Source organism: Helianthus annuus, chromosome 17, assembly GCF_002127325.2.
Source record: "Helianthus annuus cultivar XRQ/B chromosome 17, HanXRQr2.0-SUNRISE, whole genome shotgun sequence".
In the NCBI taxonomy this organism is placed as follows: domain Eukaryota; kingdom Viridiplantae; phylum Streptophyta; class Magnoliopsida; order Asterales; family Asteraceae; genus Helianthus; species Helianthus annuus.
Window position 1 is genome coordinate 28,964,710 of NC_035449.2, and position 72,089 is coordinate 29,036,798.

A 72,089-nucleotide genomic window follows, 5' to 3' on the forward strand; every position below is an offset into this window, starting at 1 on the left:
AGAATTTGCCCTTCACTTGATGTTTCAGCTGATTATGGAGTGTATTGAGAGTGGTTGAGGGTTTGGAAAAGTGAAATGGAGGTGTAGGAGGCTTGGTTATATAATGGTGAAGTGGGGTTTGAGTTTTAATGCAGTTAGAAGGTGATTGAGGAAGAAAAGATGTGGAAAAAGGTGACCAACCCGCAACCAAGAAACAACAATATGCGGATTGATACCCCTCGCCACCCGCGGCGAAAAAGGGATTAGTCCCCTGCTCCCCGCAATGGGCTCTTTCTCCTGACCAAGTTTGGTTTTTCACATTTTGGCCTCCAAACTTCTATATGTTCGTCATTTTATGATCAAAGTTGTGTTTTAAGGTGTTTTCAAGTAGGGAAGGTGTGATAAGTATCGTGCACGTAAGTTTGATAATTCAAGCGTATAATAAGTCTCGGTTTGTATGTAAATGCGTATTCGATAATTGTTTGAGTACGAGTATAAAAAGAACTTTTCATTACGATCAAAGTCTCGGATTACAAGATTGTGAATGAAATACGAATATGATACGATTACAAGTTTTCAAAAATAGAAATGAGAATACAACTTTTTAAATAAGGAAATTACATAAATGGGAAGTGTTAGAGCAAGCATCCCACTCGAGCAGTATGTACGGTCTGGTTGAAGATCCATAACTTAGCGCTCTCGGGAGGCAGCGCGAGGTATGTGTTCTGTGTTTTATTTGTTTTTCTTTTGTTTTGTGTGTTTTCAGAGTGAAGACAAATGTTTGTCTAAATGAGGTAAACAAAGTAGTGAGAGTGAGTAGAGAGGTGTAAGAGGGTTCGTACACCATTAATACTCTTTATGTCAATGGTTGACTTAGACCTCTTGGTGCATATGCTATGTACTTATAGTTTGGGGCGTTGTGGTGCAGGATTCGGTCGTTAGTCTTATGTCGGCTTATGTTCTAAGTTTCTAACTATATTAGATGTTAACCAATGAAATATTCTTTCATGTAATTCCCTCAAACTGCTTCCTCGAATATGTCTCAAGTGTTGGAGATGTGTCACAAAGTCTTGACTTTTTAAGTTGTGGGTTCATCACTAGGCCACCCTTTATGCTTGAGACGCGGCCTTGGGTTTGTGTCATTGCCTTTGCCTTTTAATGTCGTGAGTTCTGTTGTAATTAGGGGATGCACTAACCAATTTCAAAACAATTGCAAGAAAACCGAGTTCAAGAAAAGACATGGATTTCTACACAAATCGTGAGTTCACTTTCAGAGTAACCTATTTGGTGGTACTACCAATGATTAATCGAATAAGATGTATAGAACGCACAAGAACGAGTCTGTTGATTGTTTGAAAATTCTTGAAACCGTACCATACTTGTTCGCATATGTCTAACAAAAAGAACAAAACTGTTCATGGGTCGACCAAGAGAGGAAAAAAACCCTCTCATCTCTTTTGTGAAAAAAACTCTTTTTATTATTTAACATCCATCGGTTTTTGTAGTTTTAAACTTTAAATCAAATAGATCCATTACATCACATATGACCATGCGATAATGTTAGGTCCAAATGGTGACATCATTTTATTTAACAAATCTCGTTAATCAAATTCAAAATACTAGGCCAAATTATATATGTATATTCAATATATATATTTATAGCATGTAATTAATAAATTAATTATAAAATCAAAACCGATAAATACGCATACGCCAAATCTTATTAACATTAAAGCGAGCATGCACTTCCGCATTTCCTAACTCGTTTAATATTTAATAACATTTATTTGGTCAATGATGAGGTAACGTGCAAAGCACTGGACCGAACATCACTCACCAAGGACCGAACGTCATTCGCCGAAGATAACACATTGTCCAACTAGGACCGAACGTCCCGGTACGGGACGAACAGCTCAAGAAGCACGATCGACATAAAGGATCATCTCCAACTAACTTGGGCCCACAACTCTAACTGCCTGACAATGACAGGTTCGGCCATAACTACCCCACCACCTCAGCACATCCAAAAGGTATAAATACCACACTTAGATCTCCAAAAAAGGGGGTAATCACTACTTTCTCTCTCTAACTCTCCTTCTCTCTCACTGACCTTTTCTATATTCTCCCATACTTAGGGGGGTCGGGGCGCCCCCGTAGTGAACCCCCACCACGCGTGGAACAACAAATAGCACCGCCGCCGCTTGTTTCTATCACGCATCAATTTGAAAACGCGTCAAAATTATCACGCGTGAAGAATTAAAGAATGTGAGGGTTCATTGTTGGGCGTTGTGAGGAACCCCCCCCCCCCAGTGATAAGCGGTGAAGGTAGTGGAACAAGATTGGAGAGCCAAAGCTTCCTTGATTCACACTTTCACCAAAACACAAGTCTCACCATATTGAAGATGGTGAGGTTGGATGGTCTCAACACTTGTAGGTTGTCTAAAACCTTGTCAAAACAGAAAGTTTAGAGGGTGTTTGCACCTCTAACTTAAAGCAATCAACCATACACAAGCTCCATAACCATAGGTTTGATTAGAAGCAAGGTAGGTGCAAAATTGTGTAAGTTTAAACATGTTTATAGAGGTTCAAGTAAAAGCTTCTACAAAATAGAAAGCCTGGGCCTCAAAATGGTGATGTTCCACCTTAGTTTACCATGGTAAACTTGTGGAAACACTCCAAGAGGTGTTCCAAGCTTTCAAGAAGATGAATAAGTGATGAACAAGCGAACGCCGAATTCCGGCGGAGGAAGTAGTCGGAACACTGTTTCCGGTGGTTCACGGAGGGTTTACAAGTTGAAAATCCTATTGCCAAACAGGATGACAATATCGGTGAAGATTAGGGCTTTAGCAGTTAGGTCACACTTTGTCCCTGTTCTTCACTCCAGCAGCAATCATCTAGAATTGCGAATTAATAATCTGAAAGAGGTAAGCAACATATTTTTATGTTCATATATTAAAACTTGATGAAATATTCTATTCAAGCAAGCAAGCAAACCATTGAGATGTTTGATCCTATTAGAGAATTTAGAGTTTACTAGCTACATTGTTTTGGCTTTGATTAGATTTAGATTTAGACTCTGTTGTTGGATCTTTATTTAAGCTTTTTATTTTATAGATTTCACTGGATCTGATAATATATTACCTAAATATTAAATTTAGAATGGAATGAACAGTAACACATATATTAAAATTAGAAATGAAAACTAACAGATGAGCAAATGGTATCGGGTACTTGTACCGGTACCAAATTTATCAAACCGGTGTATTTTCGGTACCGGTTCGGCATCGGTATTCACCGGTTTTTATCCTCAAATACCAGTGTCGTACCAATACCAACCAGTACCGAACCGTACCGTACCAGGTATATTCGGTACTGGTACCCACTTTTGGGGATTTCGATAACGGTATTTTCAGTACCGGTAGGTACCGAGCTCATCAAATCCTGTAGCAACTCAGCAATGCAAGTAATTGCACCGTTTAGATTACTTTTCATACACACAGTAAGTAAACTGTATTTTGTTTAAATGAGGTTTTATATACATAACAACTTATTTTGCTTTCTTTTTTGTCTTTTTCTGTAATGAATGAATTGTAGCAATCAAAATTAACTTAGATATTTAGAATATTGTTGAGCAAATCGTATCAAATCCTGTAATCAAACCGGTATTGTATCAGTACCAAATTTACTATACCAAATCATTTTCGGTACCAATTTGGTACCCACCTTTTGGCGTTTTCAGAATTCTTACTTTCGGTTCGACACCGGTCTAACACCATACCTGTATTTATTGATTTTTACCTTCAAATACCATACCGTATTGTACTGAGCGTTTTTCGGTGCCGGTACCTCATTTCGATGATTTTCCGGATCGGTACTTTCGGTGGCGTTACCAGTACCGAGCTCATCCATATTTTAACGTGTTAGCACCGTAATAACTGAAATGAAAACAACCGAATTTTTAACGTGTGGGTCCTATTATTATATATTAGGTTATTTAAAATCGTTTTTTAGGACGGAGTGACTATCCTTACCACGTCATTTTTATTTATGTTTTGATATTCGGTATTTGCTTGCCGTTGTTGACACGCCTTTTGTAGTCATTGGGTCCCCGCCGCAACGCGCAGACGGAAAATCAACTAGTTGAAGTTCAATTTCTATGTGATGGGGCGTTGATGGCGGCAAATCCGGTGGTGGTGGTTAGGTCACGGGTGAAACTGATGCGGTGGTGATGGCGGCAGATCTGGTGGTGGTGGTTAGGTTAAGGGTGGTGGTAATAGAATGGTAAGAAAGAGAGAGAGCTGATGGAGAGGGATAGTGAAAATGTGAGTAGATTGAGAAGTCAAATGTTTTATTATTTATTTTTTTTATTTTTGTATTAAAAAGGTGAAAGGACTAATTTGCCCTCATATGTGATTCAAGTGACTTGATTTAACTACAAAAATTAACTTAGTTAGAGTCAAAGGACTTAGATTGTAATGGGTTTTACAAATAAAGGACTGTGAGTGTAATTATTGAGGTTAAAGGTTATCCATTGCAATCTGATACAAACATAAAGGACGAAAATTGTAATTTATCCTATATATTCAATATATATTTATAGCATGTAATTAATAAATTAATTATAAAATCAAAACCGATAAATACGCATACACCAAATCTTATTAACATTAAAGCGAGCATGTCCTCCCGCATTTCCTAACTCGTTTAATATTTAACTAGTGCTAATACCCGCGAATTTCGCGGTGTTGAGAAATGATATGTCTTTTATTGTTTGACATACAAAATTACGTTTATACTGATGATAAAGAAATTGTGCACATGAAATTATTATGGAAATCTGGAGTTCACAATGAAAATAAAACGAAACAACGTACTATAGATTTGAAATAACCGAGAAGATAATTAAATGAAAGAAATACGTTTTTATAGTTTGAAATATAAATTAAAAGCCTATTACTCTAACACTTCTGCTTGCTAGAACTTCGTAACCAATAACCTTGAATTCGTTTTTGACCAATTGAAAAAATAGTCATCACCTAACGAAATGTGTTTGACATGAATGATAACATGCCATCCAACAAAATTGTACCTATTGTATACAAATTATATGCAAAAAGTTATATTAGTAATATATTGAAAAATGTTGTAGAAAAAGTAAATTAAAAGTATAACAGAGTGGTATTAGGAAAGATGAAAAGTACAATGGCGAATCTTTTATAAGGAGCCTAATTCTAGTGGAATACATCAAATGAATCGATCTTAGTGCAGATAAAAAATATTGCAGCTCTAGATTAGCAAGCTCCCAGGTTATTTCCTAAGCTATTAAACTCAAGTAGCTGTAACGAAACGAAATATGTAAGCCACCCTAAATATCCTGGTTGCTGGCGTTTAGTGGTATTGTAAGATCATCATCACGCATTCTCTATAACAAAGCCACCAAGATCGCAAAAATCATTTATAAACATTCTAAATGCGTTATAACATATGAGCCGTGTTAATAGTACATTTAAAAAAATTGTAATAAATATGTAATTATGGATATTTAAAAGGCAAGAAAGATGAATGGCTTACATAAGCTGATCTTCATAGTAGTTTGTATGCCATTAAGAAGTCTTGGACCATTGTTTATATCCATGAAGACTACACTGAGCAGTGTACAAAATAGCTGTAGCCAAGAAAGATGCGCGAACTTAGTCATCTTGTATTCCACGAGGCAAAGATCCATCAAGTATAACGACATTTGGTCTTGTTTCAAGTCTAAATGAGTTGCCTTAAGATATATTTTCATATGGGGTTGGAACTGATATTTTGAACTCTAACGTCATCTTTAAAGATCTCAATCCCCAGTTGATGCTTTGGTTTCAGTACCACCTAATTCGATAAGAAATGTTTCAATTTTTTATAAAAAAATATAGACTTGGTTTAAAAAAGCGTGAGGCGCTCCGAAGCGTTTTGGTTCCAAAAGCTTTAAGCGAAGCTTCAAGCGCGAAGTGAGAGCTTCACGTATACGAAGCGCTCAAAATAAAAATAAAAAAAATATTTGTACACATCAATATGACATATTCTACTTGTTAATCAATAATAAACACAAAAACATGATTAAAAACACACTTAACACATAAAAAAACATAACTAAAACATAAATTAAAGTCAATTATTGGAGAAAGTATGAAGAATCGATGGAGAAGAGGGAGGGAGCGGCTGAAGATGTTTACTAACGTTCTTTTTTAGGGTAGCGGGCCTCAGTTAAACCCTATTAGAGACTATTGGGCCTAAATTAAAAACCTAAATCTGAACTGATTGGGCTGAAGTGTCGCTTCAGACCAATGGCGCTTCGGGCTTAAAGCTCGCTTCAAAACGCTTCATGTGATTTGTCGCCTCAGAGCAAAAAAAAGCGACAACCCTAGCGCTTCATCGCCTCACGCTTTAAGCTCGCTTTTTTAAACCATGAATATAGTAAACGAATTCTTCATGGGTATGGGTATGTACGATACTGGTACCTCAGGTGAACTCTTCTTATCCAAATTTCCTAACTTAGTGAGGTCTAAGAGCAATATAAGGGCATTCACTTCAGTTATGTGTATATGTACATCAAATGCAATAATTTTGCGATACACACAACGAATGAAAAAAAAAAACACAAAAATATACATATTGAAACAATTAGTAAACTAAAAAAACCCCAAAACACTAAATTCGGCTTGTTATACAACAAAGGCACACAAACGGTGAAACATAAAAGTAAAAAAAATATGAAACATACCTGTGTAAATCTGAAAGCAAGATAAAAGTAAAAAAAGTATGAAACATACCTGTGTAAATCTGAAAGCAAGAAAGACAACACATACCTGTGCACCGCATTGTGAGATTGGCAGTATCCATGTTGCCCCTTTATCTATAAATATGTCAAAAACCAAGTATTATCTTCTTCATATAATATTAATAATTAAATATATTGACCTTTTATTATGAACAACACATTTTTGTACCTTTGCTGATCCTTTAAAGTATTTAAAGCAAGTGGACTATCATAAGTTTGATCAAATTCTTCATGAGCACCTAGTAGGGGATATCTATGATAACATATGCATCATATGAAACATAAACTGGCCCAAAATTAATAAAAGATATAACTTGAATTTAAAAAAGGGTACCTGAATAACTATTAAGGTCATGTATTCCTTTGCCTCAAGCTGGTGACTATGAGTTAGCTTATTACTGAAATCAAGTACTTACAAATTGCAACTTCTATAATCGGAACAATAATATACAGAAATGCAAATGCAGGATGTTAGTTTACACGCATATAATTTAGGTGATTAGCTTTCAACTTAAAGCACATGTGTAGGTATATTATATTAAGATAGTTGAGATCTGCCTCAAGTTACCCATTAGGGAAGCCATCCAAGTAATGTATTATTGTATAGGTCTCGGGCGTGAACAGAGGCCATGGTTGCATTGAAGACAACCAACTCATAGATCCTACACCAGAATTCTTATTAATAATGTCTCAAAAGTATTATATTGAATACAAAGATAATATTTGGTACTTTATATTAAAAGGTGAGAATTTAAAGTTAATAATGTCTCAAAGTATTGTATCTAATACAAAGATAATATTTAGTACTTTATATTAAAAGGTGAGAAAAATAAAAAAAAACTCGTTCATCAACCTAACCCATTACAACCCATACATAAATTAGCCTGTTTCAAACAAAACCTATATTTACTTGTTACCATAAAAGCTTGAAAAATAAAAAAATGGCATACCTCAAGTTGTTCATGAAGATGCTTTAACACATATAATCTCCAAAATTATCAAAGAGATTCACATCCATGGACCCTAAGATGTTTTTGAAATTATGATTTGAATCGATAGCCAAAATGGCTTAAGTAAAAACTCATTCCATATTATGAATTAGGTATATACAAATTAAAATTAGAAGGCATACATGGAGCATCTTGTCAAGTTTCTTTATTGCAGGAATGTTCATGTGTAGATCTATTCTTGGTTTTATCATCGTAATCTGCATATTCAAATCATATATTAGTAAACCAAACTACAAAACACATATAAATATAATAAAACATGGTACCCAAAGAAGTCAATATTTTTATTTTCCATTTAATTCGTTACCCTGTTTCAAAGCCTTAATTAAATTAAATAGAAATATCCCAAGATGGAGGCTGAGTCCATAGTCTACACGGGAAAACAAAGCTTACCTGTGAAGGCTGAGTCCATAGAGTTATATACTTATATGCCCATAAAACATGGCATGTATGGCGTGAGGGCAAGATAAATGCAACCATTCAATAAATTGAACCGAATCACATGAAAAATTTGTTATAATAACGCGATGAAAAAAGTCACGACTTAAATGGCTACCATAACTCCACAAAGAACAAAAAAAAAAAAAAAAGAATTGTCATGCTTTGCCAAATTAAATGGCTTCCAAATATTCCAAAATACTTAAAAAGAAAGAAAAATATACGGTTCCAAATAACCAAGCAAAATGGCCATTAAACTAAATAAGCAAAAGAAAGTTCAAGGAGATGGCATTCATAGCCTCTCCCTTTAGACCAACATGTATAAAAGTCGGCAAATCCATGAAAGAAATATGAGGTGACCATTTCAACTCGAGGTGCACAATGTGTACCAAACCAACCAACCTTTATATACCTCATCGGTTTAACAAACAAAGTGATCATATTGTTGATTACATACCCGTTTAAGCGATTGTTGATGGCTGCGAGATCATTTGAGGGCTCTGGTATGTATTAGTACTGATACGTGGTCGAAAACTTGTTATCGTTTGTGCTTAAGTTGATGTTTTTACATAGCTTTTAATCTTGAATAGCCTATTTTTAATGGGATTTGTGTTTTACAGGTCTAAAAGAGTTTAAGGAGCTAATCGGGAGCTAAACGGAGCACCGGGACGTGAATCGGATCAACCAGGGATGTGAAATGAACAAAACCGGGTTAATCACGAAGATTGGATGTGTTTTGGGAATGTTAATGGATTTAAAATGAATATATTGGAAGATGGCATGATAGAGGGCTGAATTACGAGTACGTGGGCGAAAACGGTGAGCAAAACAGAGCTATAACGAAGAAGTTATGAAGAAAACAGTTTCGGACGAAACAGGAAAAACTAGAGGGCGTCGGGGACGGGCTCTAGGCCGTCGCCGACGGGCTCTAGAAAGTTCCGTCGTGAAAAAATGCCCGTAAACAGCCAAACAAGCCGTCGGGTGATTTCAGCAAATGGGGAGCCGTCGCTGACGGGTCCCAGGCCGTCGCCGACGGGTTGTGGTTTCCTGAAACGCGAAAAATTGGGTATCTTTGATATAGGAACGATTCTAATTGGTCTTGGGGCATTCAACTCGGGAGTTACACTCCTTGGAAGGTTTGAATCTTGTTCTTGGAGCCACAATCACAAAACGATCACCTACCATTCCATCTCTATCATCAAGAATCATCACAACATCCGAATCACCATCTTCATTCTTCATCATCCCCAATTCACCTCCATAACCCTAGTTCTTCATCCATTCACCACTTCACCATCATCAATCATTCCATAAACCTTAATTCTCCACCATTCCTTCATCCTACAAGCTTCAAGATGACTCCATCCGCATTCCAAACATTCGGCGATCAAGTTGCATCAACCATGAGCGGCTAATCATCTCAGTTTCACCCCGGTGTAGGTAGTTGTTAATTTTAGGGTTTCAATTTGTTCTTGTTTCATCTTAGTGACAATTTGTATTTGGTTTTTGAAACTTTTGACAATAGTATTACATTTGTTACGAATTCGTAAATTGTCGAACGATGTTAAAAGTTATGACTTTGCGAAACGGTGATATGTAATTGTACGTTGTCGTTGTTAGGATTTACTTGTGTTGATTACAAAGTGTCTTTTTGTCCGTTCTTCGGGACGTCGATAGCTAGTAGCACCTAAGTCACGGTACACTAAATCCGTTAATCGAATGCAATTAAGTTGAAACTAAAACTTGTAGAAATCCTAGGTTAATAATTACCGAAACCAGGTGTGATTCCTTTTTATTATTATTGTTCTAGTAACCATTTCTTATTGCAATCGTTAATTAGTAGTGTTAATCATTCTCATCAATTCATTTAGTTAAAAATCATATTTCTCAATTAAACGAAAACATAAAAATTATTCTAGTAAGCTTCATAATCGTGACAATTGTTTTAGTTCATTCGAATCCACACACAAACCACATACTCTTCGTGGATCGACCCCTTACTACCACTAACACATTGTTAAGGGTAATTTGGGCTTATAAATATTATCTTTGACCGGAGCGCGACACTCCGATCAAATTTTGGCGCCGTTGCCGGGGAGTGCGTGCGCTTTGTGTTTGGATATTGTTTGAATTTGCGTGATTAACTGTTTAAATTGTTTAGCTTCTTTTTGCACTTTGTCTTTTTCCTTGTTACGCGGGGTGTGTTACTTGTGCAGGTTACAGGTAGTGCATGCATACGCGGAATTCCAGAAGGACTTCACCTTTAGTCTACGAACCGGAAATCGAAAGAGTCACAAGAAGAAACCTAGCAAGCCGGTTAGAAGCAACTCTTGCTTCTAACCAACCAAACACCACCACTCACACCGACTATTGAAACCGATTCGAAGGCAAACCACAATTCCAACCAAAACCCCAATCCAAACCAATTTCAATCTCGAGGAACCTTTTATCCCACCCAAAACGTTCAACCTATACCTCAAGAGCAACCGGGTGGTAACGTCAATGCTAGACCACCCACTCCACCTTTCCGAAACCAAAATCCCAATAACTCTCAACGAACACCCCAACAACAAACCCTTCACCGATAAGCCTCGTTACCCATCAACCTTGATGATCGGAATGTCAATTCCGACCGTAGAGGTAATCGAGATCGCGGCAATCCCGCGAATGAAGACCCATTTTTCAATATCGACGACTTGAGAAATGCAATCCCCGATGATGAGCCTTATAGTGTGCCCGGTTATCAATCGCCGGAACATGTAAGCATTCACACAGAAAATTCGGATGATGGGGGTTACTATGATGATCGAGTGGATGACGATGAAGGGATACATTAATAGAGGCAATGTCTACAATGCAAGAGAGTTCGAAGATGAAGAGTTTGGCTACCAAAATGCCAATTACGTTGGGGAGGATGATTATGGTTACGGGAATAGAAGGAATGATAGTTACGAAAATAACCGCCAACCACGAAACAACCACCAACGGAACCGGAATGATGGGTTTTACAACAACAACAATGCTAACCCTAACCGGATTCCTCGTTTCGTGGGAGGTGGTCATCAAGGGGGTAACCGAGGTGGAAATCGGAGAGACGATAGAAGAGATGTTGGAAGGGGTGAGAGAAGGGATGAGAGACGAGATGAAAAAAGAAATGATCGAAGAGATAATAGAAGGGATAACCGGAGAATGGATGATCAAGAAGTTAACGGTCCCTATCGTCGTCAACAACCTCCACGGGGAGTGAATGATCGTTTTAGGCCGGTGGTCACCGAAAATGATTCACCAATCGTTTGTGAGAGGAGGATGTTTGATTGTAAACCACATTACATCAACATACTTCCTCATTTTAATGGAAGGTCTAACGACGAACCGTACACACATTTGGCGGAGTTTTCTTCCATTTGCAACACTATTGGGGGGCATAACTTCGCACTAGAGGAGGTTAAACTTCGCTTGTTCCAATTTTCATTGAAAGACAAAGCGAAGCAATGGTTCCTTACACTTCCGGCCAATAGCATTCGCACATGGGGAGAAATGCAACAAGCTTTTCTGGATGAGTATTATTCAATGGCAAAGACCGACGATGCTCGTGATGAAATTAGGTCTTTTCGCCAATTTTTGGGCGAACCGTTGCATGAAGCCTTCACAAGATTTAGGGAGTTGATGCGAAAGTGCCCACATCATCAAATAGAAAAGTGGGAATTGGTCAAATGCTTTGTACGGGGTTTGGACGACAACACATGGAACCGACTTGAATCAACGAGCAATGGGACCCTTCTAAGCAACCATGAAGATGATGATTGGGAGTTTTTGGAGCGGATGAGCAAACGGTCAAAGGAAAAGGAATCGGCCGACCGAGCCAAAAAGCACCCTACCTCAAGGTCATGGCCCGATCGTGATGCAAGTTCTAAGGATCGGATTGATACGTTGGAGCGGGAATTGGCCCGCATGAAGAAGAAGGAAGTGGGTGCGGTACAATATAGCGTATGTGAAGAATGTGGTGACATCGGTCACCGGACCGAGAATTGTCAAGCCACCGTGGAGGTGAATCAAGTGTATGGGGACCGAAGGCAATATGATATGAACTCTAACACTTACCACCCCGGGTTGAGGAACCATCCTAACTTTAGGTATGGTAATGCCTCTAACCAAATGAATCCGAATTTCCAATCTGGAAATCAAGGCGGGTATTCGCACCAAACTCGCCAAAGAGGTTACAACCAAGATGGTCACGGGTTGACGAATAATCAAGGAGGTGGTGGTGATTTGAATGCAAAGATGGATGCAATGCTTTTAATGATGCAAGAGTCCAAGAAAGAGAATGAAATTCGGGACAAATCGCATGAAGCATTAGCAAAACAAGTGGGCCAACTTGCGGAGGAAATGGCACAAATGAGGGGGAGCATGGGAAAGCTCCCAAGTGACACCACGGTGAACCCTAAGCATCAAAGTTCAAGCACGGGCAATGTGAGGAATGTGCACATTAGCGCGGTAAGTCTTCTTTCAAATGATGAGGTTTGTAGTGGTGTTGAAAGCATTCCACCACAATGCGTTGATGGTGTAGTGGGAAATACAAGAGATGAGTTGGAAAGTAAAAATGAACAAGAAACGATTTCACAAATTAAAATTGAAAAAATGAATAAAAATTCTTTTTGTGAAAATTGTTTAAATCAAATTAAACCGATTAATGCATCAAAAGTTGAGGAACGGTACCCACCGAAGGATGAGAGGTGGGAAAATTTTAAACAAGCAAAAATTAATTTACCGTTACTCGATGACATTAAAAAGGTTCCGGCTCATGTGGAATGCTTAAAGGAGTTAAGCATCAAAAAACGGCACAACAAATTACCCGAACCGGTTGATTTGATATCACATGTTAGTGCCGTTCTATCGAGTGCCATTCCTCAAAAAGCTCAAGATCCGGGAGATCCTCTTATTCCAATTCAACTTGGAACCTTCAAAATTGAGAGGGCGCTCCTCGATCTTGGAGCTTGTGTGAGCATTTTACCCAGGAGTTTGTATGACCAATACGATTTTGGTCCATTAAAAAATTTTGATACTCCCGTGGTATTGGCTGATCGGACTCCCACGCATCCAAGGGGGATGGTGGAGGATGTGATTGTTAAGGTGGATGATTGCTACTACCCAGTTGAGTTTTTGGTAGTAGACTATGTTGGGTGTGTTGAGGATACCCAACCGGTAGTTATCTTGGGTAGACCGTTCTTGGCAACTGCTAATGCCATAATAAATTGTGCGACGGGAACGGTAAGCATGAAGTTTGGGGACCGGGAATTAAATTTAAATGTTTTTCCAAATTTCACTAACCCGCTCGGTGAGGATAAGTGTCCTAAAAAGGACATGAATCCAAACAAAAAGGTGTGTGCTATGGTTGGTAGGTTTGAAGAAACAAGGAAGAAAACAGTCAAGAAAAAGAAGGCGAAAAAGTCACCTCTAGAAAAGAAGAAGGAAAATGAGGTGAGGAAATTTGGACCGTTTGGCAACAAATGGTATGAATCACCGGTGGGTGATTTCGAGGAATTTGTAGGCAGCAAGCATGCCATTCGACCACCATGAGGTGGTAAGTCAATTGTTGTTGTATATTTTATTTCGCATTTCGTTTTAGTTGTTATCCGTAGTTTAGTTAGTATTGTTGTTGTTGTTGTTGTTGTTGTATAATTTTGTTTTTTCGTTTTAGTAGTTAAATGAACGTTGTGGGTGTGTTCCCTATATAACCCTCACGAGACCTACTCGTCCTCCCAAGCTATTGGGAGGTTTAAAAGGGCTTGTTGCATACGCTAAACGCAACCGTGATTCCTACGAAAGTGAGTTAGGGCTGTTATTGTTGTACATTTTTTTTCCACAAAAATCAAGGTAATTTAATGCATGATTTGGTAACACTTTCATAAAAATGGTAGAACTAAGTAGCTAACAAATTTCAATGGTTGTGAGAAGCATGCTTCTACACAAGGGTTGAAATTTGTAGGTACATTATGTTCGCGGGACAACCGTTTTATGAAGAGAAGAAGAAGATATGGGCATCAAGCGACAAAAATCAGGTGCATGCGTTTCCTTTTTACCTTGATTCTTAGTTTAGTAATAAGTGGATTGTATTTTGTATTTTATTTTTCCGGGGTGAAATTTTGGGAAGGTTAGCCATGTCACATCCCGTGTGCATTTTTAAAACTCTAGTTCTTACACATTGAGGACAATGTTTACCTCAAGTGTGGGGATGGGGGAGTAGTAAAAGTTTTCGATTTTGACCCGTTCATTTAAACACTACACATTGAGGACAATGTTTACCTCAAGTGTGGGGATGGGGGAAAATTTCAAAAAATTTTCAAAAATGTCTTGTTTCAAAAGCGATCTTAAAAGCACAAGTAACTAAGTTAACAGGGGATGGCACAACCCATTTCGTCTTTTGTCATGGTCAAGCTCAAATTAATAGCATGACGGGTATTTAGCGGGTGGTTATTTGGGAATAACTCGCCTAAAGAACTAGCATTTTATGCATATCACATACCATACCCTTATACGTGAGGTTTTGAGCTACTTTTATATCATAGATTTACATATACATGTTTCTTTGTTTGAGTGGACCATTAGCCACGTATTGTAGAACTTGCGACTTTTGATACGTTTGAGACCATAGACCGAATACAAGCACGAGAATGATTAAGGCATTAGGTAAACCTTTTCCGTTTACACCATTTATATATCCTTACCCAAAAAAAAAAAATTATTCCTTAGTAGCCAATTTTGAGCCTAACCCTTTCGTTTGACCATCCTTTAGCCCATAACCTTAAACCTTTTTGTTTTTAACCCGTGTGATGGAAATTCGATTATAGGAGTCAAGTTTGTATAGTTGTTTGTTTATTTGCATATAAAAAAAGGAGAAAAATCGGAAAATGTTATGAAAAAGACGAGAAAATTGTTGAGAAAAGAACAAAAATATGTGTTCTTAGTTGAGAAATAAAAGGCGAAAGCTTGTTGCCTTCTAGTTTGATATTGGTAGTTAGTTGTGCGTAGATTAGTTGTTTTGTAATAAAAATCGAATTTGCATCACCTTAGCCACTTTAAACTATCCTATTTCCTACCCTTAGCCTAGCCCTGTTACAACCCGTTCAAAGACCTTATGACTTGTGCTTGATATTTGTGCTCGGTGGTGGAGAATGATTGAGTTGCAAGCCTATGCGGGTACGTGTTCTAATCGGTTTTGAGCGATTAATTGATTGAAGTGCTAATACATTATACACATTAGCCAAGTTATAAGCCGAGTGGAGAGAACATTATGAGGGATGTGCATGACTTGTTAGTTTTATGGGCGGGTTAATCTTGGATAACTATTTTTTTTTGTGATTAGTCACTTCACCATTAAATATGTTGAAAATTGTAAACAGTTTGAACTTTAGTATGACAATTGAACTTAACCTTCGTCTCGGGAATGGGGAGTGTATTCGTTGTTTGACCCACGTGAAAGTGAAAAAAACAGATTTGCTTGAGGGCAAGCAAAAGACAAGTGTGGGGATGTGATACGTGGTCAAAAACTTGTTATCGTTTGTGCTTAAGTTGATGTTTTTACATAGCTTTTAATCTTGAATAGCCTACTTTTAATGGGATTTGTGTTTTACAGGTCTAAAAGAGTTTAAGGAGCTAATCGGGAGCTAAACGGAGCACCGGGACGTGAATCGGATCAACCGGGGATGTGAAATGAACAAAACCGGGTTAATCACGAAGATTGGATGTGTTTTGGGAATGTTATTGGATTTAAAATGAATATATTGGAAGATGGCATGATAGAGGGCTGAATTACGAGTACGTGGGCGAAAACGGTGAGTAAAACGGAGCTATAACGAAGAAGTTATGAAGAAAACAGTTTCGGACGAAACAGGAAAAACTAGAGGGCGTCGGGACGGGCTCTAGGCCGTCGCCGACGGGCTCTAGAAAGTTCCGTCGTGAAAAAAATGCCCGTAAACAGCCAAACAAGCCGTCGGGTGATTTCAGCAAATGGGGAGGCCGTCGCCGACGGGTCCCAGGCCGTCGCCGACGGGTTGTGGTTTCGTGAAACGCGAAAAATTGGGTATCTTTGATATATGAACGATTCTAATTGGTCTTGGGGCATTCAACTCGGGAGTTACACTCCTTGGAAGGTTTGAATCTTGTTCTTGGAGCCACAATCACAAAACGATCACCTACCATTCCATCTCTATCATCAAGAATCATCACAACATCCGAATCACCATCTTCATTCTTCATCATCCCCAATTCACCTCCATAACCCTAGTTCTTCATCCATTCACCACTTCACCATCATCAATCGTTCCATAAACCTTAATTCTCCACCATTCCTTCATCATACAAGCTTAAAGATGACTCCATCCGCATTCCAAACATTCGGTGATCAAGTTGCATCAACCATGAGCGGCTAATCATCTCGGTTTCACCCCGGTGTAGGTAGTTGTTAATTTTAGGGTTTCAATTTGTTCTTGTTTCATCTTAGTGACAATTTGTATTTGGTTTTTGAAACTTTTGACAATAGTATTACATTTGTTACGAATTCGTAAATTGTCGAACGATGTTAAAAGTTATGACTTTGCAAAATGGTGATATGTAATTGTACATTGTCGTTGTTAGGATTTACTTGTGTTGATTACAAAGTGTCTTTTTGTCCGTTCTTCGGGACGTCGATAGCTAGTAGCACCTAAGTCACGGTACACTAAATCCGTTAATCGAATGCAATTAAGTTGAAACTAAAACTTGTAGAAATCCTAGGTTAATAATTACCGAAACCGGGTGTGATTCCTTTTTATTATTATTGTTCTAGTAACCATTTTTTATTGCAATCGTTAATTAGTAGTGTTAATCATTCTCATCAATTCATTTAGTTAAAAATCATATTTCTCAATTAAACGAAAACATAAAAATTATTCTAGTAAGCTTCATAATCGTGACAATTGTTTTAATTCATTCGAATCCACACACAAACCACATACTCTTCGTGGATCGACCCTTTACTACCACTAACACATTGTTAAGGGTAATTTGGGCTTATAAATATTATCTTTGACCGGAGCGTGACACTCCGATCAAGTACTCTCTCCAATACACGCGTAATAGGTTATAGATCCATGAGAAATTAGAGCACCTATCTGAGCATAAAACTATGTTATTATGTTTATAAAAACTATACCTTTTGTAAATAGAGTTAAAATAATATCATTAACCTTTGTTGACCGCATTGGAGAGACGTATACATTATGCACCGCAAATACCTTCTTGGGGGACATATCAAGTAGACTCGGGATACAGATACCTTATGTGAGCCAGGGCATGGACCTAAAAATTCCAAGTCAACGCGTTAAAAATATATTATGATCAAGAGTAATAAAAGCACATAACTGGTACAAACATATTACCTCCATCATGATTGTTTCTGAAATCTTATTGGTAGTTTTAGCAACCCCTGCCAATGAAGCAAGTTCTACCAACAATGGCTACACAGCAAGAATGAATATTTCACTATAATTTATATCAACGTGATTCTACCTTGGTTTTTGTTGCCAACCCATCCAAAAGAAGTAAATTGTCAAGTAATACAAAAGTTCCAAGATCTGGAAAAAAAAGGTTGACAGATGGCGATACCCCATTGGACCAAGAAAATGCCCTGTCATCAACAAACATAGCATGGAAAACTTGAGGTTTACAATGTGGTTGCTTTCTATGGTTGTATATGATTTCATTGAAGTTAAGCTTAGCTGGGAAATCTGTAGTTCATGACCATAACATCAATTAGTGCTAGTTAACATCTGAATGTTGCCACGGAGTTGTCACATGTGTGTAATATTGATGACCTTTGCACATTAGAACCAACCAAGCCATCGAATCTAAGTAAATCAAACATATTTATCAACATGTGAAGCCCCATACTGTTTTATGCTCCTGCAGGTTAAAAACATAAAACAATATTACAATAACTGATACAATGATAAATTAACAAAAATGACAGGTTTGTATTGTACCTGTAGTAGAACATGTCATTGTAGGTTAAACACTTCCCTAGTAAAACAAAATGCTTGCATCTCACGCCTTATAGAACCAAAACTGTACTATAGTAGAAAATACCCAAGGTACTGGAGTTCTTCGTTTAGGGTGAGAGCTCAGTTATATCAAATTTGGGAAAATTTTAACAAAGCTAAACGTCTAAACTATATTTGAGTCCTAAATTTATTAATAGCTTAATTTTCACTCCTTTAAGAGAACTCAGAAAAGTAATTATTTCACATTGACAAATTTCGTATTTAAATTTATCCTTCTTGTCAAATTCTCCTTTGTATAATTCTAAACATGCCCTGGCAGATTATTAAAAAAAAAACTAAATAAATAGACTTTGGAACCAAATACAATATATATCAAATCCATGGATATGGATTTTTGTAATTACCACAATTCATAATGAATTTTCAAAATGGCTAATACTACATAACAAATTTGATATACTAGATCTCAAATCCAAAACGTAGCTCTTAAATAATCAATGGAAACAAATCAAAGGAAACAGTTGCATAATCATGAGCTTTGATATATAATAGTAAAAAGTTTTAGAATCTCATCCAAAATCGCAATAATAAACTGACAAACAAAACTAGAAGAATGAGAGATGGAGCTTACAATTTTGGGAATCATGAAAATGATTTTTTATTCTGTTCTGACCCTTCAACCGGAGACGTCGATTTTAAACGGCAACATCATCATCCAAAATTGTGATTTCGGTGAGCTATAGATGAATCTGAACGATTTGATGGAGATCAATTCGATCTTTGACTGTATTGATAGGGAGATTGAAATGATGGTGTGGGTAAGGATCTGCTATAGAAAGATTGATGTCGGATTGAATGAAGGAAGAAGAAAAAGAATCAGAGAAGAGAGAGGAAGAGAAACCCTAGGTCGGCAGAGAAGAACACGAGAGCGATTTATGTGAAACTGATGAAACACAGGTTAACACTGAGGTCAATATGTGGGATTGTCTCTTCTATGAGTTCAGTCTCCTTCTCTGCTCATCGAATGACTATGTTCCTGCAAAACAGCAACACCGTTAGCTCGTTAAGAGGGGAATATGGGGGTTTCCCTCTTAACCAGGCTCTGGCGTGAGAATAAGTACTGTTCTGAGGTGGAAAACAGTGTGTGTATAGTGTGAGAGTATAGAGAGTAGAATAGAATCAACCTGAATGATGAAGGGTCCTATTTATAGCCGGAGGGTGAAGGAGGGAGGAGCAACATTGCCAGCTGCTATGGGGCGCCAGCTGTCCGACCAAGAGGAATATCCTCTTGGTCTCCTCTATTGTGGTCAGGGTAGTGGTACACGTGGCGCGCCCATATTTGCTCATGCTGGAAACGTCGTACCGCTGATATCGGTCTGCTTCTTGATTTGTTACAGGCCTACATGGCGCTTGATGAATGGTGACACGTGTTGTCCTTTTTGTCGGAGGGAGCATCTTTGGTGCCACCTTGCCATATTCCAGAAGCTTCTAGAAGCTTCTGGATTCGCTTGCTGATGTATACGCCATGTAGGATGGAAAAGTGGTGTGGTCCTTGCCATGTAGGCAAGGAATTGGGACCATACCTCTTCAAGTCCCCCCAGTCCAGTGTGCCTTCTAGTTGAGTTGATCGTCTAGGAGGGATTCTAGACTTTTAAGTAAGTGGTTTCTGTTTGATGCATATTGCTTATCTTGCGCTGCTGATCCGAGCGGATTTGCAGCGCATGGTTTGTTGGTGGCTTGAAAGAGTTGAGCCAACTGGATGCATGGCGCATGGTATGTTGGTAACTCTTTAAAGTTGAGCTAACTGGACGCGTGGCGCATGGCGTGCTGGTAACTTTTCAAAGTTGAGCCAACTGGACGCATGGCGCATGGCGTGCTGGTAACTTTTCAAAGTTGAGCCAACTGGACGCGTGGCGCATGGCGTGCTGGTAACTTTTCAAAGTTGAGCCAACTGGACGCATGGCGCATGGTGTGTTGGTAACTTTTCAAAGTTGAGCCAACTGGACGCATGGCGCATGGCGTGCTGGTAACTTTTCAAAGTTGAGCCAACTGGATGCATGGCGCATGGCGTGCTAGTAACTTTTCAAAGTTAAGCCAACTGGACGCATGGCGCATGGCGTGTTGATGCCTTCTGAAAAAATGGTTTCCTTTCTTGGAAAGAGGACAACTAATGTGACTGTCTGGTGTCCCTGTCTTGTCGGAGGTGAACAGTTCGCCTTTTCAGTGGTGTCAGTTACTTTTCTCCACGTTGTCATGTGTGTACCGCCTACTTTCCCGAAAAAAGAGGTGACGGTTTCTCTTCCTTGTGACGTGTCACTTCCCCGTTGGTTGTCTTTCTGTCTTTCTGATGGCCCACTACCCATCGCATTAAATGCGATGGGTATAAATATATGGCGGTTCTCTTTACTTCCTTCACTTTTCAAAATTTGAACTCCGGTTTTCTCTCATATTTCTTCATCTTTCTCCTTCTTTAAAGTTCATTCAAATTATCTTTTTCATCTTCTTTGCAATATGTCCGGAGCCAATCCTTCGTCGAAGAAGAGGAGGAACAAAGTTAAGAATCCTTCAGGCCCTGACCAGGCGATGATAGGCTGGAAAGAGGAAGAGTTTCAGAACCTTGTGAGAGAGATGGGTTTTTCTCTACAGTGGGGTGCCCAGTTTCCGACCCCCAACTCAACCGCCTTGGATGCACCTCCAGGTTACATTACGTTGTATGCAGCTTTCTTCCGGGAGGGAAATTTCAGACTTCCGATGACGAAATTTACCGCTGAGGTGTTGACGAAATACAGCCTTCATATTTCTCAAATCAATGCTTTGGGACTTCCTCTGTTACCCATTTCGAGTTTATCTGCAGGGCTAATCGTATTGAACCGCTGTTTGAGATGTTCAATGTGTTTTACACGGTGACCTATATCGGTGGCTTTTACTCTTTCAATTCTCAGACCGGTAGTGTTATCCCTTGCAGCTCCAATCCCCCGAAGAGCCTACATGATTGGAAACAGAAGTTCTTTTATATCCGTCGGGGTGTTATCCCTGTAGACATGCATTATCGAGCAGGAAGTGAGGGGATCCCCAAGGTGAGTATGATAGCAGGTTTTGCTCAGCAAGCGTGGTACAAGAAGGTGACAGAGAAAACTACTTCTATTTCTCAACTTGATGAGTTGGCTTTGGTGGGCGCTGGTATGAGCCTGTTGTGGGTCCCTAAGAACCCTTTTGGTGTCCACGTGTATGGTTATCAGGGCAAACGTAAGTAGAGTTGATTGTTTGTATGTCTTTTCTTCTCATTTTGTAGTGTTTTATTCATGTTTTTGCGTCTTACAGTTGGGTACAGCTTGTTGAACGTCCTTGACCCAAAGGCTGGTGGTGCTATGGTTGAAGCAATTCAGAAAGATGGGAAGTCTACGTGGTTGGATCAGATCCGCAACCGCTTCTTGCATCCAACCAGTGAGAGTTTTGCCGCCTATGGCAGTACTATTTTAGGTGAAGACGATGAAGATGAAGTTGATGGTACTTCTGACCCCACTCGAGAGGAAGTTATCGTCCTTTCGAGTAAGGGTTCTGACAGATCTCTTGAAGGCCTAACCCCTCATTCCGCGCGTGCAGGTCCGGCGCAGGGGGCTGTTAATGAGCCCGTTAATGAGCCCGTTGATGTTGAGGCTGAAGTGCCGGTTGAGACTGCTGAAAAGCTGGAGACTCCAAAGAAGAAAAGGTTGGACAAGTTAGAGGGGAAGGAGAAAAGGGCCGAGGAAAAAGCCACTGAAACTCCTCGTAAGCGTCCCTCTACCCTTCCTTTCCTAGATTATATTGTCATTTCTGATACGTTGTCCGGTTTAGGGACAAAAGAGAAACGTGGTGGATCTGATCCTGACGATAGCACCACCTTGACAGATATGATGAGGAAAAAGGCTTTGGAAGACAAGAAACGAAAGCTAGACGAGCAGGCTGCTGCGATTCTTGCATCGAAAAAGGCCAGACTCCAGAAAGAAACTCCTCCTGCTCCTTCTGAGTCTGAGATTGATTTTGGGGTTTTTATTGCCACGCATGGGAACTTGTTGGAGAAAATTTTTAAGGCTTCTGGTTCTGGAGGTACAAGATTTTCTCGTTTGTTTGCTCAGATTGTCCTTTCTTTGTTTTTTTCTGATTGTTTTGTCTGCATTGCAACAGGTGTGAAGCCGGTTAAGGCTTCTCGTAGGTTTGATATTTCTCAGATTACTCCTCCCGCTTCCCCACCTTCGAGGACCTTTGGTTTGTCCACTCCACCTGAAGCTCCGGTTGAGAAGGAGAAACAAATTCCTATGGAAGTAGAGCAGGTAGGAGAAGGTGGTGGTGGTGGTGGTGGTGGTGGTGGTGATGCTGGTGGTGCCGGTGACGTTGGTGGTGATGGTCGAGGTAAGGGTGTTGAAACGGAAGCGGAGTCTAGTGATGCTACGCATCGTCAGACCATTTATACCAGACGTCATCCGGCTCCTGGTGGTGGTGGCACCTCTGGGGTTCCTCATGGTCATGAGTTTGAACACGTCCAAGCTGGGTCCTGGGATACTCATAACCCAGCGTGTGATGATTTGCCACACGCTCCTCGATGGCATTTAACCCAGGGTTCTCAGATGAATGATCATGCCAACTGGCAAGAGTTCTTCAACTTGTCTCTCCCCCCTACTGAGAGGTTGTTCCAGAAAAGGTGTAACCGATTTGATCTCTTAGATGATCACATTCATGCTGGGGTTAACTTCTTTGCCACCTCCCAGGAGATTGTTCGCGAATGGAAGCTAATGGGGGAGGAGACTCTTGAGTTTGAAAATGAGAAGAAGGCGTTTGCTGAGGAGAGGGAGAAGTTTACTGCTGAGAAGAAGGGTTTGTTGTGGAGGGTTTCGGATGCTGAGCAAAAACTTGCGCAGGAAAAGCAGGTCAATACTCAAAAGAAAAAGGATTGGGAGACTGCTTGTGAACGTACTAATGCAGAAATGCAGTCTCAGCGCGATGCTATTGTCAAGTTATCTGGGGAAAAGAAGAAAATTAGTGAGGAAGCTGAGCAAGCGCGCATTGCGTCTGAGAAAAGGGAAGAAGAGTATCTTCAGCGTATAGCTAGGTTGGAGGAATTTGGTGAGAAGAAGGTTGCGGAGTGTAAAGCTTCTGAGCTTCTTACTGAGAAGATTTCCGCTGATTGCAAATGGCTCCTCTCTCGCGCAGTGCCTTTGGTACCTTCCCTTATACATGTTCATTTTTGTTTTGCATTTATTGCTTTTCTTATGTTTCTGTATGTTTCTTGTAGATTTCTGAGCGTATTGTGAAATCCTATGAGCTTGCCAATTATGTGTTTGAGTTGGGTCAAGCCGCCTATAATAGCGGTCAGAAGGAAGGTTACAGCGAGGGCAGAGCTGCTGCGGCGATTAATGAAAAAGATTACCATTTTGAATTGTACAAGGAAGACTGTTCTGGTAAGTATGCTGCTAAACGCCGCGAGCATGAGTTTGTTGAATTCGGCATTGTAAAAGCCGTTGAAAAGTTGTCCCGGAAGGTTGACGGTGTTGCCTTTCTGAAAAAAGCGCTTTGTGAGGAAGGACACGGGGCTGGGGGTGCTGGCCCTAGTCAACAAGATTGAAGAATTCCGGCCGGCGTGCCGTGTATGGCCTTGGATGGCTTTGTAACCAATTAACAATCTCGTGTTCAATTTCAACTTTATGTTTTGTGAACAAGTTACCTGTAGTTGCCTGTGAACATTTAGCTATGTATGGCTGCTTTTATGTTAGTATTCATCCTTGCTTTTTTGTTTGTTTGTGAATTTTGCTATCGTTACAATATGTGCATGTGCAATTACTTTGATTTAGGTATCACAAATGAATGATGGCGCTGACAGGTTGTGCTGTGTTAGTTACAACGTTTGTTCTGTCGTTTGCGCGCATGGTTTGGTTCGTGTGTACGAAGTGATCGAGTTACAGATTCTTGTGTTGACCCAGCTGTGTTCAGCTTTGGGAGTCCTACAATGTTTTTTTTACCGTGTTATCGATGCTTTCGTGTTTATGTGGGCACGAAGTTTTTATTTGGCGTTTTGTAGGCTTTGGTTGTGTTTTTGACCCGGCTGTGCACTTGGTTGTGACAAGCCTTAGAGGCCTACAATGTTTCCAAAAGTCGAGCCATTGATGTTTTCGTGTATGCCCAAAGTAGTATATGTAGTTGTGACAAAAATTCACGTGAAATAGAGTAGCCAAACACTTCTTGTATTACTGTTAAATGTGTTGGCATGTGGCCATTACAAGTACATAAAAACTTTGACCGTTTACATATAGCACTTTCTTAATTGCTGGGCGTTCTAGGTTCTTGGAACTTCTTTGTTTTCCAATGTGCGTAGCTTGTACGTTCCTTTTCCCAAAACTTCGTCTACAACGTAAGGTCCTTCCCACTTGGGAGCTAATTTGCCTGGTTTTTGGGCATTGGACGCCTCGTTGTCCCTTAGGACGTAATCACCGGGGTTAAACGTGCAGATGCGGACCTTGCTGTTATAATATTTTTCCAACTTGGTCTTGTACTTCGCCTCGTTGATTGCTGCCATCTCCCTTCTCTATTCTAGAAGGTCTAGATCTAGCCTTCTTTCTTCTTCATTGTTAATCATGTTCATGGAGAGCATTCTCAGGGATGGGACGCCAATCTCTGCTGGTATCACAGCCTCGGACCAATAGACTAGGCTGAACGGTGTTTCTTCGTTGCTCGTCTTTGGCATTGTTCTATGTGCCCACAATATGCTTGGTAGTTCATCAACCCAACCTCTTCGTTTTGTTCCTAGCCATGCTTTGATACCATCCACTATGCTCTTGTTGACAGCTTCTACTTGACCATTTCCCTGTGGGTGCGCAACCGAGGAAAAGGCATGCTCAATGTGTAGCTCTTTGAACCAGCATTGGAGATTGTCGGCGGCAAAATTTGTCCCATTGTTGGTGACAATTCTTAGTGGCAGCCCGAAACGGCATATGATCTGCTCCCAGATGAACCTTCTGACTACGGTAGATGTGGTTTACGCGAGTGCCTTTGCTTCCACCCATTTTGTGAAATAATCGACTGTGACTATTATGAATTTCACTGCGCCCGGGGCTTCTGGAAAAGGGCCAACCATATCTATCCCCCACTGTTGAAACGGCCATGCCGTTGTTACTGGGACCAGTTCGTTTTTGGGGCACATCGTTTTCGGGGCGTGTCTCTGGCAGCCGCTGCATTTTCTCAAGATTTTCACTGCGTCTAGATGCATTCCGGGCCAGTAGTATCCGACGTTCATGACTTTGGCTACTACCATGCTCGGGCCGGCATGGATGCCACAGATGCCCTCGTGTACTTCTCGGATCAGGTAGTTTGCATCTTCTGGGTCGACACATCTTAACAGCGGTCCTAAGTAAGATTTCCGATACAATATTCCGTCGGCCATTTGGTAGTGCTCGGATTTGTATTGCACTTTTCTTGCCTCGGCTTTGTTCTCCGGTAGTATCCCAGATTAAAGATACATAATTATCGGGGTCATCCATGACGTTGTTCCCAATTGAATAGCACTCACTTCCCTTAGTGGTACCGATGGGTTGCTCAAAACTTCAATGCGCACGTCCTTGGCCAGGTGCTGGAAAGTTGTGGATGCGAGTTTACTTAATGCGTCTGCTGGTTTATTCTCGCTCTGATTGATGTGGTGCACTTTGTAGGAATAGAAGTTTTGCAGCAATGTTTTTGCTTGATTCAAGTAGAGCGCCATCACGTCTCCTTTGTCGTCGTACTGGCCATTGATTTGCCCAGCTACTAACATGGAGTCTACTAACATGGAGTCTACATGCGCCTCAATGTGTTTGACTCCCATCTTGATTGCCAATCTCAAACCGACAAGAAAAGCTTCGTATTCAGCTTCATTATTCGTGCTTTTGAAGTCTAACCTGATGGCGTACGTGAATTCGTGTTTATCTGGACTTACCAGGCTAAGTCCTGCGCCTGCGCCATCTTTATTGGACGCGCCGTCTGTGTATAGTAGCCATGTCTCTTCTGTATGTTGCCTTTCAGCTTTTTCCATTGCCTTGCACTCTCTATCTTTGTCGTCAGGTACTTCTGTCATGAAATCGGCCAACACCTGGCCTTTGATTGCTGGTCTTGGTCTGAAAACCACATTGTGACCTCCTAGCTCTATAGCCCATTTTGCTAATCTTCCGGATATCTCTGGCCTTGCGAGGATGTTGCCGATGTTGTAATTTGTTAGTACATAAATGACGTGGTTGGCGAAATACCTGCGCAACCGCCTTGATGCATGGATCAGTGCCAGAACTAGTTTTTCCATTATGGCGTATCGCGTTTCTGGATCGTTTAGAGTGCGAGACACATAGTAAACTGGTGTTCGAACGCCTTGGCGGTCTACGAGCAGAACTGCTCCGACTGCTTTATCAGATGCTGACGGATATAACACTAGGGGTTCTCCTTTCACGGGCGCCGTTAATGTTGGTAGTCTTATGAGACAATCTTTCATCTCTTGGAATGCGTGCTCGACTTCCGGAGTCCACTGAAATTGACTTTTCTTCATGCAATTGCGGAGTGTTTTGATAAACGGAAATGACTTTGCTGCGTGATTGGCCAGGAAACGGTTTAGTGCTGCTAGCCGTCCAGCCAATTTTTGCATTTCCTTGATTGTTGATGGTGAATGCATCCGCTCGATCGCTTGAACCTTATCAGGATTGACTTTAAACCCGTCTTTTGTTACGATGAACCCCAGAAACTTTCCTTCTTCCATGCCGAACGAACATTTTGTTGGGTTTAGTTTGATGCTTACTCCGCGCAGTGTGTCGAACGTCTTTTTGATGTTGACCAACATCATGCTTTCTTCCTTGCTCAGGATGACCAGGTCATCCATGTATACTTCGATGTATTTGCCAATAGCATCGCTGAATGTTTCATTCATCAATCTTTGATATGTTGCGCCTGCGTTTTTTAAACCAAAAGGCATTTTTGTGTAGCAGTATAGCCCTGTTGGTGTGCGAAACGCAGTCTTATCTTCATCTTGGATGGCCATCTGTACCTGATGATATCCCTTATAACAGTCAAGGGAACATTTCCACCTGAATGTTGCTAGTGAATCAATCTTTTCATCGATGTCTGGCAAGGCATAGCAGTCGCGCGGGCATGCCTTGTTTAGATCCTTGTAATCTACACACATTCTCCAACTGCCATTTGGTTTTTGCACCATTACGGGGCTCGCCACCCAAGTTTGGTATCGGACTTCTCTGATGATACCAGCATTCAACAGTTCTGTGACTTGCTCTTGCATAACATCATGCTTTATGTCTCCCAAGTGGCGTTTGGCATGTACCACAGGTTTTGCATTTTCTGAGACGTTTAATCTGGGTTCTGCTATGTGCCGTGGAACACCTGTCATGTCAGTTGGTGTCCAGGCGAACACATCCATGTTTTCAAATAACAACTTCTTTACTGCCGCGCGCGTAAGATCAGAAATTGCAGGGCCCAAGGTGACCGTTTGTTCTGGATATGTGCTGTTTAACACCCATTTTTCGGCTTCTGCGCGCGGTGCTGGTTTGCTTGCTTTTGCTGGTCGGATTTCATTCGTTGCTAAGACTTCTTTGCTTGCATAGTTGCTACCCCTGTCTCTGTTGGGAATCCAACAGCTGAATGTTGTCCGGAGCAGATCATACTAAAATCTCCTTGGGATTCTCTTCGCATAAGGATATCGTGTCTTGAATGTGCAGGCAGCACCATGAACGTGACCTCTTCTGTTCTTGAATTTCTTCCATCTGAGAGCAGCACCGGGAATGATATCTGGCCAAGAGGAAAGACAACTTCATTGCAGATACCAGTTAATGGGTAGTCAACTGGTTCCAAGCGCGCCTTGACTTCTTGGTCGAATTGATTGAAACATTGTTCGTATATGATGTCCGCGGTGCTCCCTGGATTGATGAAAATGTAATCGGTTTGATAATGACTGATGACCCCAAATATGACTATGGGTCTTCTCTCTCTTGGACCTCCTCTTACTATGGGGAAGACAACTTGTCTTTCGCGCCACGAGTCATCTTGTGTGCGCTTGTTGTAGTTTTTTCTTGGCCGTCGTGCCCCCCCTTGAACCATGTGAGTTTCTAACTTTCGCAGCTTTCTGTTGTCTGGCCCTTCCTCTCTTCTGTGGATTTGACGGTTATCGCGCTTCCCGCCTTTTACTAGGTGTGTGAGCCTTCCATCCCTTAGAGCTCTTTCTATCTCCTGCTTTAGGCTAAAACAGTCGTCAGTTAGGTGACCGGTTTCTTTATGGAATTCACAGAAGAGATTTGGGTCTTGGCCTCTTTTGTTGCGCATTTGTGGAGGTGGTTTAAATTGGTGGTTCTCAGTTGACAGGACCTCAGAAGGTGTCTTTGTTAGGGGTGTCCATTGTTTTTCTCTATTTTCTCTCTTTACTTCTTTGCGATGAGCGATCTGGTTGATCGTGTTACGCGCATCTTCTCTTGCTGGGCTTCTTTCCCAGTAACCTGATGTTTTCCATCATTGGCCTTTGCCTTTCTTGTTGCGCCGATCATTGTGGTTGTAATTGTATTGACGGTTGTCATCACCGGTCAACTGCTTGTCGGTGCGCGCAATTGTTTTTGCTGCCTCAATGAAGGTTTCCCAATCTTTAGGGCCTCCGTCTCTTCCTTTCAATCGATTGATCAGGTCATCACATTTCACTGCCCTCATGAAGTGTGCACGCATCATCTTTTCGCCTACATCTCCGATTTCCAGACATTCTTTGTTGTATCTGGTGATGAAGTCTTCTATGCTTTCGTGATCTTTCCTCCATATGTTCAAGCAATCAGCTGGATCTCTGGTGTGCCTGCGCTGCTGGGAGAAGTGCGCGAGGAACTTGTCTCGAAAGTTGATCCATGACTTGATCCTTCCTGCTGGTAGGCTGTCAAACTAGACGCGCGCTGCGCCGACAAAGGTTTGAGCGAAGAGATGACACCAAGTTGGTAAGTTCCATCCTCCTGTAACTCCTGCGCCATTGAAAACTTGGAGGTGGTCATCAGGGTCTGTCAAGCCATTGTATTTGCCCACGTTGTGTGGCAATTTTGTCTTGTCAATATCGGCTGTCGCAATCTCTTTGATGAATTTGGAATTTTCGGCCATGCCATCTGGGCGATAGCTCAGAGAGTAGTCATGTTCTGCCTTTGGGTTGTACCTCGCGCGCTTGTAGGGTTTGTACGACTCATGCTCCCGTGCTAATCTGCTAAATACTGTGCTTTCTCCTTTGTATGTTGGATCGTCTTCCTCATCATCCCATTCAATGTTCATGTTGCGCGCGCCTAAACAACTTTGTATTGGCTTTCTCTGTGGTTGGGAATGTTGTACGTAATTGCTTTCTGTTTCACCATAAGTGTCGCGTGTGTCATGTGCACTTGGCTTTTTGATGTTTGGCATAGGTCCTTTTTCTGGGCGCAAGTTCAATGTTGTACGTAATTGCTTTCTGTTTCACCTAGTTGGTGATATGAAGAGTGATCATGATCCGTTATTTTGTTGGATCAACAAAAGAACTTATTCGATTTACCTTTTATCAGATGTTTGAGATTGAGAGAGGAAGGATGGAGAAGAATGACAGGAAGTTTGGAGAAGACGCTGAATGTTGGAAACCCTAGTATGCTAGTGAAAGGTTGTGTTAGATGATTTAAATGCGGGATACACTAATGACCCGAAATATTGTAAATGGATCCCGCGTTTGGTTCACTACAGGGAAATCAATATGGAGCCTAGTTTTGGCGGGAAAATAAGGAATAGAGCCTCTAGATGGGTGACACGTGTCCCCTAATTAAGGCTTTTATTAGGTTGTATAGATAAGATTTACTTGGTCGACAAGTTAATCCAATACCACCAAAATCCATTGATAACACTAACATTACCAACAAGTTCAAAGGTGAGGGTGTAGCCATCAAATTGTGTCTTGCTTCGTGCGTTTTAGCTCCAGATCACGATTAGGGTTGTGTCGCGGTTTAGTACTTTACTGGATGTGGGTGGCACAACCCCATCAACGCCCATGACTTATAACTTAGATCAATAAAACTCAATTCATAAAAAAAAAAACATATTTTAAATCAAAGTTTCCATTGATGGCTCGACCACTCCACTACCAAGAAATATGTGGTTTGCAACCGTCTTATATGGTTCATCAAAAATCCAAACTTAATATTAATACACCCAACAAATATAAAAAAAAAAATTATTTTAATAACAACTTTACATATAACATTATAACCCTCTGCAACACCTCCTCAATTCTCCGCCCTATCACTACCGTTGCTACGTTCTTGCATGGCTTCGTGAAGAAAGAAAAAACCTTCAAAATATTAATCCAAAAGAACCAAAAAAAACTCCATTTTTACGGTCATATAAATGTTTTAACAACATTTCATGATACACCCATAAACCATTTCATCAATATTGAATTAAAAAGTTGAAACCATCAATATATATTACTCACAAACCCTACATTTCCTATCTCTAGACATACAATAAACACGACGGAGGCGGTCCGCCGTAGGCGATGGCGGACATTGTCAAACAGATCATAGCAAGACCGATTCAATTAGCGGACCAAATTATCAAAGAGACAGAATTTGCTTGTGTTTATAAACAAGATTGTGCTGACATAAAAACCAAAACAGAAAAACTCGGTGGGCTTCTCCGGCAGGCGGCGCGTGCAAGTTATGACCTCTATGAACGACCCACGCGCCGTATCATCGATGATACGGAACAGGTTTTAGACAAAACATTGCAGCTTGTGATCAAATGTCGGAATAATGGCATAAGAAGGATTTTTACATTCATCCCGAAAGGTGCGGTTAAGAAAGGGTCGAGTTTGATCGAAAATTCGATCGGAGATGTGTCGTGGCTCCTTCGTGTATCGACTCCGACGAATGAACGGGATGACGAGTACGTCGGGTTGCCGCCCATCGCGGCGAACGAGCCGATTCTTTGTTTGGTGTGGGAGCAAATTGCGATTTTGTGTTGCGGTACGCTCGAGGACCGGGCCGAAGCGGCAGCATCGCTTGTCTCGTTGGCCCGGGATAACGAGCGGTACCGCAGATTAATTATTGAAGAAGGTGGGGTCCCGCCGCTTTTAAAGTTGGCGAAAGAAGGGAAAATGGAAGGGCAAGAAAGTGCGGTCCGAGCAATGGGGTTGCTCGGGCAGGACAAAGAGAGCGTCGAACAAATCGTGAATGCAGGCGTTTGTTCGGTGTTCTCGAAGATATTGAAAGAAGGGCATATGAAGGTTCAAATCCCGGCTGCGTGGGCCGTATCCGAGTTTGCGGCTAACTACCCCGAATGTAAAGACCATTTCTTACAAAACAATATGATTCGGTTGCTTGTGAGTCATTTATCGTACGAGACGATTGAAGAACATAGCAAGTACACGATTGTTTATGAGAAAAGAATGGCATCGATTGTTGATATGGCCAATTCGGACAACGATGCGAAAATTGGGCAACACAAGGACGATAGGCATCACGTTTCACGTCCTGGTGGTTTTGACTCGGGGGATTCACACAATGCTGTGACCATGAAACCCCCGAGCCAACCCCAACAACGACGAGAAAAGAGTAAAAGACGTGTGGCATTGTCTGGGGCCAGCATTAAAGGTAGGGAGTTTGAAGATCCCGCTACAAAAACTGAAATGAAGGCGATGGCGGCACGAGCGCTATGGCACCTATGTGCCAATCATTTTGCAATATGTAAAACCATAACCGAGTCGCGAGCACTTCTTTGTTTCACGGTACTATTGGAAAAGGGTGAAGAAGAAGTAAAATACAATTCAGCAATGGCACTAATGGAAATCACTGCCGTTGCAGAAAGTCACGCCGAGCTCAGACGCTCGGCGTTTAAGCCAACGTCCCCAACCGCTCGTGTGGTTGTGGACAAGTTGCTTAAAATTGTTAACAAAGGAGAGTCTGATCTCCTTATTCAAAGCATCCAGTCAATTGGAAACTTGGCCCGAACTTTTCGGGCCACTGAAACAAGGATCATCCCTTCAATGGTGAGGCTCCTTGACGATAGGGAGCACGAGGTGTCAGCACAAGCAGCCATTGCACTGATCAAGTTTGCGTGCACGGATAACTACTTGCACGTGACCCATTGCAAGGCGATATTAGAGGCAGACGCGCCTAAACACTTGATTCAACTAACTTATTTTGGGGAGCTAGTGGCTCAGGTACCGGGCTTGATCCTGCTTTGCTATATCGCGTTACACGTGCCTGATAGCGAAACATTAGCTCAAGAAGATGTGCATATTGTGCTTCAGTGGGCTTTGAAACAAGGTCATTTGATGCAAGATTCACAACTAGAAACTCTTGTTTTGGAAGCCAAACAGAGATTGGAGATCTATCAATCTCGAGCTTGAAATATTTGGTTTCGAGTTGTTTTGTATTCTTATTAGAGGATAAATAGTTAGGTATTAATGATCGTTCTTTGCTACTTACATGAGAACATCAAAATAGTCGCTTCACATCATTTAGTTGCCGAAACAACACTAGTTCACACTTCAATCCTTAATACAAAAGTTAAAAAAAAAAAAAAAAAAAAAAAAAAAAAAAAAAAAAAAAAACCTTATCAGAACAATTGTAGAATACAACTTTAAAACAAAACATCAATTTCAAAACCAAATGTGCACGATATTTGAAAACATAATCTAAACCAAATTACAATATGTAAAACACACCACTAATTACGTTACACCAATAAAAAAAACACACATGCACGCACAACACTTAATAACATAATCAATCTATGGAACATGTCTCCCACAAAATAAGAGATATCAACACACATGAACTCAATGAAAGATGTTACGGAGATGATTCAATCCTGCCCAGGTGGGAAGGTTTGGAGAAGACTTGTGTGCACTATTATAACGGCAACCTTTTGGAGAATTTGAGAATTTGGCATGCCCAAAACGAGAAGGTTTTCCGTGAAACTTTTGTTCTGGTACAAAAGATTATGGAATTCATAAAAGAAGATGCCTTCCTTTGGGTGTGAAATAGGGCGAAGATTCCGAATCCTTCATGGGGAATGGGTCGATTTCGATGATGTAACAGACATTCTATAAGTCCGTGAGGGTTCTTTGGTTTCTGTTCCTTATGTTTTTCCAGTTTCTTGTTGGCCCTTGAAGGGGTATAGTCCCAAAAAGTCGCGTGAACCTTCCTACAGGTCGCGCGCGAGACCATACTCCTTACTCAGCAAGATGTTCAAACCCAGGCTCGCGCGGGTTACTTCAACAGGACTAACCTCGCGCGAGGTCTGAACAAGAAAAGAGCATCAATATTATACTTAAACATTCTGAATAAGAGCCTTCAACCACCCATACCCCACGCGGGCTAGTTACGTGTTCAGCAAGGGTCGCGCAGGGCCACTTCAGAAGATACACAAGGTACAAGTGGCAGAAGGAAAAGGCCAATCCGCGTCCTCCAGGCTGTGCTCAATCGTGCTCCACAATCGTCTGACGTGCAGGAGACAGAGAGTACATAAGGACGCCTACGTGGCACCAATCAGGGGGCGGCGGCGACACCTGCCCCATGATCTCCATTTACTTGCTGATGGCAGAGGGACAACAAGGCCGACAGCAGTGACACGTGGCTTCAATCATGGTACGCCAGCACCGGAGAACTTCTAGAAGCCACTAACGGTCGACACTCGCCAGCACCGGAGAACTTCTAGAAGCCACTAACGGTCGACACCAGTGAGACAAAGAGCATATCCTCTAAGTTGTCGCCTTCCGGCCCAAGGCCCATCAGCCCATCTTCTCTTACACCTCTCCGGCTATAAATAGGACCCTTCATTCACAGGTTAAACCATTCTCTTCTCTTCACTCTCACTCTTTACCACACATTTATTTCCTCAAAGCAAATACTTATTCTCACGTCGGAGTCTGGTTAAGAGGGAAACCCCCATATTCCCCTCTTAACGAGCTAACGGTGTTCTATTTTGCAGGATTATCGGATCATTAAGGAGATCAGAAAGTCATAAGAAGATTAACCCTTATGGTAGAAACATAAACCAAACTGATTAACTCCAAAATCAGACGAATTGTGGTTGCTATACACTGATGGGGCCTCAAACGAGGATGGCGCAGGAGCCGGATAGCGCCTTGTAAGCCCCGAGAAACATGAATTTACATAAGCCATCAAGTTGGATTTCAAGAATACCAACAATGAGGCGGAATATGAAGCATTCTTGGCAGGCCTGCGCCCAAAACTTACAAGCACATGTTGACTCATTGCTAATATCAAGTCAAATCAACGGGTTGTATGATGCGAAAAGTGAAGTTATGGCTTTGTATTTGGACCAGGCGAAAGAATTGCGTCAACAATTCAAGTCATACAAGGTAGTTCACATCAATCGCTCAGAGAACAAACCAGCAGACGCCTTGAGCAAGCTCGCTTCAACATCTTTTCAACATCTCGCCAAAGATGTAAGAATTGAAGTACTCAAAAACCCGTCAGTTTTGCTGTGTCAAGTGAATGTGATCGAGATAGGGCAACCATCTTGGATGACCCCTATCATCCAGTACTTGCAAGAAGGAATACTCCTTGAAAACAAAGCAAAGGCAAGAAAGATACAGAACAAGGCTTTGTTCTATGAGATGAACGGAGGAATCTTGTATCGAAGATCCTTCTTGGGGCCACTTTTGCGCTGTGTGGACCCCCAAGACGCAAGTTACCTGATAAGAGAGATTCATGAAGGCATTTGCGGAATCCATGGGGGCCCGCGCATGGTGGTCGTAAAAATAATGAACGCTGGTTATTACTGGCCAGGGATGCACGTTGACGCTCTAAAGGAATTACGCAAATGCGACTCCTGTCAAAGGCACGCCCCAAAAACCTTGCGCCCAAAGAACGATCTCATTCCTGTGTCCACTGCCTGGCCTTTCCAGCAGTGGGGAATTGATATGGTAGGACCCTTCCTCGAAGCTCCTAGAGCCGTGAAGTTTATAATTGTTGCCGTGGATTATTTCACAAAGTGGGTGGAGGCCAAAGCACTCGCCTCAACTACTGCAATGATGGTGCGCAAGTTCATTTGGGAGCACATCATTTGCAGGTTTGGTCTCCCACTCAAGATCGTAACAGACAACAGCACCAATTTCGCTTCTGAAGATCTCCAAAAATGGATGAAAGAAATGAATATTGAGCACACTTTCTCTTCCGTTGCGCATCCTCAAGGCAACGGCCAAGTAGAAAGTGTCAACAAAAGTATCGTGGAAGGGATAAAAGCACGCCTGGGCACAAAGAGAAGAGGCTGGGTAGATGAGCTCCCGAGCATCCTATGGGCTCATCGGACCATGTCGAAGACAAGCACTGGTGAAACCCCCTTTAGCCTAGTCTACGGCTCAGAGGCGGTTATCCCGGCTGAAATTGGCCTGCCCTCGCCGCGCTTGACAGCTGTCAACACAATTTATAACGAGGCAGAGCGCCGTCTTGACTTGGACTTACTCGAAGAAAGGCGCGAAATAGCGCGAATCAAAGAAGCCAAGTACAAGACACAGCTGGAGAGGTATTACAATGCAAGAGTACGCATTTGTACCTTCACTCTAGGAGAGTATGTCTTCAGAGACAATGAAGCCTCGAATGTTGAACGCCCCGAAAAGCTAGCACCCAAGTGGGAAGGCCCATACTTGGTACATGAGGTGTTAGGAAAGGGGCATACAAGCTGCGCACATTGGATGGATACATCATCCCGCGCACATGGAACGCGCAAAAATTGCGCAAATGTTATATGTGACTATTCTCGGCCTTACGCCTTTATCCACTTATGCTGGCCTTGCGCCTTTTGTAACTTCCTATGTCGGCTATACACCCTTTGTTTTATTTCCATGATGTAAGTTGGCCTAAGCGCCTATTCCCTACTTAATCAAAGCATATGCCTTATGTTTTTCTTTTATCAACTCGACTTCTATGTTACAAATGCATGTTAAACTTTTGATTAGCACGAAAACACTTCAGTAAATTACGAGCTCTTGAGTTATGCCTCCAAGGTCCTCCGCGAACATAGCGCGAGACCGGGCAGTTACACTCACACAAGAGCAACACTTACATTTATTCGCGCTAACTTAACCAAAGTTTCTAACACCAATGCAATAATTGTAACTTGACAAATGGAAGGCAAACATAAACGTTATATTCAAAAAGCGCAGCAGCGCAATAATTACATGATAAAATAACAAAACATCATCAGTTCGAATCAAAATAAGCGCGACCGTGCAATGGGTTACATTTAACATCTAAAAATAAAATTACAAGGCACAAAGCCTGTCAACGCTATCTACTCATAGCCGTCACCACCATCATCATCGTCATGCTTATCGCCATCGCCATCACCATCACCATCACCATCATTCCTAGCTGGCTCTTCATCAGACAACTCCACGGTCTCTGAAGGGTCGAGAATATGCTTTAACCGTTGGCACCAGTCGTCATGCTCCAGTGCCTTTGCGACCAAATCCATCACAGGCAGTGATAGATGGTCATAAGCCTTTTCAGTGCGGGCTAATGCAGCATCAGTCTGATCGGTCACTGAGCAATGACTAACATCGAACTCTTATCCTATTGCCTCTTCAACATGCTGCGCACACTCTAGATAACCTCCACGGTGACCAACCGCGCGTGAGGCATCTATGAGAGCATCAATAGCTCCATCCAGTTCTCCAGCATTCAGGATAGAGTTGGCCATCTACAGCAAAGGCAATGGATAAGAAATAGGTTTTAACAAATAAAGCCTAAGTTAAGAAGAGAACCATATCAGAACTACTCCTCTGCCACGCATCCACTCAGCCTCGGCGACCAGCGTGTCAACGATGCCTTGAGCCTCAGAGTAATTGTTTTGCGCCACATTGAGGGCAGATGTACTTATGTCTCGCGCCTCCTCAGCTTTCTGCTTGGCCTCCTCAGCAGTAGCAGCTTTCACTCGTTCGGCCTCCAGATCGATTTCTAAGAACTCACTTTTGTCAGTTTGCTCTTGCAAACGACGTTTCAACTCTGCAATTTCAATGTCCTTAGCCGCTAGGTCTTTGTCCTTACTGGATACCAGCGCTTTCAGCTAAGCCTGCAGAGAGAAAAACAGACTTAGATAATTTCACAAGCAAAAAAGCATAAAGGGAAGAAGGGTTAACAATGATCAGACCTCAACGCGTTCCTTATCGGTTCGCTCATCTTCAATCTTCCCTTTCAATTCAGTAACTTGAGCTTCAAGATCTGTGATTTTAGAGCGCGCGGCATACATACGTTGATTGTCTTTTTCACAAATCTTCTTCCACTCCGCGCGCTCCTTTGCCAGCAGATCCTCGGCAACGCGAAGCTTGCCCCTAAGGCCTTCACGACCCCATTCCTCTGATTTCCTATCAGATTCAAACTTGGTCTTCTCTTCATCGAAAGCAGCTTTTGACTTTTCAAAGTCCTTGACATGCCTTAACAACCGCTCACGGTACCTCTCCCATTCCTCTCGCTCAATAACCATTGTGCGCCACTCGCGCACAATTTGATGGTTAGCAGCACGGGTATTGGCCTCGCCAACAACATAAGCGTGATACAACCCATTGTGAGTTCGCGCCCTTTGCCGGTTAACCTCACCGGGTGGAAGAGAGTTCAAAAACCAGTCGCGACAAGGAGCAAACTCCAGGAATGTGTCTTCCTGCTTCAAACCCCATGGTGATTGGTGCGGAGCATCACCACGAGTCTCCTCATTATGAGACTTGTAATAAATATTTCCCAAGGTATCCCTGGGACCTATAGGAGATTGTGGCATTGAATTTCCCCCCCCCCCTCGCGCGCCAACCTGACCAGCAGCGAAACCAGCGCTCGCACCACCTGCAGCGACGGATTTTTCCTTATGGATATCAGAACCTGATCCCCCAGTAGTAGAAGTTATTTTAACAGTCTGAAGGGGGGCATCAGGTTGCGCAGGCTCGGTCATCTTCTCAACCTCAGGTTCCTTCCTTTTCTCATGAAGGGGTTGGTCAAGCCCCGTGATATGGACGACCTCCGGACCCTGCGCTTTTTCATGTGCAGTTGTAGCAGCGGGCCCGATCTCCTTGGGATCATCACCAACAGGCTTTCCAGAAGCCTTCTTTTTCTCACCCTCCTTCTCCTTCTCCTTCTCCTTCTCAGCAGCCTTGCTTTTCTCCTTCTCAGCCTCAGACCCAGCAATCTTGAAAGGCTTGATAGTAACCTTGGTCTTTTTCAGCGCCGGCTCTTGGGGATCTTTTAAAACAACACTCCTCTTTTCAGGGGTCTTCTTTTTGGCCTCTGCAGAAACCAAGTGTTAACAAGAGGTGGCAACAAAGAACAAGGTAGACAAGAAACTAATCGGGAGAAAATTTATAGAGAGCGCGTAGGTTGCTCTGTTTCCCGATTACGGGAGCTCCACCAGACTTCTGCGCCACAAAAGCACCAGATGTGGTCTCCCTACTCCTTTTCCTGCTTATCAACTTCTCATCAGGTTCTTTTTCTTCTTCTTCTTCCTCCTCCTCGTCATCAAGAGCGACAAAGGACGGAGTGGCACCAGCATCAGGGTTCCGAGAACCCGCGCTCCCAGAGCTCTTCGAACCAGCGGCGCCGGCTTTCTTCCCGCCTATGCGCGACAAACCTTCAAGTGAGTCACTGGTAATAACGTAAACCTCCAAGTTACTCTGACGAAAGCGTAGAGTACCTTTATCAGCACCACCGGAGGCCGCGCGGCTACTCCCACCCTTTTTGCGGGTCACGTCAGCATCGATGGTAATGACTTTCTTCTTTTTTGACTTCTTCTTCTTCTCCTCTGTGTAAATCCCGTGGTCACGCAACACACCTGCAAAGATGTTAGACCAAGAACTTAGCTCTCCATTTGAAGACCCCACAGACTCCTCGCTGGAAAGATAGACAATCTCTTTACCAGCAGAAGTCATAGCGCGCAAAGGCCGGGGATTAGGTATACGCACACCTTCGGTTGAAGTAGGTGGATTGGAAAAAGTTCCAGCAACTGGATACATAAAGTGACCTTTAATTTCTTCATACCAATATTGCTCCCCTGCTTCCAGCGGGTGCACACCAAAGGTAGGGAAGGCAGCTTGCCAAAGATGCGCTTCTACACTCAAAATCGTCAAGTTAAGCGCAGAAAAATTACAAAAAAAAGAGAGAAGTAATCAAAGAAGTAACTCACCTCTATCTTCAAACTTCAAAACTGGAACTTCCTTGCTCTCCGCTGGCCACTGATCACTCATTCGCGCCGCCACCAGAATGTTTTCATCGAAAACTCGATTAGGTGTAGGAGTGAGCTTCAAATACCAACCCTCCTTCTTAGGAATCGCCAGCTCCTCTTTCTCGATCACATCTGGCGGACGGAAGGTCGTTGCAATCGGCATCACCTCCTCCCTAATGAAGAAGAACTTTTGCTTCCAGTCATGGAACCTCTTGGGTGGATTCAAAAGGATTTTCTTCGCAGCCCCTCAGTTACCGAAGGAATAGAATCCCATGTTTCTGATAAGCTGATAGAATACCCAGAATTTCTCCACTGTGGGCTCTATATCATGGGCCCGACATAAAAACTCAAAGTGTCTCACCCTAACCATGCCGGGTGTCACACCCTGTTTTCCACACGTTTCACCGGTGGGGGATTACCGTGACGTAGTTGGCAACAATACAGTCAAACAACACAATATATAAATGCACAGTGGAAGCAAAAGATAGATATATTTCAACTGAATGTTCTTGTAATATTATGTATCACAAAAAGTTGAAAATAATCCACAGGGGATCAAAAATATAAATAGGAACATTGTTCAACAGCTTGACGTCCAAGCTTGCGAGACTTATTGTGGACGCTAGGAGAAAGCCAGCCTAGTTCGTTTAGTACCTGCAGTTAACCTTTTTGGGAAAATACATCAGTTTACACTGGTAAATACATTCAACCGACACTTTTGTAAAAGGTTTAATAAAATTTATTTGAATGCACATGGCACAAACTTTTATAACTTGGGATAATTATTTTAATATAATGCTTGTAAACAAATTACATGTTTCTTTGCGTTCAGTAGCCTGTTCCGTAGACCGGGTTAAAGACTAATAGACACACCACAGGTATAAAGCCCACAAGGTTAATCCTTAAGTGAGATACCATTTTTCATATGCAGCTGTCAGGTGTACGCCTACACCCTGTGCTTAGGTCGTGGCCACCTCGTAAGATGATGCCAGGGATATCCGGGACATGGTCTTTAACCCCCCAAAGGCTTTAAGCAAACAAATCAAATTTTTAATGGGTCATCTTGACAATACTTAACCACTAATCGATTAAGGTCAAATGCCCGACCAAGCGGTATTCTATATACCGTACCCCAAGCCCGTATAGGGAAATAAGTTAAAAGTATTTACCTTTGCAAGTATAATTCGCAAACAGTTAATGCAAGTAGCTTTTACCGGGTCTCCTATTCTGGAACGAAGGTTTATAACAACCTATTAGAATCTTAGCGGTCTTTGATTAAGCTTAAACTTAGACCGGCTAGTTTTAACGAAAGATATGGTTCGAACGCACGATTAAGCGAAAACCGGAATAAAATGTGATTTAGACCCGACAAGTTTGAAGACTTGTTTAATATGGGTAATCCAATCACATTCTGGATTTTGAGATAAAAACGACAATGTTTGACCCGTTTCGGCTAATTTATGTAAACTAGTTACATAAACCGAACCGGACGCGCAAATGGCGCAACGGGTAACCGTAAGAGTCCTACACAGGTTTCCTAAGTTAATATGTTCTAAAGAGGTTGTGATATCAGTAGGATACCCTCCACTATGCCCATAATGAGTTTAATCCCAATATACGCCCCGAAGGGGTATTTTGGTCGTTTTAAAGATTATAAAAGAGATTTCCGGGTTATACAGGAAATCTGCGTTTTCTGATCAGGTTATAAAGTTCAAAATACTTTATTTATTATATGAAATCAATAATAATTGGATTCGGGTCAAAATACCATGTAGAACTCATTTTATGTCCGAAAAGGGTATATTTGGTATTCACCGAATCAACGCCATAACCGCAGGTTATGAGCAGGTTAAAAATAATTAAAAATCTTTAAAAATTCCAAAATATTATTTTACATCAGTGTGTAAAAGGTTTGGTGTCGAAATTCAGGCTTAGATAGGCTTTATGCTAATTGCGCTGTTTAATTACTAAAGCTTTCTTAATTGCGCTATTTAGCATAACTCCTATTCTAGACCTCGGATTGACATAAAATTTTAGGGACATGTTTAGAAATCAGTAACTAAGGTTACTGTCCTTTCACATATCAAAAATTCTCGTTTTAAGATCGAAAGGGCATTATGGTCAACCTTTAAGCATATAACGGAAATGTGCAAACGACTAGGACAAACAACGAACCAGCCACAGAGGGTTGTACCATCATGTAACCTGGTCCTAAGAGAGTCCTAAGGCATATCTAAGGCATACCAAATCGGGTCAGAACTGAAGTCAAAGCAAAAGTCAAAGTTTTGCGACTTTCGGTTCCGCACCGGGTCAAAATAGTAAATGGTCGGATTAAACAAGCTTAGACTAGTTATAACACTTATTATCAAGTTATATGAGTGATAAAATAGGTTACATGCCATCTACATTGTTAATTATGCATTAAATCAAAAATTAGCATTCTGATGACTTTTTCTAAGCAACTTTGACCCGACATTTGGACTAGTTAGAGAGGGAATCAGAGGGTGCCCTTTTAAGGGTTTAATGCCCACATAATTACCAACATATAACTACCTTTGGTTCGACTAATCACTGGACCATTAGTGATTAATCGTTAAGTCAATCGTTAATTACGACGGATTGACTTTTAAGCTAAAACTAAGCAAAAACTTAACTAAGAAGGGTTAAGCACACTTACAGAAGTCTAGTACATGACCAGAGGTGCTTAGAGAGGACTCTTGAGCTCCAGAGATGATCAAGAAGGCTGAATGAGGTGTGAACTAAATTGTTGCAACTCATGGCCTTTATATAGTGATTTTGGATGCTTAGGGTCATTACAACTAAGTCTACAATGGATCCCAGATCACCAACAAGTGTCCCTGAGTCCTAAGGGTTGTTTAGGGGGCGCCTATGCTGATAATAATGGCTGAGAATCGGTTAAAACACCAAACAGTGCTGCTGAGCAACTTTTCTGTATCTAGGCGTCTCACGCGGCCCGCGTAAGACTTTAACAAGGCCTACGCGGCCCGCCTGAATCTCTCTGATAGAACCCATATCTTTTACTGTCCACGCGGCCCACGTAAGCTTGTGATAACTCTTACGCGGCCCGCCTGAGACCTGCTGTAAGATTTTTCAAATCTTTTACATTATTGCAGTTGGCTCTTGGTTTTACGGAGGGGTAACTTTGCATTATGAACCCTTATTATTTACGTATAAGGACCTCGTGACTTTGAACCATCTTATTAAGTCCTCGGTTACTCTGATACTACTCGAAGAAGTCATAACTTTCAATGTTGACGCTTTCAACCCCTCTTAAACGAATTTGACATAACTTTCTCATTTTATAATGGAACTTGGTGAAATTTATATCGTGCATTCTAGTGAGCATATTTTACCGTTACCAAGCGTCGGGTTTGTTAAAGGGTCACTCAGAGGTATAACTTAAACATGTTGACACATTTAACCCCTGTAGCTTGTAATCTCTCACCTCCTTCCACATTTCGTTCCGTAGGATCCATGACTCATTCGTTTGAAGGTACGAGCATCATGTAGGGTCACTGTAAAGTATATTTATCCCTTGTTGACATTTTTAACCCTTGAATTTACATACTTTCAACGTTTGTCAACTTTAGTCCTTCAAGAGTATTCTTTCCCACGTTCAAGCTTATGACACGTGTCAATATATTATAGGACAAAATTTTCGAGGTGTTACATCCTCACCCCCTTAAAAGAAATCTCAACCTCGAGATTTAGTGAAACAAATGAGGGTACTTTTCTTTCATCGTGGACTCTACTTCACACGTGTACTCGGGACCTCGACGGGCATCCCATTTTACCTTTACAATAGGCACATGCTTCCTTCGAAGCTTCTTAACCTGTCGATCCTCGATCGACACAGGTTTTTCAACAAACTTCAAGCTCTCATCTATGTGTACATCTGCATGCGGTATAACCAGTGATTCGTCAGCGAAACACTTCTTCAGATTGCAGATGTGGAACACGTTGTGGATACCACTGAGCTCTTCCGGTAAGTTTAACTTATAAGCAACCGATCCGACACGTTCGATGATCTCGAAGGGTCCAATGTATCTCGGGCTTAACTTGCCTTTCTTTCCGAATCGCATCACTCCCTTCCAGGGTGATACTTTAAGCAATACCTTGTCACCTACCTCGAAGTTAAAAGGTTTACGCTTCAAATCTGCGTAGCTTTTCTGCCGATCACGGGCAGCTTTCAGACGGTCACGAATCTGGACAATCTTGTCCGTCGTTTCAAAGACTATTTCTGGTCCTGACAGTTGGACATCTCCAACTTCCGCCCAACACACGGGCGTCCTGCACTTCCTACCATACAAGGCTTCGAAAGGAGCAACTTTAATGCTCGTATGGTAGTTATTGTTGTACGAGAACTCGATTAATGGCAGGTGATTATCTCAACTACCACCTAGGTCGATTACACATGCACGAAGCATGTCTTCCAAAGTCTGGATTGTACGCTCACTTTGTCTGTCCGTCTGAGGATGGTAAGCTGTACTGAAATTTAAGTGCGTGCCCAACGATTGTTGGAAACTTTTCCAAAAATGTGACGTGTACCCGGTATCTCTGTCATAGATAATAGACACCAGCACGCCATGTAGAGATACAATCTTATCTACGTACAATTGGGCTAACATGTCGGAGCTATAAGTCTCCTTAATGGGTAGGAAATGTGTTGACTTAGTCAACCTATCAACTATTACCCATATCGTATCATTCCCTTTCCTTGTCTTCGGCAACTTGGTGATGAAATCCATCGTCACCATTTCCCACTTCCACTTGGGAAGTTCAGGCTGTTGCAGCAAACCTGACGGCTTCTGATGTTCAGCTTTGACTTGCGCACAAGTCAAACATTTTGCTACATAGGTAGCTATAGACTTCTTCAAGCCTATCCACCAGAAGTTTGCTTTCAAATCTTGGTACATCTTGTCTGCTCCAGGATGAACGGAGTATTTGGAACTGTGGGCTTCCTGGAGGATGACATCTCGAAGTCCTCCATACACTGGAACCCATATCCGTCCATTTAACCTTAAAATTCCATCCTTGCCACAGGACAACTGTTCTTCAGTTACTCCTAGCTTTTCATTAGGGTAGTTAGCTTCCAGCACAGCTTCCTTCTGTGCAGCTAACAATCTTTCATTCAAACTATTCTTTACTTTAATGCTCTTGGCATTGATCCTTATAGGCTTCACCCTTTCCTTTCGACTCAAGGCATCGGCGATTACATTCTCCTTGCCAGGATGGTATCTTATCTCACAATCATAATCATTCAAGGTCTCCATCCATCGACGTTGCCTCATGTTTAAATCCTTCTAGTTGAACAGATGCTGGAGGCTCTTGTGATCAGAATAAATCACAAACTTGATACCATATAAGTAGTGTCTCCATAGCTTCAGTGCGAATACAACGGCACCCAACTCCAAGTCATGGGTGGCGTAATTCTTTTCATGCACCTTTAACTGACGTGAAGCATAGGCAATAAACTTGCCTTTCTGCATAAGCACACATCCCATCCCGGTGTGTGATGCATCGCAGTATACCACAAATTCTTCTGTTCCTTCAGGCAATGTCAACACAGGTGCATTGCTTAGCTTCTGCTTAAGGGTATCAAAGGCTTCCTGTTGCTTTGGTCCCCAGTCAAACTTAATCTTCTTCCTAGTTAGAGAAGTTAGGGGTGCAGCAATCCTTGAAAAATTTTCAATGAAACGTCTGTAATATCCTGCCAATCCCAAGAAGCTGCGAATTTCTGTGGGCGTCTTCGGCTCTTGCCAATTCATGACAGCTTCCACCTTAGCGGGATCTACTTGGATACCACGCTCACTAACCATATGTCCAAGGAATTGGACTTCTCGAAGCCAGAATTCACATTTAGAGAATTTGGCGTAAAGCTTTTCTTGTTGAAGTAGTGAAAGAATACATCGCAGGTGCTTCTCATGATCAGCTTGGTTCCTTGAGTAGATGAGGATGTCGTCGATGAAGACGATAACAAACTTGTCCAAGAATGGCTTGCAGACACGGTTCATGAGATCCATGAATGCTGCTGGTGCATTAGTGAGCCCGAAAGGCATCACTAGGAACTCGTAGTGACCATAACGAGTCCTAAATGCAGTCTTGTGTACGTCTTCATATCTAACCATCAATTGGTGATAACCTGACCTCAGATCGATCTTAGAGAAGTAGCTTGCTCCTTGAAGTTGGTCGAACAGATCGTCGATCCTGGGTAATGGATACCTATTCTTGATAGTAACCTTGTTCAGCTCGCGGTAATCGATGCACAGACGCATCGACCCATCCTTCTTTTTGACAAATAAGATTGGTGCTCCCCAAGGAGACGAACTAGGTCTAATGAAACCTTTGGCTAGCAACTCATCCAGTTGAGTTCTCAATTCCTTCATCTCTGTTGGTGCCAATCTGTAGGGTGCTCTAGCAACAGGTGCTGCCCCTGGAACAATGTCAATCCTGAACTCCACTTGCCTATCTGGTGGTAAACCAGGTAGTTCCTCCGGAAAGACTTCAGGGTATTCCGAAATAACAGGGATATCTTCAATCTTGGGTTTCGGCTCGTCGATAGTTACTTGTGCCATGTAGATGACACAACCTTTCTTCAGACACCTAGAGGCCTTGAGCATAGATACTTGCTCTGGTAGTCCATACCGGGTATCTCCCTGAACGGTAAGTGACTCACCAGACGAAGTCTTGATCACCACTTGCTTCTTATTACAAATAATCTGGGCCTAGTTACGAGATAACCAGTCCATACCCAAAACTATGTCGAATCCAGCTAACTTCAAAGGAAGTAGAGACAACGGAAAAGAGTGGTCCTTAATGGATATGAAACATCCCGCTAATATGGTTGAGGCGGTTTCTAAGGTGCCGTCAGCTAGCTCCACCTCATATTTCACACTTAAGGTCTTGACAGGTAAATTCAGCAATTTGCAAAACTTATTGTCTACAAATGATTTATCAGCTCCTGAAACAAAAAGTACTCTTGCATAGACACCATTTATGAGAAAGGTACCTGTGATCACGTTATCATCTTGCACAGCTTCCTTTGCGTCCATTCTGAAGACTCTAGCATTAGTCTTCTTTCCTTCATCCGCTTTCTTGGCATACTTTGGGCAGTTTGTCTTGATGTGCCCCTTCTCGTTGCAATTGTAGCATGTTGCATCTTTCAGCTTCTTGCACTCCAGGGTCTTATGTTCCGTGGATTTGCAAATCCCACAACGTCTCGCCTGAGACTGGGATTTGGAGCCAAGTCTGCATTTCCCATAATGGTATTTCTGGCAAGTCTTACACTTGGGCTTATCCCCAGACTGATGCCCATCTTTCCTTGAACCAGATCCTTTCTTGTGGTCGTTGCTTCCACGGTGCTTCTTGTTTGATCGACGAGAGTTGTCTTCATCATCATGCTTTCTCTTCTCGGCATCCTTGTTCCTCAGCGATCTCAGCCTGACCGCATCCAGCGTGAGGGATAAGGATATATCAGTTACTGACCTGAATGTAGCTGGCCGAGAGGCTTTCACACTAGCCTTGATCTCCGGAGCTAAGCCCCCTATGAAACGAGCTATTCTTTTTGGTTCCGGGGTCACCAGATAAGGAACCAATCTTGACATTGTGTTAAAGCTCGTAAGGTAAGCTTGGCAATCCAGTTTTTTCATCACTAACGATAGAAAATCTGACTCAATCTTCTCAACCTCGTGCTGAGGGCAGTAGTTCTCTCGGATGAGGGCAACAAATTGTTCCCATGACATACTGTACAGTGGAGCCTTCCCAGTAGCCTGAATCAATGATCTCCACCAGGCCAAGGCCTCACCCTTGAATGATTGAGATATAAACTTCACTATATCCTTTTCAGCGCACCGGCTGATATCGACCACCGTGTCCATCTCATCTAACCACGTCATGCAGTCTATTGCTCCTTTCTCCCCTGTAAAATCCCGGGGCTTGCATGAAACGAAGTACTTATAGGAGCAACCCTTATCACGGGGCCCTTGGTTCAGCACAACTTTTTGAGACGGGTCACTATGATGGTTCGACGAGTGACGATCATCATCATCTTTCTTTGGTTCTTCCTTCTTGGAGGGAGGCTTGCTATGTGATTCGGAATGAGTCTTGGGCTTTGAATGCGGTGCGGATCAGGTCCTACTCCGAGTCCCGCTCGACTCACTGTATTGCCTATCCAAGGCTTTCGTAACATCATTGTTAATCAACGCTTGCAGTTCCGCACCCGCTATATTAATACGAACTTCATTCTCATTCTCCTTTGGATGACTATTTATTTCATCCAAATCAGCCATTGTATCTTGAACTGCAATATAAGATATCGGCAAAGGTTTTACTTGGGAGTTCATTATGGAATTGTCTTTTATAGCAATTCGTTAACCATGGTAAACATAGACCATATTTGGTTAATTTGTTACTCACATTTATTTAGGATTTTAATATAACTTATCCTAATTACAAACAATATTGTCAATGGCACAAAAGCCTAGTCACAGGGACGTTTTAATTTATTAGCCATGATTTCAGAGAATCGAGGCACGAAGGTTTGAACATAGTTCTTTTACCTTTTCTGGACAGGGAGTCATAGACTACTACTGTCTTTTATCTTATGTGACAACGAATATGGCCCGTAGGCACTACATCACTAATGGATGCTTGATAAGTGATCATCTTACTTGATGATTTAAACCCATGATTTATAAATCATTCACTTAGGTTTGGAATCCCTTGAAGGATCCTTGTGTAAGAATGACACATGTGATTTTAACGAATCACGTCTGCCAGGAGTGTTAACATGTTTACAGAGGTTAGCAGGAATCTGAATCTTTTAATCAGGTCTTACCATCTTGGCCGGGTCTTATAATGACACAAGGCTAGGTTACGCCATTAAGATTCTTTATTTAATAACTGGTAGGCAGAGTAATTCAAAAGGAATGATTTTTGATTTATTTATTTCATATAATAGAGCATATAATGACAATAATGAAATTTATAAACTTAACATTCCAATACATACTAAAAGATTACACACTGCCCTAAACGAGACATTTAAATAGACAAAATACCTACGCAGAGGTTTAACAGAAAACAAGTCCACGCAGGGACCAATACATGGATAAATGTCCACACAGGGACGGAAAGATAAGTCCGCGCAGGGACTGGAAGCAAGTCCACGCAGGGACTAAACACACAACAAATGTCCACGCAGGGACTAAAACAAGTCCACGCAGGGACTAAATACACACATAAATGTCCACGCAGGGACTTGACTGAAATAGGAAATACAATAATACATATAGAGATTAATGATCTCGCTTCTTCTTTACTTTTAACAGGCTTGCAAGGCCTTTGAGGAATCCACGGTTCTTCTTACGCTCTTCTTCAAAGTCTCTTTCCACCCTATTTAAACGGTGGAGGATTTCTTCCTGCTCCGGCGGGGAAAAACGTGGCGGCTGCGATAGGTGCTGAGCCGGAGTGCTAGCAGGTACCGGATACCCATGAGTTGAGTATCCCATTCCCCAGGGGAGTTCATAAGGTACTTCAGGATGACGGGCGTGGTAGTTTGCCGCTATTTCTCGGTATGGGTCGACACCAATATAGTCGTAGTGAGTGTGAGCTGGCTGCTCAAACGGGTTATATGCCGTGGCAACAATACAGTCAAACAACACAATATATAAATGCACAGCGGAAGCAAAAGATAGATATATTTCAACTGAATGTTATTGTAATATCATGTATCACAAAAAGTTGAAAATAATCCACAGGGGATCAAAAATATAAATAGGAACATTGTTCAACAGCTTGATGCCCAAGCTTGCGAGACTTATTGTGGACGCTAGGAGAAAGCCAGCCTAGTTCGTTTAGTACCTGCAGTTAACCTTTTTGGGAAAATACGTCAGTTTACACTAGTAAATACATTCAACCGACACTTTTGTAAAAGGTTTAATAAAATTTATTTGAATGCACATGGCACAAACTTTTATAACTTGGGATAATTATTTTAATATAATGCTTGTAAACGAATTACATGTTTCTTTGCGTTCAGTAGCCCGTTCCGTAGACCGGGTTAAAGACTAATAGACACACCACAGGTATAATTCCCACAAGGTTAATCCTTAAGTGAGATACCATTTTTCATATGCAGCTGTCAGGTGTACGCCTACACCCCGTGCTTAGGTCGTGGCCACCTCATAAGATGACGCCAGGGATATCCGGGACATGGTCATTAACCCCCCAAAGGCTTTAAGCAAACAAATCAAATTTTTAACGGGTCATCTTGACAATACTTAACCACTAATCGATTAAGGTCAAATGCCCGACCAAGCGGTATTCTATATACCGTACCCCAAGCCCGTATAGGGATATAAGTTAAAAGTATTTACCTTTGCAAGTATAATTCGCAAACAGTTAATGCAAGTAGCTTTTACCGGGTCTCCTATTCTGGAACGAAGGTTTATAACAACCTATTAGAATCTTAGCGGTCTTTGATTAAGCTTAAACTTAGACCGGCTAGTTTTAACGAAAGATACGGTTCGAACGCACGATTAAGCGAAAACAAGAATAAAATGTGATTTAGACCCGACAAGTTTGAAGACTTGTTTAATATGGGTAATCCAATCACATTCTGGATTTTGAGATAAAAACGACAAGGTTTGACCCGTTTCGGCTAATTTATGTAAACTAGTTACATAAACCGAACCGGACGCGCAAATGGCGCAACGGGTAACCGTAAGAGTCCAACACAGGTTTCCTAAGTTAATATGTTCTAAAGAGGTTGTGATATCAGTAGGATACCCTCCACTATGCCCATAATGAGTTTAATCCCAATATACGCCCCGAAGGGGTATTTTGGTCGTTTTAAGGTTTATAAAAGAGATTTCCGGGTTATACAGGAAATCTGCGTTTTCTGATCAGGTTATAAAGTTCAAAATACTTTATTTATTATATGAAATCAGTAGTAATTGGATTCGGGTCAAAATACCATGTAGAACTCATTTTATGTCCGAAAAGGGTATATTTGGTATTCACCGAATCAACGCCATAACCGCAGGTTATGAGCAGGTTAAAAATAATTAAAAATCTTTAAAAATCCCCAAATATTATTTTACATCAGTGTGTAAAAGGTTTGGCGTCGAAATTCGGGCTTAGATAGGCTTTATGCTAATTGCGCTGTTTAATTACTAAAGCTTTCTTAATTGCGCTATTTAGCATAACTCCTACTCTAGACCTCGGATTGACATGAAATTTTAGGGACATGTTTAGAAATCAGTAACTAAGGTTACTGTCCTTTCACATATCAAAAATTCTCGTCTTAAGATCGAAAGGGCATTATGGTCAACCTTTAAGTATATAACGGAAATGTGCAAACGACTCGGACAAACAACGAACCCGCCACAGAGGGTTGTACCATCATGTAACCTGGTCCTAAGAGAGTCCTAAGGCATATCTAAGTCATACCAAATCGGGTTAGAACTGAAGTCAAAGCAAAAGTCAAAGTTTTGTGACTTTCGGTTCCGAACCGGGTCAAAACAATAAATGGTCGGATCAAACAAGCTTAGACTAGTTATAACACTTATTATCAAGTTATATGAGTGATAAAATAGGTTACATGCCATCTACATTGTTAATTATGCATTAAATCGAAAATTAACATTCTGTTGACTTTTTCTTAGCAACTTTGACCCGACATTTGGACTAGTTAGAGTGGGAATCAGAGGGTGCCCTTTTAAGGGTTTAATGCCCACATAATTACCAACATATAACTACCTTTGGTTCGACTAATCACTGGACCATTAGTGATTAATCGTTAAGTCAATCGTTAATTACGACGGATTGACTTTTAAGCTAAAACTAAGTAAAAACTTAACTAAGAAGGGTTAAGCACACTTACAGAAGTCTAGTACACGACCAGAGGTGCTTAGAGAGGACTCTTGAGCTCCAGAGATGATCAAGAATGTTGAATGAGGTGTGAACTAAATTGTTGCAACTCATGGCCTTTATATAGTGATTTTGGATTCTTAGGATCATTACAACTAAGTCTACAATGGATCCCAGATCACCAACAAGTGTCCCTGAGTCCTAGGGGTCGTTTAGGGGGCGCCCATGCTGATAATAATGGCTGAGAATCGGTTAAAACACCAAACAGTGCTGCTGAGCAACTTTTCTGTATCTGGGCGTCTCACGCGGCCTGCGTAAGACTTTAACAAGGCTTACGCGGCCCGCCTGAATCTCTCTGACAGAACCCATATCTTTTACTGTCCATGCGGCCCGCGTAAGCTTGTGATAACTCTTACGCGGCCCGCCTGAGACCTGCTGTAAGATTTTTCAAATCTTTTACATTATTGCAGTTGGCTCTTGGTTTTACGGAGGGGTAACTTTGCATTATGAACCCTTATTATTTACGTATAAGGACCTCGTGACTTTGACCCATCTTATTAAGTCCTCGGTTACTCTGATACTACTCGAAGAAGTCATAACTTTCAATGTTGACGCTTTCAACCCCTCTTAAATGAATTTGATCATAACTTTCTCATTTTATAACGGAACTTGGTGAAATTTATATCGTGCATTCTAGTGAGCATATTTTACCGTTACCAAGCCTCGGGTTTGTTAAAGGGTCACTCAGAGGTATAACTTAAACATGTTGACACATTTAACCCCTGTAGCTTGTAATCTCTCACCTCCTTCCACATTTCGTTCCGTAGGATCCATGACTCATTCGTTTGAAGGTACGAGCATCATGTAGGGTCACTGTAAAGTATATTTATCCCTTGTTGACATTTTTAACCCTTGAATTTACATACTTTCAACGTTTGTCAACTTTAGTCCCTCAAGAGTATTCTTTCCCACGTTCAAGCTTATAACACGTGGTAATATATTATAGGACAAAATTTTCGAGGTGTTACACCGGGTGGGCTCATCTGCGAAATATGAAACCCATAATACTGAAGTATATCGGCCATGAAATTCGTCGCCGGCAAACGGAAGTTGCCCTGTAAAAAGAAGTCCTCAAAGAGGGTAATATACCCCGGCGGTGCATCGGCGGTCGTCTGATTCTGGCCGGGGTATCGGGCATCCCACTCCGATGGAAACCGAAGCCCCTTGTGATCTGTTCGAACAACCCTAGGTCCCATCTCAGGACACGAAGTGGACCTTCTTCACCAGGGTTTTCTTCTTGAGGATTTTCGTCAGCCATGGAGATTTAAGAGAAACTTAGAAATCTTCTGGTAAAATGTGAATGTTTGAAAATCTGCACTTGAAGATCTGCTACTGCTCCGTTGAAGGTGAGAAGATTCAAAGATGATTTGAAGACGAATAGAGAGGAAAGATAACAACAGAAGGGAAGATTGTGATTTCTTCTCTCCTATCGTGGGCTATATATACTCATCGCATTTAATGTGTCACACCCCAGCCGATGGCGGAAACATCGGGATGAGACGAAGTGTGTATAGATTGCAAGAGACTTCATAACACTATGTGACAATATTTAATTAAATTCAAATTTCATTTCAATACTAATGTCATACAAGATTCAAAATGGAAATGACAACATTGTTTCATAATAAAACACAACAATAAATGATAACTTAATCTAGGTGTGTATCTAGTCCACCCTAAATCTCGTTTCATCTTGAAGTATCACCTCAACAATTTACCTGCAACATGTATTAAAATAGAGTTCAATGCAAAAGCAAAGGCGAGTATACAAGTTTGACTACATAGCATAATAGAATAAAAACTCATATCCAACATGTTACTTAATGAATAAATTTACTAGCAATGCAATTTTTGGCGTACAATATGATCAAACCCATGAATACAACGCATAAAATAGCCTAATCCCAATAGTTTAGCGGGGTGGTAATGTTTAACTTAACAATACCCAATAGAATAGCGGGCGGGGCGTTAATCCTATAGCGCTATAATTGTTAAGGTGGGCTAGCAAAGTTAATGAGCATATAACGTTCCAAATCGTTCATAGAGCATACAAGCATAGCAAATATTCACAATAGTTTCATGTCACGTTCATAGATAGAGTATGTTTTGTTTAAGCATAAAAGTTTTTTTGAATAGGTATACATGTTGCATCCCAAAGTATAAAGGGGAAAAAGGGATCGAGTATACTCACAAAATTGCATATGCTTTCCGATTTATCCAGTGTGACGAGGTTGTTGAGACTAGAAAGTTGAATGTGTTCGATTTGGAGTTTAATAGGTGTTTACATATGGTTTAGAGATTTGGAGCTTAAGGTCATGAAAATAACTTATGAAAGTAATCATCTTGCACACATAGCTCATGTTCTTGACACTATTGAAACTCGAAAGAGTTTGTGTGTTTTCATGGATTAAAGTCCATTAGAATCGTAACATGTGTATGGTCATAGGTGATGTAACATATTCTTGACAAGTAACTATTAAGTTATCATCAAGTCTAGCTATTTAGATTTATATAGATTATATAGATAACATATGAATATTCTATAAAGATTACAAGTCCTATAGATTAAGCATGAGGTAGGAAGTTAAAGTCTCCATTTAGGTACCTCTTTGTGTCATATAATTCATACATGAGGTAGGAAAGATCCAGTCTTCCATTTAGGTACCTCTATTGTTCACCACTACACTTGTTGTTAGAAACAATAAGGAGGGTCATGAACTTACAAGAAAGTAAATCTAATCTAACAAGTTATAAAAATGTTCAAATGAAGGAGTGGAACTTAGTTTGGAAAGCCAAGGCTTCTATTTGTTCACACTTCACAAGGCACAAGTTCATCATACGGAAGATGATGACTTGGGCTTATTTTCATCATCCGATTGTTAAGTAAAAACAGAAAATAAGTGGGTGTTTGAACCCAAAACTTTGATGGAAAGCCCCTAAACACAAACCCACAACCATAGACTAAGTTGTGAGCTTGGTGGGAACAAGATTCCATCAAGTTTTCTATCAAAACATGAAGATTTAGAAAGATAAAAATGAGCAGAATTTAAAGTGCACTTTGGACCTCAAAAATGGTGAGGTTTCACCTTAGTTTGCCCAAGCAAACTTGTGAAAACCTTCCTAGAGGTTACCCAAGTGTTTTAGAAGAATAAACAAGAAGAAAATAGTTGAAGGAGTGAGTTAAAACTCGCTTAAAATGGCTGAAAGTTTCTGCTCAAAGTTGAGAATTTTTAGAGTGATTAGAGAGTGATTTTGGAGTGTTTAGAAGGTTTGTAAAGTGGAAAATGAATGGGGGAAGTGTTGTTTATATAGGGAGGAATTAGGGTTAGTGTTAGAGGTGTATTAAATGGAGTGGATGGGGGTTGAACCAACAAATTGGAGCCAAAATTCTAACTCGTGTGTTGCTGAGTTCGGACCTTTTTTTGGCGCTCACATGGGCTGTTTATGCTTCTTCTTCTTTTTTTTTGTAAACTAGATTAGATATATTATATATGTTATGTTATTATTAATTTATGTAGTATAAGTATCTATTAATATATGAATGATGAAGAAAGCCATAAAAGTCAAAGGACCAGCCATGTTTTTGGCTGTGGATCACGGCCGTAAGGCATCTTAAAATTCTATTTTTTTTTTTTTTTTTGCACATGGTGTTTGATTATTATTATTATTATTATTATTATTATTATTATTATTATTATTATTATTTATAAATAATATTAATATAAGATATGTAGTTTATTAAGCATATATATATTAATGCTACCATATTTCAAGGTATATTATGTATAATAACATATAATTAGGTAACGATTAAGTACACACATGACATATTTTAAATATTAAATGAACATAAGAAGTGAGTAAATGTATGAACCAAGTATGTATGGATTATAAAATGTATAACAATGTAACTACATGTATAGCACGTTTAAGGATATGTCTTCATGATAATTGTTTGTAAATTAAACGCGTCTTTAGGGGAAGCATGAATATGTATCGAACGATTGTATGGATCAAATGCATAAAGAGATTTAAATGTACAACTTGAATAAATAAACAAAGTATAATTGGTGTGAAATAGTTCATTTTATTATGACCGTAGTTACGAATTACGAAATGGAGGTGAAATACGAATACGATACGAATGTAAGTTTTCAAAAATAGGTACATGAATAATCTTTCTGTTTAAAGTAAGTTTCAAAAAGCGAGGTGTTACAGTCTCCCCTCCTTTAGGAAATTTCGTCCCGAAATTTATTCAAGAGAAAGACTTTAGAAAAAAAGCTTTTATTTATTTATTTATTTTTTTTTTTTTTTTTTTGCTAAAAAGGAATGACTGACAAAATTTGAGATTTTAGAGTTTGAGTGTGCTGAAAAATGGATGAAATTTGAGCAATGAAAAAGGTAGGTTGTAATAGACGTGAAACATGTTGTAATAGACGTGAAACGTGCAAGTGTGTGTATAGGAAAAGTGAGTTTAAACAAGTTTGAATAACTCAAAATGGAAAGGTATTTTTTTATATGATATCTTAAGGAGAAAGTTTTTTGTATAAAACGGTAAGTATCTTGGAGAAAAATGTGGCCGCACTGTAAGTTGTAAGAAAAGTTTCATTGGTTTTAAAGAGCATTAATAAATCTCAGTTTTTGTAGGAAAGTTGTTTATTGATGAGAAGCGAGAAAGTTTGGTATTTTGAATAAAACGGTTTTGAAAGTAACAGCCAACTAAGGGTGTTAGCACCATAACGAAATAGGAGATAGTTTTAAAGTAGGAAAGTATTTTAAGGTTCGAATGTTTAAACCGATTGATTGTAAGCGATGTTTGTATAAAAGAAAAGTATAACAGAGAATAATGGAGGTATAAGAGTGAACGATTAGTCTAATAAACGAATGCGAGTATAAGAATGATATGTGTATTGGACAGACGAAAGCGATGTGTTAAGAATGAGGTCTCGTCGTGGATAATCGGATATAATGCGTTTGTGAGTTGTCTAAGGTTATAACAGGTCTAATTGGTATGTAAAACACTGAATTTCTCATAGCACGTTTTATGAAATTTTGGTAACATGGTGAAAACACTTATATATAGGAAGTACCAGCGGCGTATCCACCATGTTTTGACCACGTTGCATCTGTTTCATATTTCGTGCAATGTTACGTTCTGTGCCTTACCATACACAGTAGTACACTCTATGGTTCTCATACGGCCATTACTATAACCCCGTGTGCACCCGCGATTATACCAGTCGTCGCATGATCCGCATATCTTGTACTAGTTGCGTATGAATCAAGGTATGCATAAATTTTGAAGATAAGATTGCGAGTGTATACAAATGTAGCATATAAGTATGTTTGTGTTCCAAATAGAATAAGACCAACGTAAGTGAATCCCTCCGGTTTCGCTCGCGTATAGGTGCGAAAGTATAACTTTTAAGTATGAATAAATCACGAGCATAGTATAAGTTTAAATATGAGTACGCATGTGAGCATAACCATTAAACATATGAATAAGAGTACGGGTAGAAGTATAAGTATAAGTATCATGAAAGTGTGAGTATGAGTGTAGATATGAGTATAAGTATAAACACAAAATATGTGAGCATGAGTTTAAATGTGAATATGAATATAAGTGTAAAATACGTTTAAGTGTGAAAAGTGTGTAAGTGTGAATATAAACGTAAAATGTATGAGCATGGATACGAATATAAACGTGAATATAAGTATGAAGTATATGTATAATTGTGAGTATGGGTGTAAACGTAAAATGTATAAATTTTGGGTTATAACATAAATGTGTAAGTATGTATATAAGTGTAGACAAAAAAAAATATAAGTATGAGTGTAAGTAATAATGATTCTTGTTTACAATATTAATCGTAATATACGAATTTAAGCACGAAGTTTTAGGTAGGAAAGAAAAGAAAACAAATTGTATGTGTGCGATTGTTGTGATGTATTGACTAAAACATGTAAGATGGTATGTATGTATAGTCATTTGAGCAAAATGGAATCTAAATAGATTGAGTCGATTTGGAATGTGGATTCTAGGATGTGAAGTTGTAGAGAATATATAATATCTATTGGTTGCATGAAATGGTAATTTGTAAAAGAATGAAATGCTACTCTTTTTTTTTTACATAAGTTGAAAAATTATTGGTTCTTATGAAGTTTCCGTGCCCATATGTTTTAAATTTAATTGACGTATTGAATAATGGTTGAAAAAGGTTCTAGAAGTACACAAGGTTGCATTGTTTTAAATCACTTTTCATTAACGAAGAAATTCGGGGTTTAGAGATTCTTGTGACAAAGTTGATTCTTAAGAAAAGAGGATTTTGGTATACGAACTTAGTGATTGTTGAAAAAGCGTCTTTAATAAAATATTTAATTGATTTTGAAAGAATTTTTAGTAAGTGACTGAATAATATTGGTAATATTTTATAGGTGCGTGCGAAAAAAAATTGGTTTGATTCCCAATTGAAGATAGAAATCTCTAGTTTAATGACATGAGATGAGCTTGTTTTCAATAGTTTCGTTGAATACAAAATTTCGTGGGCAATGGATTTATTAGACCAACTAGATTGATAAGTAGCATTTCGTGAATTTTGAAAATCGAAGGATAAGCGTTTTTGGTAAAAGTTAAGAATATTGTGTGTGAGCTATATGAAAATAGATTGTAGGAAAAGAAATTCGTTCATATAAACAATGCATGTTGAATTATTTAGAGGTTTGGCTAATGATAAACGGTTTAGATATACGCATGATGGTGTTTACATAACATAGTCTATTAAAAGAAAGTATCGGTAACGATCACCTAGGTAAGGGAATCACCCCTAACCCATTGGTGAGGTCGTTGTAAGATGAGAAAAAGAAGCGGAGTTAATCGTCAAGGTAAGGAAATCACTCCTATCTCGATGATATGTCTCCACTTGTTGTTACAAAAATGTAAATAAAATTACGTGAAATTATGCATGCTAATAGTGTAAAATCATATGAAAGGTAATAGTATGATGTATGCGCAAAAGTGAAATCTCAAAAATTGTTCAAAATTGAGAAGGGAGAATTGCATCATAAAAGATAGGAAATAATAAAGCGTAAGTTCAATTAAAACTTAGAGGGTTCCAAAACGGAACTTTGACTAAGCAAAGTGGTCGAAAAGTCTTTTGAAATTGAGAAACATGCTTTGGCCTAATAGGTGGTATACTCTCACCGACAAGTCGGTTAACGGTATTTACCCTTCCGGTTACTACATGTTACAACTCAATCGAAAATTCGAGACTTGGCGGGATTTAAAAAAAACAAGGAGTGGGACTAGTCGACAAGATGCGGGTTTCACCCCTAACTTGACGATTTCATGCCCTAAGTGTGGTTGGTACTCGTCGGGTCAAAATGTGATTTCGACACATTGACGAGGGTCCACTAGAATTTGAAATCGAAATTCTTCATCAAGGTGAGGACTTCACTCCTAACTTGATGACGAATCCGTGTAAAAAAAAAAGAATAGGTAGATTGAGAGTCGTTCACCAAATTGTGGGTTTCACGCCTATTTTGGTGAAGTTGTCTCGTTTTGTATAATACGAGTGTTTTGCGGATTAGAATAGTCGAGTAAAATGTATGAGGAAAAGCGTATGTTGAACATTAAATAAACAAGTATAAACTTGACGACAATGGCACATAAAGAATGAAATATTAAAACAAATATTAACACATAATAAAACTAGTATTAACACATAGGAATAGCATGTCAAGTATGGTACACAAGGATAAAATGACATATATGTTCTAAAGGCTCAGAGAGAATAAATAAGAAACACATAAAGTGGCATGCATGTAGTTTCAAGCAAAACAAAAGAATAAGGCTCTAAAACTATAGACTAGGCAAAAGCATTCCTACTTTTCCTAATTCCCTATAGTTATGGCTCTGATACCAATCTGTCACACCCCAACCGATGGCGGAAACATCAGGATGAGACGAAGTGTGTATAGATTGCAAGAGACTTCATAACACTATGTGACAATATTTAATTAAATTCAAATTTCATTTCAATACTAATGTCATACAAGATTCAAAATGGAAATGACAACATTGTTTCATAATAAAACACAACAATAAATGATAACTTAATCTTGGTGTGTATCTAGTCCACCCTAAATCTCGTTTCATCTTGAAGTATCACCTCAACAATTAACCTGCAACATATATTAAAATAGAGTTCAATGCAAAAGCAAAGGCGAGTATACAAGTTTGACTACATAGCATAATAGAATAAAAACTCATATCCAACATGTTACTTAATGAATAAATTTACTAGCAATGCAATTTTTGGCGTACAATATGATCAAACCCATGAATACAACGCATAAAATAGCCTAATCCCAATAGTTTAGCGGGGTGGTAATGTTTAACTTAACAATACCCAATAGAATAGCGGGCGGGGCGTTAATCCTATAGCGCTATAATTGTTAAGGTGGGCTAGCAAAGTTAATGAGCATATAACGTTCCAAATCGTTCATAGAGCATACAAGCATAGCAAATATTCACAATAGTTTCATGTCACGTTCATAGATAGAGTATGTTTTGTTTAAGCATAAAAGTTTTTTTGAATAGGAGTTAATCGTCAAGGTAAGGAAATCACTCCTATCTCGATGATATGTCTCCACTTGTTGTTACAAAAATGTAAATAAAATTACGTGAAATTATGCATGCTAATAGTGTAAAATCATATGAAAGGTAATAGTATGATGTATGCGCAAAAGTGAAATCTCAAAAATTGTTCAAAATTGAGAAGGGAGAATTGCATCATAAAAGATAGGAAATAATAAAGCGTAAGTTCAATTAAAACTTAGAGGGTTCCAAAACGGAACTTTGACTAAGCAAAGTGGTCGAAAAGTCTTTTGAAATTGAGAAACATGCTTTGGCCTAATAGGTGGTATACTCTCACCGACAAGTCGGTTAACGGTATTTACCCTTCCGGTTACTACATGTTACAACTCAATCGAAAATTCGAGACTTGGCGGGATTTAAAAAAAACAAGGAGTGGGACTAGTCGACAAGATGCGGGTTTCACCCCTAACTTGACGATTTCATGCCCTAAGTGTGGTTGGTACTCGTCGGGTCAAAATGTGATTTCGACACATTGACGAGGGTCCACTAGAATTTGAAATCGAAATTCTTCATCAAGGTGAGGACTTCACTCCTAACTTGATGACGAATCCGTGTAAAAAAAAAAGAATAGGTAGATTGAGAGTCGTTCACCAAATTGTGGGTTTCACGCCTATTTTGGTGAAGTTGTCTCGTTTTGTATAATACGAGTGTTTTGCGGATTAGAATAGTCGAGTAAAATGTATGAGGAAAAGCGTATGTTGAACATTAAATAAACAAGTATAAACTTGACGACAATGGCACATAAAGAATGAAATATTAAAACAAATATTAACACATAATAAAACTAGTATTAACACATAGGAATAGCATGTCAAGTATGGTACACAAGGATAAAATGACATATATGTTCTAAAGGCTCAGAGAGAATAAATAAGAAACACATAAAGTGGCATGCATGTAGTTTCAAGCAAAACAAAAGAATAAGGCTCTAAAACTATAGACTAGGCAAAAGCATTCCTACTTTTCCTAATTCCCTATAGTTATGGCTCTGATACCAATCTGTCACACCCCAACCGATGGCGGAAACATCAGGATGAGACGAAGTGTGTATAGATTGCAAGAGACTTCATAACACTATGTGACAATATTTAATTAAATTCAAATTTCATTTCAATACTAATGTCATACAAGATTCAAAATGGAAATGACAACATTGTTTCATAATAAAACACAACAATAAATGATAACTTAATCTAGGTGTGTATCTAGTCCACCCTAAATCTCGTTTCATCTTGAAGTATCACCTCAACAATTAACCTGCAACATATATTAAAATAGAGTTCAATGCAAAAGCAAAGGCGAGTATACAAGTTTGACTACATAGCATAATAGAATAAAAACTCATATCCAACATGTTACTTAATGAATAAATTTACTAGCAATGCAATTTTTGGCGTACAATATGATCAAACCCATGAATACAACGCATAAAATAGCCTAATCCCAATAGTTTAGCGGGGTGGTAATGTTTAACTTAACAATACCCAATAGAATAGCGGGCGGGGCGTTAATCCTATAGCGCTATAATTGTTAAGGTGGGCTAGCAAAGTTAATGAGCATATAACGTTCCAAATCGTTCATAGAGCATACAAGCATAGCAAATATTCACAATAGTTTCATGTCACGTTCATAGATAGAGTATGTTTTGTTTAAGCATAAAAGTTTTTTTGAATAGGTATACATGTTGCATCCCAAAGTGTAAAGGGGAAAAAGGGATCGAGTATACTCACAAAATTGCATATGCTTTCCGATTTATCCAGTGTGACGAGGTTGTTGAGACTAGAAAGTTGAATGTGTTCGATTTGGAGTTTAATAGGTGTTTACATATGGTTTAGAGATTTGGAGCTTAAGGTCATGAAAATAACTTATGAAAGTAATCATCTTGCACACATAGCTCATGTTCTTGACACTATTGAAACTCGAAAGAGTTTGTGTGTTTTCATGGATTAAAGTCCATTAGAATCGTAACATGTGTATGGTCATAGGTGATGTAACATATTCTTGACAAGTAACTATTAAGTTATCATCAAGTCTAGCTATTTAGATTTATATAGATTATATAGATAACATATGAATATTCTATAAAGATTACAAGTCCTATAGATCAAGCATGAGGTAGGAAGTTAAAGTCTCCATTTAGGTACCTCTTTGTGTCATATAATTCATACATGAGGTAGGAAAGATCCAGTCTTCCATTTAGGTACCTCTATTGTTCACCACTACACTTGTTGTTAGAAACAATAAGGAGGGTCATGAACTTACAAGAATAAATCTAATCTAACAAGTTATAAAAATGTTCAAATGAAGGAGTGGAACTTAGTTTGGAAAGCCAAGGCTTCTATTTGTTCACACTTCACAAGGCACAAGTTCATCATACGGAAGATGATGACTTGGGCTTATTTTCATCATCCGATTGTTAAGTAAAAACAGAAAATAAGTGGGTGTTTGAACCCAAAACTTTGATGGAAAGCCCCTAAACACAAACCCACAACCATAGACTAAGTTGTGAGCTTGGTGGGAACAAGATTCCATCAAGTTTTCTATCAAAACATGAAGATTTAGAAAGATAAAAATGAGCAGAATTTAAAGTGCACTTTGGACCTCAAAAATGGTGAGGTTTCACCTTAGTTTGCCCAAGCAAACTTGTGAAAACCTTCCTAGAGGTTACCCAAGTGTTTTAGAAGAATAAACAAGAAGAAAATAGTTGAAGGAGTGAGTTAAAACTCGCTTAAAATGGCTGAAAGTTTCTGCTCAAAGTTGAGAATTTTTAGAGTGATTAGAGAGTGATTTTGGAGTGTTTAGAAGGTTTGTAAAGTGGAAAATGAATGGGGGAAGTGTTGTTTATATAGGGAGGAATTAGGGTTAGTGTTAGAGGTGTATTAAATGGAGTGGATGGGGGTTGAACCAACAAATTGGAGCCAAAATTCTAACTCGTGTGTTGCTGAGTTCGGACCTTTTTTTGGCGCTCACATGGGCTGTTTATGCTTCTTCTTCTTTTTTTTTTTTGTAAACTAGATTAGATATATTATATATGTTATGTTATTATTAATTTATGTAGTATAAGTATCTATTAATATATGAATGATGAAGAAAGCCATAAAAGTCAAAGGACCAGCCATGTTTTTGGCTGTGGATCACGGCCGTAAGGCATCTTAAAATTCTATTTTTTTTTTATTTTTTTTTGCACATGGTGTTTGATTATTATTATTATTATTATTATTATTATTATTATTATTATTATTATTATTATTATTATTATTTATAAATAATATTAATATAAGATATGTAGTTTATTAAGCATATATATATTAATGCTACCATATTTCAAGGTATATTATGTATAATAACATATAATTAGGTAACGATTAAGTACACACATGACATATTTTAAATATTAAATGAACATAAGAAGTGAGTAAATGTATGAACCAAGTATGTATGGATTATAAAATGTATAACAATGTAACTACATGTATAGCACGTTTAAGGATATGTCTTCATGATAATTGTTTGTAAATTAAACGCGTCTTTAGGGGAAGCATGAATATGTATCGAACGATTGTATGGATCAAATGCATAAAGAGATTTAAATGTACAACTTGAATAAATAAACAAAGTATAATTGGTGTGAAATAGTTCATTTTATTATGACCGTAGTTACGAATTACGAAATGGAGGTGAAATACGAATACGATACGAATGTAAGTTTTCAAAAATAGGTACATGAATAATCTTTCTGTTTAAAGTAAGTTTCAAAAAGCGAGGCGTTACATAATGCGATGGGTAAACATGCCGGATTCACCGCGCGCGTATCCAATCAGAGGACGCCACATAAGGCGGGATTCTCGGAGTGACGGTTACCATGCGCGCGTGGGCCTCACTCGCCTGACGGAAAGCCGAACCATCAGTGACAACTTGATGACGGCCGTGTCAGTAGTCAACTCAAACGTCGCCATCAACAACATTTGCACCAACCTGTCAGAATTCAAAATTCGAGGGTCTTCCCGCCCAAAATTACTACAAACTCCATGCAGAAGTTACTCAGGCTGCACAGCTCTGGTGATTACTCAAGCCTGCGCGCCTACACCCAAAAAGCAGTGAATCATCATCAGCCAAGTCCGGTAGTCGCGCCGTAGTAACTGACTACCAGTTACACCCGCGCCGTCTACCAAAACCAAGCAAGCATTTTTCATAACTAGTACTTTCTTTTTTCTAAGTCCAGAGCTCCAACCACTTACTTCGCGCATGGTGCAACACTGGACTGGGGGGACTTGAAGGGTTATGGTCCCAAAAAGCCGTGCGAACCTTCCTACAGGTCGCGCGCGAGACCATACTCCTTGCTCAGCAAGATGTTCAAACCCAGGCTCGCGCGGGTTACTTCAACAGGACTAACCTCGCGCGAGGTCTGAACAAGAAAAGAGCATCAATTTTATACTTAAACATTCTGAATGAGAGCCTTCAACCACCCATACCCCGCGCGGGCTAGTTACGTGTTCAGCAAGGGTCGTGCAGGGCTATGGGGCAGGGCCACTTCAGAAGATACACAATATACAAGTGGCAGAAGGAAAAGGCCAATCCACGTCCTCCAGGTTGTGCTCAATCGTGCTCCACGATCGTCTGACGTGCAGGAGACAGAGAGTACATAAGGACGCCTACGTGGCACCAATCAGGGGGCGGCGACACCTGCCCCATGATCTCCACTTACTTGCTGGTGGAAGAGGGACAACAAGGCCGACAACAGTGACACGTGGCTCCAATCATGGTGCGCCAGCACCGGAGAACTTCTAGAAGCCACTAACGGTCGACACCAGTGAGACAAAGAGCATATCCTCTAAGTTGTCGCCTTCTGGCCCAAGGCCCATCAGCCCATCTTCTCTTACACCTCTCCGGCTATAAATAGAACCCTTCATTCACAGGTTAAACCATTCTCTTCTCTTCACCCTCACTCTTTACCACACATTTATTTCCTCAAAGCAGATACTTATTCTCACACCGGAGTCTGGTTAAGAGGGAAACCCCCATATTCCCCTCTTAACGAGCTAACGGTGTTCTGTTTTGCAGAATTATCGGATCATTAAGGAGCTCAGAAAGCCATAAGAAGATTAACCCTTATGGTAGAAACATAAAACAAACTGATTAACTCCAAAATTAGTTTTGTGTTTCTTCAGCCCTATATATATATATATAGGGTAGAGATAGTGTACAAAGTGTCTAAAGTGTGATAAGTGTAAGAAGTGTTTTAAACCATTAGATCTTCGATCTAATGGTTGAGATCAATAGAGACCAAATTATAAATTGTGTTTTAATTATATGGACTGATTTAAAAATTGTAGGGGTGATAATGTCTTTGTATATGTTTCAAATTAGGTAACCTCTCCTAAATTCTAGTGATTCATTCCTAAATTCTAGTGATTCAAATTTAACTGTTAAGTTCTATCGATCCTAAATTCTAAAAATACGAAAATATGTAACAGCTACAAGAAATGTATAACACTATACATCCATCATATAACATTATACATCCATCATATAACATTATACATCCATCATATAACACTATATAATACCATATAACACTATATAACATCATATAACACTATATAACACTATGTAACACTAGGGGAAGGATCCACTAAAAAGTAGCCTAAGAATGATTGTGATAATGACATGTGCCACTCCTAATAAGTAGGAATGAAGGGCATTTTGGTACTTATAAATAGGAGTGAAAATGACATGTGGCACCCCTTTTGTTTTTTAAAAATACAACAAAAAAATCTAGTACACAAAAAATCTAGTACAAAAAGTATACCACAAAAAAATATAGCACAAAAAATCTAGTACAAAAAAATATAGCACGAAAAAAAATCAGCAAGAAAGTAGTACAAAAAAATCTAGCATAAAAAATTGTGAAAAAAAATTAAAACAAAAAAATTTCAGCACAGAAAAATTAGCACAAAAATGTAGTACATATTTTATATAGCGATATGGTACTAAAATTAAAGATAAAAAGATGCTCGATTTTACGGTAATTTTTTTATGAAAAAATAATATCGTATAAAAAAGTTATGAACGTTTAAAAAATGAGGATGGAATATGCATGTGTCTTGCATATGGAGAGAGAAAGTCCATAAATAGGATTTTCCCAAGATACCTTTGTGCTCCTCCTTTCTCCTACACTTTTATCTTAACCGTTGATTTGAAAAATGAATGGTTAAGATTCCTTCTCATCCTTCTTAGGCAAAATAAACTTTTTATTTGATCTTACCCCTGTAACACTATATAACACTATATTACAATATATAACAATATACATCCATCATGACATGCTACCAGAAAAATATAACACTATGCATCCATCATAAAACACTATATAAACCAAAGAACACTATATAACACCATATAACACCATGTAACACTATATAACACTATATAAAAATATATAACACTATATAGTTCTGAATGGTGGTTGCACTACAGAATTAATAATTAATGGGGTTATATAGTGTTTTTTAGTGGTTGCACTACATAATTATATAACACCAAAAACCATTATATAACACAATGTAACACTATATAACACTGTATAAAAATATATAAAATATACAGTTCTGAATGGTGGTTGCACTACATAATTATATAACACTACATAATTAATAACCAGTGAACGAGACGACACAAATTCGTAGATTAATTCTTAAATTCGAATTCCTATAATAAAGAGTGGCGGTTATTTTGGGCAATTATCTTTTAATCAATTAATTGAAAGAAATAGAAATTACTAATTCACCCTTTTGAATTAATTTAAATATAGGACACTTGTCATCACCACATTATTACCCTTCTCACAATATTAGATTAATGTACAGGATCATCTACCTATAAATATATATAGTGTGGTTGCCATTAAAAAATAGCATTTCTTTCATGGGTTTCTACATATTTCCCCCTCTAAGTTGCTTTATTACGTATTTTCCCAAACCAGAAAAATAATTACATATTTCCCCTCCCTAACCATATATATTGCTTATTTCTCCTTTTCATTAAAACGACTCTTATTTATGATTATTTCACTCTTAATAAACTATTAAATGAATATTCACATATTTTTCTCATTCTAATATTATCAATCATGAAATAATATTTATTTTTATACATTTAGAATAAGATGTTTTACTATATTTCAATGGAGTGATGAAAGAAATTAGTCATGTGCTTTTCATGTCTTCTCAAAAGGTTTTATGAACTATAAAAATGCAAGTGTAGATTCTGTAAGAGGTGGGAACATACGTAACGCTGTTTTAGGGGTTGCCTTTTGATGGTGATAACTGGAATTAAACTCCCATGCATTGCGGTGGGGGCATAGAACCATGTCAAATAACACTAATGTCACACCACCGCTAGCGGCCACCAACACTGAGGTTGTGGCGGCGTGTTAATGTGAAAAAAATAGACCTAACCTGTCAGACGGGAAAAAATAGACATAAAATCATTGAACCACACATGCACGTTGCGTTATGTTAACTTGCAAAAATTTGAACGAAAACGTAAAGTGAAATGTAAACACGTTGAACTACACACGCACACTACGTCGTGTTAACTCGCAAAATTTATAACGAAACATGGGGCCAATTCAACTTGAAAGTGAAACAGTTGTGAGGTAAAATTGTAAATAATGAAAATTTTTGGGTTAAAAGTAAAAAAAAAATAGGAGGTTAAAATTATAAAAGATGAAAAAGCTTTGGGTTAATAAGTAAAAAAATCAAAACTTTTTTGAAAAATCCCCAAAGCATAAGGTGTCATACCCCCAAAATCTACAAGCGGAGTATCACCGCAGGGAGCGTGACTGACCAAGATCCAACCACCAATCATATTGAACAATATAAATAAATAGATAAAATCCAAACCAAACAATATAATTGGCGACAAATCAATTTAGCAAAGTCTAAGTTATCAGCGGAAGCATTAAGTTCAAAACCAAAAGATAGGTTCATAGTTCATAAGGTTAAAGTTCATAAGTTTAACATGGCACACAACAGTCCATGTCCCATAACGAATCCTCTCATGCAAGCTCCTGCTAAGTACCTAACGACCTGCAAGGCATGTAACAACGAGTCAACAACAAAGTTGAGCGAGTTCACAGTTGGTTGTCCATTTTAATGTTGTTCCAAAAATCATAAGTTATTTCGAAAACCATGAGTTAACCAGTTCCTTGTTTCCCAAACCATAACCAGTGGGGGCTACCCCATGTTGTAAACCACTAGACCCGTTACCATATCGACTACTGACTGGAGTCATTTTTATGTTCCTGCGTCAATGTCTATCATCATTGACTAAGTGCCCAAGTACATTAGTCCACTCTCGTCCTCTGCGGCACGGTGTGAGGCTTGTCAAACCTAATAGCGCTATTTAACTAATGACCCGTTCGCCATTGGCCCGACGATTAAGTCGATATAAAAATGAGGGACTTCATGATAGAGTTTTGTCTAGTAAGTTTTATGTTGTCATCCTTCTTACGGGGGATGGAGGTACGTATTCTACCCAATGAGAATACGTAGGATTTAATGTTGTCATCCTTCCCATGGAGGATGGAGGTACATATTCTACCCAAGGAGAATATGCAGGTTTCGTTACAGTTCCTTAACCCATTCCCATACCACCGGCAATCCCATGCCTTGTAGAAAGTGTGAACGCACCTTAGATTACCTAGGCAGTTTAAATTAAGTGTATGAAATCTAGAGCGACCGACCACGCCCTATAATAGTTACCATGGTATATTAGACTTTATTTAGACCTTGCAAGAAAGTCCTACACATGTCTAGCAACTAGCACACAAACAAGCAATCACATAGCACGTCTATCATATGGTTCCCTAACCATGTTCACAACCTTTCTACGATGTTAAATATGCTATCTATACAATTATCAAACAAGCATGGATACTAAAAGTAGCAAGTTCGGTCGTTATGCATTCATGCTTTATTGCATAGAAAAATCACTGAAAATACATTGTTTTTGGTGACCTGTTTAACCTGTTTACAAGTCTTCAAAAATTATGATTTTTTTTATGTGACGTACCTCTCGGAGGGTTAGGCCTTGTGTAAAAAATTCAAGGTCCAACTCTTTACCAAAAAATTCGTAAAAATTCATTTACTAAGCTGCAATCAGATTCGTCACTTCTGACTGCAGCTTACAAAAAAATTCATTTAAAATTCCTCGTTTATCCGATTGACGAAATTCCAGTTGCAGATTTTTGGAATTACCTGAAGCTACCTACAGTAAAAATTTGAGATCATAACTCAATTCTTAAGTTGAGTTATGACATTCGTAATGGGCTGTAAATTCTGCCAGAAAACGCAGCCTGAACCTTCGATACCGAAAAATTCATAAAACATTCAATTTTCGTCGAAAAAAATGCAATTCCAGTGGGGTTTTAAAGATATTTCCTGGAATTACATTTTAGACTCAAGAAACATATGTTTTTGTCATGTTTTGTCCACGTTACAGCCAATACAAAGGGCTGTTTGGTAGCCTCTTAATAACCATTCAGATGCTACCTCTTAATGGTTTAAAACCTCTGAATGAATAAGAGATAACCTCAAGTCTGAATGGTTAAGAGGTAACCTCTGAATGGTAAATGATCACATGTCACATTCTTCTACTTTCTCATTGGTAAAATTCTTAATGGTTCCATTAAGAGGTAGCCTCTTAATGACCATTCAGAGGCTACCAAACAGCCCCCAAGTCGGCTGTAAATTCTTATCCGAATCTGTTTGAATTCATCTTTCAATTAAAACATGTTTATGACATTGTAACACTATTTTTAGCAATCAAAAACCCTAAAAACATCACATACACGAATTTAGCATCAATTTTCATTATCAAGATCACATATAACCAAAACCCTAGCATGCATACATGATCATAGAGTTACTAAATTAACAAGTATCATCATCTAGGCATTAAAATACATGTTTCTAGCAAACCCTAACACATAGCATCCATGTTATCATGCATTAATAGTCACAACAAGATCAAGAATTCATGTAGAATCAAGAAACACAGCCATGAATAACAAGTTATGATGTTAGAGGGATTACCTAGAACGATAGAGATGAAGATCAAGAACCCGAAAAGATAAGTTTTCCTAGCTTCTTTCTTGAGTTTTCTAGAGACAGAGTAGAGAGAGAGGGAGGGAGAGAGGTCGACGTCTGGGGAATGGGGATCTAGGGTTGGGTTTGGTTTTATTATTATTATTTTTTTAAACAAAACTTTAGCAAATTCACAAAAGGTCCTCCAAGTTTTCCAATTCTTAAACATGGACAAGAAGTTATCAACATAACTTTATAGAATGACACACAAGTCCCTTGTTTTGAAAAGTTAATCAAATTAAATCCATTTGTTTGTTCACGTGTTACTAACTTGTGTGTTTAAAAATTGTAGTTAACAGAAAAGGTTAACGGCGTTAACTTGAAAATACAGGATGGCACATTATCCCCATGTTGAAAGAATTTTCGTCCCGAAAATTGAGTAAGCAATCACCGAAGAAGTTACTTCTGTTGAGCGTTTTCCTGAGGTGTCACATCATCCCCAAGTTGAAAGAAATTTCGTCCCGAAATTTAGCACGTAGTCACTGAGGAAGCTAGTTAGGTTGCGTGGTTTCCTGGTTTTCCTGGGGCATCACATCATCCCCCCGTTGGTTTGGAATTTCGTCCCGAAATTCCATAGTAGCTTCAGTAGAGGACTCACTTTTCTTAAACAATTGGGGGTATTTGCGTTTCATTTGGTCTTCTCGTTCCCAGGTGAACTCTGGGCCACGACGGGAGTTTCAAAGAACTCGAACAATAGGTATCTTGGTACGCTTGAGAGTCTTAATTTCCCGGTCCCTAATTTCCACTGGTTCCTCGACGAATCGCAACTGGTCGTCGATAATGAGTTCCTTGAAAGGAACTATGAGGGTCTCATCTGACAGACACTTCTTCAGATTTAACACATGGAATACGTTGTGAACACCACTGAGCTCTTCGAGCAGATTTAGTCTGTACGACACTTTGCCAAATTTCTCAGTGATTTCAAAAGGTCCGACATAACGCGGATTAAGCTTTCCCCGTTTACCAAAGAAAACCACACCTTTCCAAGGTGAGACTTTAAGTAGCACTCGATCCCCAGCCTGGAACTCGAGCGGTTTCCTGCGTCTATCAGCGTAACTTTTCTGATTGTCACGAGCTACCGCCATTCGTTGTCGTATTTGGGCAATCTTTTCCGTTGTGTCGAAGACGAGTTCTGGGCCAGTGATTTGGCTGTCGCCAACTTCGGCCCAGCATAAGGGTGATCAGCATTTCCGTCCATACAAGGCCTTGAACGGAGCAGCCTGGATGCTGGTGTGGTAACCGTGTTATACGAAAACTCCACCAAAGGTAGGTGCCTTTCCCAGTCGTTACCAAAGTCGATTACACATGCTCGAAGCATGTCTTCAAGAGTCTGGATGGTGCATTCAGTGTGCCCATCCATCTGGGGTGATAAGTTGTGCTCATGTCTAAACGTGAGCCAAAGGATTTGTGCATCGCCTGCCAAAAATCAGATGCAAAACGCGGGTCACGATCAGAAATGATAGAAGTTGGCACCTCGTGCCTAGCGACCACTTCCTTCATGTAGATGTCTGCGAGTGTAGAGAACTTATCTGTTTCCTTGATGGCCAGAAAGTGTGCAGACTTTGTCAGTCGATCAACGATCACCCAGATGGTGTCGTTTCCTCGTTGAGATCTAGGTAAGCCTGTGACGAAATCCATGGAAATCTGCTCCCATTTCCATGCTGGGATCTCTGGTTGTTGAAGTAGGCCTGATGGCTTCTGGTATTCAACCTTGACTCTAGCACATGTCAAGCATTTACTAACATATGTCGGTATGTTAGCTTTCATACTAGGCCACCAGTACGTAGTTTTGAGATCGTGGTACATCTTATCAGAACCAGGATGCACCGAGTAGCGAGACTTATG

At 39.9% G+C, this 72,089-nt stretch overlaps 2 protein-coding genes and 1 long non-coding RNA gene across 3 annotated transcripts; 2 read left to right on the forward strand and 1 right to left on the reverse strand.

The window, feature by feature from the left end:
* Positions 1-5,134: 5,134 nt before the first annotated feature.
* LOC110925306 lies at positions 5,135-5,908 on the reverse strand. The gene is made up of 2 exons (XR_002584468.2): positions 5,551-5,908; positions 5,135-5,401 (listed from the first exon to the last, which is right to left on the reverse strand). It is a non-coding gene; the product is annotated as an uncharacterized LOC110925306 (long non-coding RNA).
* A 5,445-nt stretch (positions 5,909-11,353) lies between these two features.
* LOC110923936 lies at positions 11,354-13,824 on the forward strand. Its single transcript, XM_022167988.1, has 3 exons — positions 11,354-11,490; positions 11,607-12,841; positions 12,950-13,824. Exons 1-3 carry the CDS (start codon positions 11,354-11,356, stop codon positions 13,822-13,824), a joined length of 2,247 nt encoding a protein of 748 aa, XP_022023680.1.
* Positions 13,825-30,810: 16,986 nt separating this feature from the next.
* LOC110923937 lies at positions 30,811-32,664 on the forward strand. The gene has a single exon (XM_022167990.1). It carries the CDS (start codon positions 30,811-30,813, stop codon positions 32,662-32,664), a length of 1,854 nt encoding a protein of 617 aa, XP_022023682.1.
* Positions 32,665-72,089: the final 39,425 nt, after the last annotated feature.

Bases quoted from the DNA above. Each gene is read 5' to 3' on its own strand.
- LOC110923936 (XM_022167988.1), top strand. From the start codon at position 11,354: ATGTTGGAAGGGGTGAGAGAAGGGATGAGAGACGAGATGAAAAAAGAA. The intron at 11,491-11,606 runs GTGAATGATCGT...TTTTAATGGAAG, and splicing joins GTCAACAACCTCCACGGGGA to GTCTAACGACGAACCGTACA. The intron at 12,842-12,949 runs GTAAAAATGAAC...ATGCATCAAAAG, and splicing joins TACAAGAGATGAGTTGGAAA to TTGAGGAACGGTACCCACCG.
- LOC110923937 (XM_022167990.1), top strand. From the start codon at position 30,811: ATGGCGGACATTGTCAAACAGATCATAGCAAGACCGATTCAATTAGCG.